A 72089-nucleotide genomic window follows, 5' to 3' on the forward strand; every position below is an offset into this window, starting at 1 on the left:
ACTAATATGTTTAAATGTTGTACACACTTCAGAGGACAAATGTTTTATGTCTTTATTTTCTCTGAATAGCATGACTTTTCTCTCCATACAAGACATATTTGTCACTAACACGAATCATGTACAGACATGCACTTTATATGTCAGTTCTGTTTGCTTTGTTTGATGTCTCCTTGGGATCTCGTGCACCACAGTGATGACAATTGGTATTAATAGACTAGATTTTCCAAGGATATAATACTTCTCATCCTTCGACTACTGAAGAAAATAATGCTAGTCTTGTAGAGACAAATCTCAGGTTACATCCAGATAGCTGCGTGAAGCTTGACATAAAAATTCCATTAAGCGCAAACGCTATTTGAAACGGGTTAATGGCAGCTCCGGTCTTTGTAAGATGATACTGCAGTGAGTTTCAGTTGAAGAAATTTGTAGAGAACTTAGACACTTGAAACGAAATCTGCAGTAAGCCTTGTCATAAAGCAAAGAGAAAATACAAATGAAATATGTTGCCGGTCATATGCTGTAATAGGATCAGGATCAGTCTCACACCCACTTCCTTTCATTAGGATATTTATATTACCTTGGATCGCTAGCCTTTTAAAATGACAGAGTCGCCGCAATGTCCTTGAGATATGAATCTTGTCAGACTTCTTCTTTAAATTGTTAATGATAACAGAGAAGCTACTTACAGCTTAAATCTCTCTGGCTTCCAAATTAATGAGTATTTACAAGTCTCACATCGTTTAAAAGACGGATTTGATTATACAACGTATACCTCTATAACAGTCAGGAATTCGGAAAACAAATATTGCATTAAATAATACATGGTCTTATAAGTTTGATATCTTTTCTGGTAACATCTGAATCAATTGCAATCGAGCCCTCAATATTTATTTATTAAATTTTGAACCTTTAGAAGTATATTCCAATTTATTGAAATGATATTTTATGTCCCATATACTATTGGCAGTGGGTTAGAATTTGAAAGGTAATCTTTTCTGTTTGATGTAACCCTGCTCATTTTGATTTATTAAAGCTAATTTTCCAGACGTGGCATTGAAAGGTTCAGAACAGAGGAAAATGGTTCATTAAATTTTAAATTTAGTCATTGGGCATGCTATGCAACATTCAAGGCTGAGCCTGATAGTAAATTACATTCGACTTACCCTTTGACTGGTAAGCCTTTTAAATCATTGCCCTGACCTCGGCTTTCACAGGCAATCAATGAGATTTTATGAATTCCTTGAAACGATAATAAACCATAGTTTTCGCAAAAAATGTTACGGACCATAATTCTTGTGGTCTTTAGGTTAAGGCAATTCCTTGACAAATCTTGCTCTTCTATTTTATAAGCCGTACCGACTGGTTTAGACGGGAATGTAAAAAATTCTTTAAATTTTTCTTGCAAAGACAGATTGCGCAGATTCCAACACTTTAAACTATGTTTAACCCGTATTGTAGTTCAGATCCAAATAGGAGATACATATAGTCATGAAATATTCTCTACTGGAATCATCTTACCCTGGTAGGAATCTTTCGTTACTTTTAATGAGCTATACGATCTTGCCTCTGACAGGATTATAGCTTATTTGAAAGGTACTACACATAGATCATTGTAGTAGGATGAAGTAAATAGGTTAGGATTCGAGAGAAGGATGGTTCAAGTTGCACGTTCGGCACACACAGTAACAAAAAGCCTGTTAACAGTAAGGAAAGGAAAACTAGCCGATTTTATTTATCTAGTTATATGGTCGTAACCTTACTGCTAGCCCGTGTTTCAACTAACGTCAAAGCTAGAAACTTTAAAACGCAGGGTTCTTAGTCGATGGGAATTTACTACACGCTTTATTAAGAGCTATCCGGGGCAGAACTATATTACTGTATGCTACCGTTTTGCACCTCGTTTTCGAGTTCACGAGTAAGCATTGGTTCACATTGAAATCTAAAACATACTGGAGTAAGGAACACATTCTGAAATGATAAATTGACTTTATAATTCTGTCTGTACAGACTTTTTGACTGTTTTGTTTGTAGTGTTTCACACAACCTGACGTGATACACATCGTTTAACCAGTGTACTTATCAGATTGAACCATTTTAGCTCCCGTGTTCACATTAGGGAGCTAATGTCTGTCCGGCCGTGTACATGCCATCTCAAGAATACCGATTAGATAAAGACAAACTTGGCTAATACATATAGTTTACGTGGGGGTGAGAGATGTTTAATTTTAGTGAGGGTAGCTTGCACAATTAATACGTTTTCACATAATGATAAATGATGATAAGGAAGCGCTGCACCCACCGCAAAATCAACATAAAATCAACATTTTTAGCAAATTTTCATTCAATTTAAATGAATTTGTTAACCGTAGATTAAAATATTGGTTGGTTTCCCCCTTTAACTTGTCATAAGTTGCGTGATAAACAAGTGTTAATTTATGAAAATGCATGCAAATCACCCGGTTTCCTGGCTTCTCTTTTCTTCCAATTTCAAGATTTCAAAAGAATTCAATTCCACTTTGACTGGGCCAAATTTTCTTATCATTAGCAGATATCTCTTGGTTCGCATGGCCGAACATGGCAAGACTTGCGACGTACATTAATAATATTATGATGTAACATAAATAACAGTCATTTAGGACTTTCAAAAAGCTAACTAGTAATACACGTAGTTTACAAACATTTCCAATTCCAACGCATTTAACAAAACGAATGTGACCGAACTTGATGAAACTTACCATTTGTATTGATAAAAAGATGCAACAGTAGTGTTTAATGATATTATGCGTTTTTTTTCATCAGTTATTTGGCGTTTCAGATGTACAATGGACTCTATAAAGGACTTGACAATAATAGATGAAACGTACTAATAATATCGATTTCTGAATGAGATATAATAGAAGTCAAGACATTTTACTTTTTTGTAACCTGTTCCGTAGTGTGTGTGTGTGTGTGTGTGTGTATATATATGTGTGTATATATATATATATATATATATATATATATATATATATATATATATATATATATATATATATATATATATATATATATATATATATATATATTATATATTATATAATATAGTTAGTATATTAACTATATATACATATATACAGTATATATACAGTATATATATATATATACTGTATATATATACAGTAGAGAGAGAGAGAGAGAGAGAGAGAGAGAGAGAGAGAGAGATAATGGCTGGCTTTTTTCATAAAGTCAATTTTTTCTTTCATTGCAGGTGGCAAAGATGGCGGTCATTGTGGTGATATTGTTCGCGTTGTTTTGGTTGCCTCTTCACCTGCTCATGTTTTTGACTACGTGCACACCTTTCCACAGGAGCTCAAGGGAAACGTTTGAATTGGTCCAGAAGATTTACATTTGTTTCTATTGGTTGGCCATGGCTAACAGCTTCATCAATCCTTTCGTATATACCGTTTATCATGAAGGTTTCCGGGTATGCTGCCTTTCCTATGTTTTGTCCTGTCAGGCTTATCATTGCTGAATTTCATTGACTTGGCAGACAGCATTTCCACTAGTTGTCTTCTAGTTTGCAACAACCAACCTCAAAAAATACTCCCGGTGCTCATCTTCGGTCCCGCAAAAAACGACGATACCAAGTTTCTCACTCTTGATACCAAACACTTCGACCCATGACCTCGTGTTAGCCTTATGAGAGCTTCTAGATCTTTACCTACTCCTGAACCATGCAATTACTGTAAAATGTTATCTGCATAGACTAATATCAATCTTCACTCTAAAGCATCAACAGACAGCAAGTTACTCTCCACTTTACAAATGGGTTGATAGGTGCCTGGCAGGAGTCAGTCACTCACTTGCAATAAAACCAAACTCTAGAATAATTGTTTCCTTTCCTTATTTCACAGATGGATTTGCGTAATATTTGCACTCTTTGTCGACGATCCGGAAGGCACTGCCTGTCGAGAATCAATAAAAGTCCTTTGGTTGAAGGAACACTGAGCATTCGATCCAAGACTACCACAATAGAGAAGGGCGTTGATATTTCGCGATGAGTCGATAGCAGCCAGCGCCAAAATACCTTGCCTATTGTATTTAAAATAATACTGTATACCTTCTTTCGATCAAACGTCTACGAATGAAAACACATACAGTACATCGTTAGCATATGTATGTATGTATGTATGTATGTATGTATGTATGTATGTATGTATGTATGTATACATATACGTGAAAGTATCTGCACATATCTGTATTATACATGTGCATTTAAGTATTTTCATCAGAGATCGGCAGCTGGCAAAATTTGACGGCTGTAAATTACAGCATTTTCGTTTTCTTGTTATCTCTCGGAGATAATTAAATTGGCGATGGTTGTTAATACATTATCAAAGATTATTGTTAGCGAACATTTACCGCCTTTATTTCAGCTTGATTAAAAGAAAATAATTTATTTTGGTGTCAATAACTCAATGGGAAGAATAGATAGATGCAGTATTGTATGAATTTTGTTATTGACTATAAATAGTATGACTGTTTTTATCACTGAAAATCCAATAGGATGTATCTTGCCTTATCTATATACTCGTTGTAAGTAACATATGTATCAAACTAGAGATGTGACAGACAGCGAGCGATCGGGGCACTTTTTGATGTGGAAAATACCGAATACAGTATTCCGGTGGAGGTAAATACCGTTTTTGATATTTCTGTTGGGTGTTTAGCACGTGTTACGGACTTGTATACATTTCAAAATAGTGTCTTTGTAAAGCACAACGGAAGTGACCTATCTACTTGTACACAGCAAAGCTGGAGCACGGTATTCAATTTGATATTTTAAACGTTTTCCGTCGTATTTTATCGATCATCACCGATATTAAATTCTCTATTTCACAATGCTGTACTGGGTTTGAAAATTTCTTCGTTTTGTACCCCGAAACAATTGTTGTGTTGAAATAAGATCATCGATGTTCTTCTACATTGCTATATTCACCAAAGACTATATTCAAATCATTTAATTAGTGTTGTTTCCTGGTTTTCCAGTTACCAAAAACAGTGGTTTGTTTGTATGTATCAGAAATCCCACTTTACTTTTGCTCTTACTGTTTTTATGATGAAATATAAAAAAATTAGCGCTGCTTTGAAAAGTTGTTAGTACTGACTTCTGGCATTCGCACACGTAGTCCTGGGTTCTTATCGTTTTGTCATATCCATCCCTCCGTCCACAAGCTTTTCTCAGAAATGCCTGGATTGACTTCTTTCATTATTGGTAAAAGACATTTCCTCTGTCATACACATGAATGTCGATTGCTTTTGTGATGCAATATATAATTCTTTTTTTCCTCGCGTTAAGAATCAAAAAACATATCAAACAGCCACACAGGATTTTTATTACTTACATACAATTGCTTGAATGGGGATATAAACCCCGGGTTACTCTGAGACATTAAAAAATATTTACGTATAATCGAGAGCACAAAAAAATAAACGGAAGGACTATTTAATCCAATAAAGTTTATAGTTTCAAAATAGGTGTATATCGACTATTAGTGTTGCTAACGTGAGTGCGTCCTTTCAGCTTCAATTCTAAAACAAGCCGAAAGGTTTTGAAATAAATTGTGAAAATATTCGTTTTTGAATGACGCTTTGTTGTATTTAAGGTAGATCGCGCCCCGGCGACAGATATTCAGACTCTCAAACTTTTGCAATTACTTTCGTGTATACCACTTGTGGGGGCTCATTTTGAAGCCATTGGAGAAAGAAAAACTTTCAAGGGCTTAGTTTTTCTAAAATCGAAAATTTTAGATTTTATGCTTTTGTGCTTTTTGTGTTTTTGAGTTAAAAAGGGATGGCAGCCATTTTGAATTTTAAATATCGGAAAATTTTGAATTATTTGTTTCCCTAGTACTAAAATTTGCTCAGTGGCCCCTGATTTTTATTCTTGCTTTGAAAATGAACGGCTGATAGATCCATTAAGCAAAGTTTGATCAAAAGATTAAGTCTTTACTACTTTCTTTACTATTTTAAATTGGTAAAAAAGAGACAATGTATGATTATACAATTGTAAAGACTTATTCTATTACTTGCCATGCTGACAAAGATGGCAAACTCTTGGCCTGTATTAAACACTTTATAAATTGTCACCATTATTATATTAGTGAGTCAACAAGCTTGGAAAGACACAAACGAAACATGAGTATTTATATGATATGGGACTTGACCAAGTGTTTTTAAGGTAATTATTAAATTGTGTACCGAAGACAAACATTAAAATACCTACCCTGAATTGAATCACTAAGCAATGTTGAAAAAGATTTTTTCGATATGAGTTAGTATCATAATTTTCTTCTTTCATGTACTTTACTGCTTTGAACGATTCATGCATCACTTGGTAAATGTTATGAAATAAATTGACGAGTACAAACAATATAGTGTTCAAAGTGTTTTGTATTAGAGGCTGTAAAAAACACAGAAGCATTCGTGTTCTACCAGAAGGAACTAATGTCGATGGTCATCATTGGAATGCGCGATATATTTGCCAGGTTGGTCACATTCTGAAATTATTCATGCAAGATTGGAATGGTTTGTCGGCGGGCAATATTCGTCTGAATAAATTTAACGATGGAAGGAACAATATTCTCAACTGATTCGACGTTTTAAGAATAACTCTTCGGCTAAGTAAAATTTAATGATGACATGAAGCTCCATATGTCACTGTACTACAGTTTCGTGAACAGGAAATGAAAAAATTTCCTTCCAAGAAGTGCATTTTCATAGATATGCATCTTCTCCAAGGAATTCTCTTGTTACCTTGTAATAGGTGAAAATGGCGTTCTCGCTGTGATGAATGATTCTACATTCCTGCGGCGATTTATTATCAATGGCGCTACCATTTGATAAACAAGAGGGTGGTATACCATAAGAAAATTGTCAAATGCGGCATGGAGATTTAAAGACGCTAATGAGTATTCTTTTGTCGGAGGATAATAAATGAAACGAAATCATAAACTACATACATTCTAAACTTGTAATATGAAAAAAATCATCAGTGATGCGTGATAAAATCGAGTCGCGTTTTATATCTACCAATTTAGCTTTTCGCCGGCTGCTCGAAGCATTCTAGTAGGTAGTGTTTTTTTTTCTAGTCGGTCAAGATGTTCAACAACCTCGTTGACATTTTTGGAATCACATTCTTATGACAGTGTACGCAGACCTTCAATTTAGGGCCTCTAAGGTTTTCTTGTTTTGGTTTTTTTATTGTTTTTTCCTCCGATAGAATATTAATGAAGAACTATAATGCAAAGAGCATAAGAAAGTAAATGCTGATCTTATTTTCTAAATTAAAATAGTCATCAAAATGAGGTTCTTTATTTTACTTACAAAGAAGATAAATCCGTTTAAGGTAAATATTACACATCGATTGTTTCCTCTGTTTATAGGACCTGATAAAGCTGTATATGTTAACGCGTCAACTATTATCCTCTTTCGTTTTAAGTATTGTATGTAAATAATTAGGAAAAACAGTCTACAACAGATTTAAATAATATCTTCAAAAGGATGATCGTTTGCATAAATTTCACTTCAATTTCATTCCATTTCTGTTCAACAATCACTTGTCTGACTCACATCACTGAGTGAATCAGATCAAATGTGAGAAGAGGGAAATTAATGTCGTTGATTCTATAGAGCCCCAACATGCGTCCGATACGATTTATCATCGCATATTGTTAGATAAATTTTACGACTGGCGCGTGGATACAATGTCAGTGCGATGGATACAGTAATATGTCTTGCCGGGCTATGCGAGTTTCAGGGCTTTCAGTATGAAGCCTTGTGCTACCATCTCTCACACTTAATACCCTCTCACCCACGGGTATAAGACACTTTTTATTTCAATCACAAATTTTTAGTGTTATTCACGATATTTCACTGTACTTTTGACAAATCTTTCTCAGGCTTAGCTTTACGTTCCTTTCTCCTGCTTAAGCCCTTCACTTTGACCGTACGATTTCTGTCTAAAAATTGAAGCTCCCTACAAACTTTGCTGCGTCATTTTGCACTGCCCCTAAACTTGTCACACCATTACCCTATAGGTATTATGAGATTTGGAATGATATGTCCTAGAAAATCTTTGTGACAAAGGCCTCTGTAACTGAGGTTGTCTGGGTTTCCATCCTCGGCCTTGAGTATCTAAAAGAAGCCTTTGAATGGAAAATAGTCAAGCAGTTAAGGCTGGTTCATCATACAGTGTGTTTACAATTGCAATTGAGTCTATTATCGTTTTAGATATTGTGAAATGAACTATATTAATTTACAAGTATTCAATTTCGATCGCACTTACGGTAGTGTGGGGGCGCTACCATCACTACGTGAAGCCAGCCTCGCAATTTCACTGGCACTATCATTAGCTATTCTTACGGAGTGCTTGGGCTTACATCACACATGGAGTGATAGAATAAATAGAATAGAATAGAATTAGAATAGAATAGAATAGAATAGAATAGAATAACTTTATTGTCCATTTACATGTATTGCTTCACAAAAACCACCTATACATCACAACATTAAGTGAAAAAATATAAAAAATATACAAAGTTTCTATCTCCTTAAAAACAATTAGATCTGTCTCCTAAGCGCAAAGGTTTGTATTGAGTACAGTTTTTGCACACCCTGTCGCACTCTCTGCTGAAATCTTTAGTGTCAAGTCTACCATAGGAAACATTTAAATCGTTAACTAAAGTTTAACTTTTCGCAGAAATAGTGGGTTGCCGTTACTTTTGCCTTCCAATCGTGATGTTAATCCCTTCCAAAGATTGTTTTGCATTTCCCACATTGTTTCAAGTGAAATATTGAAATATAACATTGCAGAAAATAGTATCATGTTTTTGATTAGAATTAATTTTTATCATTGATACCAAAATTGAGTTTTTTTCACCAATATATACCTCTTCTTCCTTCAAGTAAAATATTGCTACCATACTAAACTATAAAGTCTCTGCTTTTTTTCAAAACATAAGGTGTTGAGGTTTCCTTGTCATCTTAGTTGAAAAACATTCCTTTGGAAAAAAAGTGTTGGCAACATGCAGCTCCTCCTTAATCGAGTTTTTTCATTTTATTTTACCTATTTACAGTTGTGTAAGGTAGCAATCAGTCTACCCCTTCAAGTATGGACCAGAAGTCTGGGAATGAAAATAAATGTGGCACACTTGTTATCCACCAATTTATCATTCAATCAAATTTCTCGTTTTTATTTCAAAACAAAAATGCGATAGCTTTAAAAATGACACCTGAATATCGATGGATCAGGCTTTCACCATGTTATCATAACCAATCGTCTCTTTAAAAGGCAATTTCCATTAGATGGCAGAAAGTGTTGCTTGTCCATAAATCAAATTATTTCCATATGTGTGGTGTCATTCGTTTTTAGGATTTTCCAATACATGAGACGAATTTTTAGATATTTAAATTAAATTTTAAGCACCATTTTAATATCGTCAGCAGGACACTGATCAGTTGAAAAAAAGGCACTTAAATATCGATGGACACGGTTTTCATCATGCTATCATAACCTATTGTCTCTTGAAAAGGCAAACCCCATTAGATGTCAGAAAGTGTTGCTTGTCCATAAATCAAATTATTTTAATATGTATGATGTCAGTCGCTTTAGGGATTTTCCGATACATGCGACGAATTTTTAAACCTTTAAATTAAATTTTAATCCTTTTACTGCTGTGACTTTTCCCACCAAAATTTTCATGCAATATTTTACCAATTTTGTGAACTTTTCTGTAAGTTTTTTCATAATTTTGGACAAAATGGTTATAACATTTCATTGGCTACTTTTTTTACCAATATTTTGGCAACAATCTGAAAAAAACTTACTCTGGTATATTTTACAAAGGTGACAAAAATAGCCTTTGGCGCTCAAAGGTTTAAACACTATTTTCTAATATCGTCAGCAGGACACCGACCACTTAAAACGATCACCAATTGCAATACGGCTAGTTTTCAATCGGGTTCGAACCCACAACATACGGCATCAGTCGCCTAGCGGAGAGGCAACAGAGAGATTCGCTCGGCTAAATCTCCACTCCCAAAAACAGTGGTTCAATATCCGGCTAAGTTGTTACATTTTTCTGACTGAGACCGCTCCACACGTTGTAGAGTTCGTGAAGCACTCACGCACGCACGCTCACTACATACAAACTTCATCGAAGCGATGCAACGAATACATCGCTTTAACAGGGCGAACGATAGCCTCGGGGACAATTCTGTCCACCAGCAGAGCTATCAACCCAGGATAGAAAATACGGCTAGTTTTCAATATTAAGAGATGTAATATTTTTTTTAAATAAACGCGATAGGAAAGAAAGAATATAGTATCAAAAGGGGATCCATATAGCGTGTATCAAAATAATATCTCAGTGGATAGATAACGAGTAAAGTTCTGAAAATTAATTATTATAACTATAATATTGTATATATGTGGTGTTTGATTAAAACGACTGTGCAGGTTTTGTTAAGAGGATCCAAAAACAATAATAATTTATTTTTCTAAAGCAATTTCCATCATTAAAATATCAAACCGCTTTACAATAAAATACAAGATGAAAATACAATAATAATAAAAGTACCATAAAATGCTCTGGTTAAAATACAACAAGTAAGTTAAAATACTCTGTTAAAAAACAACTCTACAATGCAACATGATACGAACATCAGAACGATGACTTAATCATAATACTTTCTGAAGAGGTATGTTTTCAGAGATGTTTTAAAAGAGGCTACAGATGGTGACAATCTAATTTCTTTTGGTAAGGCATTCCATAAAGTGAGAGCAGCATTAGAAAAAGAACGATAACCAAAATGTTTCTGTTCCTAGTTCACCGGCTCCAAAATTGGTGTGAACGCTGAGCGTGTAAACCGTTTAGGAACGTGAACTATGATAAGATCAGAAAGATAAGCAGGTGCTGATCGTGCAAATTTTTATACACAAAAAGAAGAATTTTGAAATTAATTCTAACATGGATAGGCAACCAGTGACGCTCACGCCTCACTGGTATGATGTGTTCATGCATTTTTGTGCGTGTAACTAGACGAGCAGCAGAATTTTTAAGTAACTGAAGTTTACAGAGGTATTTGTCTTCGATACCGAACAGCAAGCTGTTGCAGTAATCGAGACGTACCATCTAGAGAAGAGATTATTTTGTACCATCTTTCCGACATTCAAATCTCGTAATCCATTGTACTCAATTTTCGTTCCTAGGGCTCGCCTGTGCACGCAAATTATGAAACAAAAAAATTTATCCGAGTTTGTCGCCCTGGATGTCTTTCAGCTGTAGATTTGTATATAATTATTATAAAATTATTATTTCAACAACACTGTAAGGTAAACGATATGTTTACATCTCCACGATATAACGACAAAGTCAGAAAATGTTCAAGGATAAAAAACCAATTGCACATCTTTTTTTACACTTTTGAACGCGTCTAGATGTTCATAAATTTAACACTACGTGTTCAATTAGGTTTAACACCAATGTTTTATTTTTGAACACACGTGTGTTCTCCGAGAAAAGAGATGGTTCAGTCTTCATGCAAAATTAACTCGATGACCTGCATAAACAATGCAGGTTCTGTTTAAATTGCTGTTGTTTTATCTAATGTCAGGCAAAGCGGGTCATATATTTGCTCCAGACAACCATGCTGGGAGCATTCCTTTGGAAGTTGTGTCCATGAGTATCAACGAGGCAGAATTGGCCTGGATGACGGTTGCTTGGATTCTTTTCTAAGACTTTAAGAGGACGAAAGAATGTAACCTTCCTATTTTTTTCGAAACTCGAAAGTATAAATTTTTCCCTTACACGATTTGATCTAATTTGGGATTATTGGATCTTCATATTTTTCATATTTCTCAATATTGTTAGGTGTCCTATAGCTGAATGTCTAAACAATCCAAATTACTCATAAAGACAAGTGTGAAACGTAAAAAGAAAAGCAGCTGAGCCTACATTTGCAGATTTTAAAGACATTACTTCACCATCGAATAATCCCAAATGAGGTCGAATCGTGTTCCCTGTTAAGTTAACACAGGGATAGCGTTCAATTTGAGTATCAATTGCCTGCAAATGTTAAGTAATCTGTTGGTCTGTTCCCAAATTTTCCAATGTGACCCTTGAATTTGATTTTTGATTTTCTTAGAGAATAGTTCTACATTTGATGGAGGAAATTATGAACAAATGCTTTGGCTTTCAGGGTGCACTACCTTGACGTTACAGATATATAACAATGTTGCTGATTCATAAACCAATGCGCACTTAACATTATCCTTTGGTGGAACTATCAGCATGAGGTACCATGATGCATGTGTATGTATTACGCATCAGTTGAACAATTTATTTTATCTTCGGTATATGCATGTCACGGAATGCTGGTGCTCTATACGGTTGCATTTGATTTCGTGTATAATCTAGCGATGCATTGGTAAAACATGGAAGACGTACCTATTCACCCTACGCCATGGAGTCCTTTTTGAATATTTGCAAACTGCTAAAGCTTCAAAATCGGTAACGTCTGCAACCTTTTCATGACATGAGCAGAAAAGAAAGAAAAACGACTTTCCAGCTCACCATGCGTGTTTACGTGTTCAATCTTTTCACTGCCTTGAGCCTATTTACCTTCGGCTGCATTTGGTGGCAATATCTCCCCCAAAAAGACAGCAGGTTAATCTAAACCAACAATTCTTCTCACTGTAATGTTACCTGGCCAGATGAAAGCAGAGAACATTGTATTCGGAAGCGTCGTTTTCTTTGCTGCACTCACCTGCAGAGTCGATAAAGTAGTCTCCACTGTCATCTTCATTGTCAAAGGGGCACCAGACTGGGGAGATAATCCTTCTTATTATGCACCTGAATAAAAGTCATTTCGCCTCTCTGAAATCATGCATGAGGGCTCTCTGCTCTGTATAGTATTACTGCCTAATGCGATGCATTTGAAAGTCAGATATGTAGTAAACTAAGTGTATACATTTTTACTGCCCTAAGTTTCCACATATGATGTATCCCGTATCGTCTGTCCTTTCACCTCCTTGAAATATACTTCTCACTTTCCTTGCCAATGAGAGTGTGGGATCGACAGTGTTGGAAAAGGGTATGGAGAATATCATGAGTGCTTATTGCGGGCACCATGTAATGTCGATTTGGTAGCAACTGTAGATTTGCTATGTCAGAGTTACAATTTTGTGGTAACCTGGCTATGTACTTGGAGGATACCTTTGTGTGCCTGGCAATAAATTTTGTGGTATTGTGCTTGTCACTTTATGTTAGAGTACCAACATTTGTGGGGCACCCGACCATAAAAATTTGTGAGAACCTGTTTATTTAGAGTGCCTATTTTTGACACCTGACCTTCGAAGTAAGTTGTATCTTTTAGTACCTCCATTGTTCTATGTATAGTACTTGTGCTAGGCTACCAAAATGTGGGAATATGGGTATCGAGATATATAAAGAACATAACACTGAAAGTGTCTGTTGATTAGCTCCGTGTATTTTTTATTGTGGCAAGGGTTAGCTATTTGTTGCTGTATTAGAGTGCTATTTGGAACATGTCAAATGTTAGCAGTTTGTAGTATGCAATTTTGGCATTTTGTCGACTTAAGCTGTTGTGTTCCGGTTATAGGCGAAGTTGAGTAGACAATTGTGGGCAAACCAGTCGGTAAGTTTTGTACATGTTACAGATTAACTTGCAAGTCGCTAAGCTTTTGATAGCATGATTTGTTGAATGTGACCTCTAAGGAGCTTTGTGTCCTTAAACGTGATGGTGGAGGGTACTGTCAGTAAGAGGAAGTAAGAATACAGACGTGGTCTCCGCTCTCACACGGCCCAACTGGCCATATTCTTGGGTTGTTGTTTCACGAGCAATGTTAAGTACTTGGTGTCCTTCCCATGGCGTGTCGGTATGCATAATATCTGAACTCTTGTTGACGACCAGGCAGGTATGTGACCTAACCCCACCAAGGTATATGTTGCGTGTTCATTTCTGGATAAAAAAAATAAGTCGAAAACAGTGTAGACGTTCAGTGTGTTCTGCTCGATGTAAATATGTTGTCTAAAGATCACCTGACTTTGTTTTTTCTTTCCGGTACGGTACCTGTTTTACAGGGGGGGTTGAAAAAAGGCTCTTTGCAACCTGTCATTTGCAGGGTATTGTTTTTATTGATGGGAAGTATTAATAAATTGATAAAAAAGACGTCGACTCTAATAAAGTTCTGTTTAGTACTGAAGTCTTGCCCTATCATTAGCAGTTTATGCCACCTATTTTAAATATGGATGCTATGGCAATTTTGAATCATTATAGACGTTTGAATTACAGTTGGACTATGCTAGGGGCGCCCCTAGACAGCTTGGCATGGTAGATGTTACCGGTAGTACTTCCACATGGAAGACGTTTGCCAAACCGGTTAACCTGTTATTTAGAAATTCAAGCAACTTAGTGGCTAGCAAGCTGCAAAAGCATGCTGGTTTTCTGCGATTAATTAACAGAACACGTTGTGAATAAACTCTTTGATTTGATAAAGACATGAAATTGTCATATGTATCAAATGTTGAACACCCCCGAAAACTGTCTCGAAGTCGTGCTCACAAATATACAAGATGCGAGAGAGCGTAAAATCTAGATTAATTGATGGGATTTACTGTCGTCTTTGATATCTCTTTACATGACCAATACTGTTTGAGGATGATATTAAAGTCTCTAAGAGTGTATCCGAAAGTTCTGTCTTATTTTGTGACTTAAATAAGTTAATAGTGGACAACATTCACATCCCGACCCCAATACAGAATACAATGGTAACATTATTATTGAGAGGAGTGATAATGCTTTCAATATTATATTATTGAAAGCTTTAGCACGCGGTGAAATTATTACGCCATATGTAAACTGTTAATGAATATTTATCATGACGTGATATACACTCGGAGGCAGATGGTAAGTAGTTGTCTTTCCTTGGCCATGCTGCGAGGAGGAGGAGAAGACGGAAAACCTTTGTGTTTTGGTATATTCTAAAGTATAATAAATTTCGATGACCATTTGAACAGCCCGTCCACCCTCCGACCTAGCCAAAGAATATTGGCTCATTCCGCTGAGGTTACCAACATTCACGTCCCAATCCCAATACTTAATACAATGGTAATACTGTTGATAATATTTATTTCTTTAAAGCGCACTACACATACGTCTCAGTGCGCTTTACACATTTAAAATTGATAAAAATACCAGCAAAACATGACAAACTTAAAATGTAAAAACAATCAAATTATGCTAAAAAAAATTATGCTAAAACGTACATGGTTAAAAAATAATGAAAATTTCTGCAGAGTAAAAAACAGTCAAAATACAAAAAAAGAAAATTATTAAAAATTCTACTGAGTAAGTAGCAGAAAACGTTAAAAAAAAATAAATAAAATAAAAACAAGCATCAGCGGTTACGGTAAAAATGGTGACCCTTCGAAACATTAGTAATAGTGCTTTACAAAAAGATGGGTCTTTAAATGCGCTTAAAACAGTCAACGGAACTAGCATTACGGATTTCTGGAGGCAATGAGTTCCACAGAGACGGTGCACAGACCGAGAAAGCTCTCTGCCCATATGCCTTGTTGAACATTCCCCGCGGTGGCACTAACCGAAACGAATCACTCGATCTGAGATCTCTGGCGGGAGTGTATATCTCAATCAGATCCATGAGATAAAGTGGAGCAACACGATGAACTATTTTAAAGGTTGTCAACAAGATTTTGAATTTAATTCTAGCTTCAACGGCAGCCAGTGTAGATCGATGAATACAGGTGTGATATTATCAAATTTTCGAGTACGCGAGACAAGGCGAGCTGCAGCATTCTGAAGTGACTGAAGGCGTCCGAGCTGAAATTTCCCAACACCATACAAAAGACTGTTGCAGTAATCCAGCTGAGAAGTGACATATGCATGGACCATCTTTTCTGTTGTGGGTTTGTCCAACACTTGACGGATCTTGCCAATTCTACGCAATGCATAAAATCCATTCCTACAGATGTGGCTGATATGGTCTGACATCGAGCCGTCATGGGTGAGTTTCACACCGAGATTGCGAACTGTTGCAGAAGGGGCAATATCTGACTCACCAATCCTTAGACTTGAGAGTTTCACTGCATCGGATCTGAGGCGAGACGAAACTGAACAACCTCTGTCTTCTCATCATTGAGTATAAGCATATTGGATTTCATCCAGCAGCGGATTTCGTTGGCGCATACCTCGACAGAAACTCGAACTTCATCAGGTCTGCTACACACAACATAAATCTGTGTATCATCCGCATACATCATAGGATTAAAACCATGCTGGACGATGATGTCTTCAAGTGGTGATGTGTAGAGAGTAAAAAGAATCGGACCCAGAACTGAGCCTTGAGGAACACCATACTTCATATGTGTACTAGCTGATGCTGCAGAGCCAACTTTGACGCACTGATTGCGATGGCTGAGATAAGACTTGAACCACGATAGAGCTGTACCAGTGACACCAAACCGAAATTGAAGTCTATGAAGTAGTATCTCATGATCAACTGTGTCAAAAGCCGCCGACAAGTCCAGCATGATGAGGAGAACGTCATTTTTATCGTTGAGAGCAAGCATGATGTCATTATGAACACGCAGAAGGGCAGTCTCTGTACTGTGATGAGCGCGATAAGCGCTCTGGAACTTGGAAAACAGAGAGTGATCACTGAGGTAACTGCTCAACTGCGATGCAACAATGCGCTCAAGAACTTTAGATAAGAATGGTAGATTTGATATCGGTCGATAACTCTTCAGGATATTTGGGTTGAGGTCCGGTTTTTTGAGCAGTGGTCGGATGACGGCAGATTTAAAGTGACTGGGCACACTACCAGATGACAGCGATTCATTGAAGAGATGAGCCACGAATGGAGATAGAACACTGGCAAATTTCTTGACATAGTTCGCTGGCAGTACATCAAGATCACATGATTTCGGCGCTGATCGTTTAATTAGGGTATAAACCTGGTCTGCAGACACAACACTAAAAGCTGGAAATGTATGGGACGGTAAAATGCAGTCACTGTCAACACGGACACTGGGTAAACCTTCACGAAGTTTAGAGACTTTTGTGTTGAAGTAGTTCATGAATTCAGATGGAATTTCCTTCGATGGAATTTGCCAAGGTAGCTCTTTGGCATGAATTGCCTTCGCATCAGTCAACTCAGCGATGATCTTGAACAGCCTCTTATTATCTGCCTCTTCAATGCGAGTCCTATGGTAGTCAGCCTTCAAATCATCACAGCGGCGAAAGTATTCATTCCGTCTTGTCAGGAAAATCTGACGATCAATCTCAAGGTTTGTGGCGCGATATTTTGTCTCAAGTCGTCGCACAGTTTTCCGTAGCAATAGTAGCTCTTCACAATACCATGGGGCCCTTACTTTATCAGTCACCACTTTATGCTTGATGGGGGCGAGAGTGTCTAATATGTCCGTGACTGAGTCGATGTAGAATTTTGATAGACGTTCAATGTCGATATCACGTGGATAGGTGTAGAACTTAGCAGCGATTTCGTCTCGCAAGACATCGGTGCTCATGTTACGGAAATTTCGCCGCGAGATCCTCACCTTACTGTTTGCCGGACGCTGAACGGTCAAACCGAACCGTACAAGACTGTGATCAGAGTTCATTGAATTAGTGATATTGACGGAGTGGAGAATCTGGTCTGCTGAACGTGTAATAACTAGGTCCAGGATGTGTCCCTTGTTATGTGTAGGCGAGAGAATGTGTTGACGCAATCCCATAGAGTGCAGTAGGGTGGTAAACTTCACTGTATCGGGCAAGTTGCCGTCATCAAGATGAAAGTTGAAGTCACCAGCAATGACAAGATAGCCCGGTGACGGTACAACAGATTCCAGTAGAGTGGAGAACTCGGTGAGAAAATCATTTGTGGTCGAACTGTTTTTCTTTGATTTCGGCGGGCGGTAGATGGTGATACGCACTGTCTGACTTGATGATTGAAGTTTGATGTCCAGAGATTCAAAAGAAGTGAATGAACCAGATTGTTTTTCTGTAATACGCAAATTGGAGCGGGCGATCATAGCGACACCGCCGCCTCTTCGTCTTGAGCGAGACCGGTAATACTGTTGAGTGGACTTATAAAGCTTTCAATAAATTACTGACAATCAAACTGTTTATGCAAGTTCACTTGGCGGTCATGAATATTAGCTCGGAGATAAAATTAGCATCAGGTGAAGCCTTTACTTGTGAGCAGAGAGACCTTGCACGACCGACTGCCACTAGAGGCTTACACGTATGCAGAGAGAATGTGGAAACGTAGAAGATGACTACATCAATAATGAAAGCGTCTTGTGTGGGCATATTAAGGACTTCGAAACCATTCTCATTTTATTTGCTATTGACCAATCGCAGGGACAGCTCAACAAGGAACTTCATGTGAGCCTAAAGTGTAAAGTTGGGCAATTACGAAACTTGGAACCACACCATTTTTGAAAGAGGCACGCCGATACATATTTAGGTGGGGGCAACTATGAAATTGGCCAAGATGAGCCTGACATTTTGAACATTAAAGGTTGCCTGTTTATTAACGTTGGTAGTTTTAAGACAAGATAGCGTAATGTGATTGGCCGCGTTTCATGAACACCAAAGAAGGAGTTTAATTTGAAATATATAATCGACATAGCCACACATGACTACGATATCTGTATTATATAAGTTTATGCTGATGTCATATCCGACAAGACAGTCATTGTTGAGAATACCAGATTCAAACACATACTTCACTGAGTAATAAGCAATAACTCCTGCTGCATGTGGATATACACCAGATTTTGTTACATTTCGCTCCATATAGCACTCGCCTATCGGCTCGTGCTATGTGGAGCGAACCGTACCAAAATTTAGTGTATACTCGACTGTAGCGAGGGTTAATGCTACTATATTATATCAACATGTGTATCGGATTTGATGTCTTATTTGGGTATTCTCGTCACATAAAGGCAAAGAAAAATAAAGATTTTGTCCCACGTCCTAGACATATTGCAAAAATGATGCGGTGACGTGGGTTTTTTTCTTCTCATTTTTTTTATTCTTTAACCAACAAGAACGCGCAAAAAATGAAAACGACACAGCAGAGATAAATGCACAGCAGTGTTGCTTTAGTATTTTTGTATAGCAACAGTTCTGTGGTTTGACTTTTAGTAAAGTAATGCACAGTTTTGACAGCTTAATATAACAGTGATAAATCGCATGCATGATTAATAGACGTGGTGGATTGGTGAGTTTGGACTAAACTTGGCCAAGTCACCACCTCAAAATGAGCATGGGAAAATTTAGGAATGGAAAGGTGATTTACACAGGAAAATCAATCATTCACCAGTTTTTTCATATTACTACTCACGCAAAAAACTTTAAGTTTGCTTGATATGATGATTTTTGCTTTTATTTTGGGGGACTTTTTTTTCATTTGCTCTTCTACAGAATAATGAGTACTGAAACTACACAATATTCGGGTATTCTTGACTAACACGCCGAGCAAATACTGTTCATTTGCAATGTCAATAGTGGCAATCTGTTCACATATTATTTATCAGTCTACCGTGTAGCTTCTCTTCTGTACGTGTACGCCAAAATAAATATTGGAAATCTCTAATGCCGATACACCAACCAATCTACCAAGATGTCCGGGACAGTAAACATTGTCAAGTGACCTTACGTATGTAATAGCGTGTACAAACAGGACGACAGCTACATAAAGATATATTAGCGTGTTTCACACTGTCACTCCTTTTTACTGCACCTACGTTCCATATTCATTGCTTCTGTTCATTGCCTTTCTATTTGCTGTGTCTTGTTCTTTCAATCATTTTTATGTATGATATTTCACTTCGTTTAAGTATTCCTTATAATCCTATTTATATTCATCTTATTGATTTCGTGATTGTACTATTTTCGGGATAGCTCTCACTTATACTCTTGCTACATGGGACCGTTTAATCCGCTTTCTGGACCAGCTATATCTCTTTCTTTCCAACAGAAAATTTGATGTCATCCCAGTTTGTCACTGCCTCTTGTCTTTTAACTTCATTCAGATCACTGACGGGATTAAAGACTGAAACGCGAGATTAAAGACAACGCCTTAAACAAGACGCTGAGTAGGTGTAATTTTGCTACTTGCCATCACCATCGAATTAGAGATAAACCATCCTTCTCCCAACTCGGCTCAACACTCATTGCCTTCATAAATACTGCTTGGCTTAGATTGATTTTATTACATGTCTCGATGTCAGTGCAAATCAGTGCTTTAATTTGAATAGGAATATCTGGTGAGTTAATGGGCTTTGTGAACCATTTACTAACCGGTTTCCATAGTTACCCGGTCCGGTGTAGCCCTTCGACGTTTTCGACGTCGAAGCAGACGTATAATGCTAGATGTAAACTACCTATGCGCGCGCTGCTGTTTTGACTTTCGTCAAAATCTGTTTGTTGTTGGTTGACAATGTAACTAAATGTCATACACAGTTAGCTGTGAAGATGCAATTAATAAAAATAGTATTGTCCTAATACATGGGTTTATGTGCCATCGCAGCAGGAGACAATTTGTCCTCCGGGAGTCGGGCAAATTGTCACCTTCCCTCGGGCACATAAACCTATGTATTCAGGCAATAATATGTAATATTACATCTAATGTCAGGCAAAGTTGGCCATATATTTGCCCAAGTCGACCATGCGCCGAGGTTAGCTTTGGGAGTTGTGGTACTTGGTGGTATCACGGCATGATGCGCTTGTGTGACAAATATTTGGACTCAAAACCTATACTATTCTTTTGTGACTTACCGTTTGTGGAACACGTTTTAAAGCTTTAGGATGGAGAAGCATTTTCACCTTCTCAGTTTTTCGAAAATATGAATAATTTTTATCACGATAGAGTAAACACAGAGATAGATTTCGATTATCGATATATGTTAAGTAATTTGTTGAATCTGTCACCAAATGTTGCACTATGAACCCTGACCTTTATTCTTGGTTTTAGTAAACTGTTTAAAGGTATACAATCGCCTGTTATCTAAATATGCCCGTATATGGTCAAAGGGGCGTTCCTTGGTATTCAAAATGCCCATGTGAGGGCGTTGTTTTTAAAAAGCGGCCACCCACTTAAAATCTGTGATTGATTAGATATTCTCTTTCCATGGTAACTGCGACAAAATTGGAAGAGGTGACAGTATACCCTTAATGTTTCCCCTAAGGAAACATTGAATAAAAGCTTTTGAGTCTTTGACTGTCGATTTGCATACTATCTTAACGTTACCCAATATTACAATTATGCTCATTCAGAAACTTTTATGTATGTTGCTTTTTACTTTTGTGAAATTGTGGCATTGTGTAACATCTTGAATGTATGAATGACCGTATGTATAAAGGATTGTGTGAAAAATTTATTATACTTTAGTAACATATTTGTCAAAGAATGCTAACGCTCTAAATGGTCACATGTCATAACTAATCTCGCATCGTATATGTCACAGACAGATGACGCGCTAATCCACCCCACGCCTCTGCGCCTCTTCAGATCTTCGCAAACGACCGAAAATTGAACACTGCTAACATCTGCAACTTTTTTCATGACGACAGGGAGAAGGAAAACACGAACTTCTATCAAACGATGCGTGCGTTCAGTCGTTTAGCTGTTTTGAGCCTATTTACCTTCGGCTATATCTGGTGGCAGTTCCCCCTGAAAAATCATGGCGGGCAACTGAGGAAGCCCAACATCATCTTCATCCTCGCAGACGATCTAGGTAAGTGGATTAAATAGTGCGGCAACATACATCGCATATCCAAACATGCTAACCTGTTCACTGTTATTTCATTTATCCAGACGAAAATAGAGAAAAGTTTATTCGGAAATGATGGGGCACCGTGAGGCAATTCAAGGGTACCCGATTCACTATCGGAGGATGGTGAGTCCGGGACCCTGTAAGTCCAGAGCAACGGACTCACTGTCAGAGGATGGTGAGTTCGAGACTCCAGCATGGTGTTCTGCACTTTATTCCTCAATTCTCCATTGGTTTGTGGGTTATGGGTATCTCGTCCTGTACTTTGGTTTGCCTGTCAACATCGTCAAAATACATACAGATATCTCCTTTAGGTTGAAGTTTTATTTATATTCAGAAAGCATCTCTCTCTCTCTCTCTCTCTCTCTCTCTCTCTCTCTCTCTCTCTCTCTCTCTCTCTCTCTCTCTCTCTCTCTCTCTCTCTCTCTCACTATATGTTGTTTCAAAGTACAGTTAGAAAATTAGTACATTCTTAAAAAGTGACCGCTGAAACATAGTCCCAGTGATTGAAGTGCATTTCAATGTTGATTCAACGCTGAACTGTGCTTTGTTAAAATGGTCAAAAAATTAAAGCGAAAAACATCTAAATATTATAATTTTGTATCACATCAAATGCGGACGTACGTTTTTCGCATATTTATCAAACGTTGGGTGTTTTCTCTTCCAAAGACTTACAACTACGCCATCATTTAATCTGACGATGTAATCAATCAAGTTTGCTTCGATCGATTACGTTATGTATCATTTTAACAAAATTAATATTAGCAATATTGAAAATATAATAATACGCCATTACGAATTCGTCGCAAAGTCTTATCAGGACTGACAGACAGACTATTTTGGTTTGTTTTATCAACAGCATTGCATTTTTTTTCCTGCAACCCTTTCGGTAATTTTAGTTAGATAAATGCCATTGTTCTGTTAAAATATCCTACACCCGCTGCGTAAGGTAGTCTGCGCCTCGAAAGAGAAAGACTTAATTTTTGCTCAAACTTTCCTCGATGAAACTTTCAACCATTCTCTTAAGAAATCTAGAACAAAAACAAGGGGTCACCGTGCAAAGTTTTGAACTAGAGAAAGAAATTACCAAATAAACCGATATTTGAGTTGCGAAATAGCCGACATCCCTGTGTAGACTCTATGGGGGAAAGTACAATTTTCGAATTTTGAAAAAAACTATAAAGACACTTCTACATCAGAAAAGAATTGCAAAATTTGAGAGATAACATCTGCTCCCGAGGCGTATTCTACCTCGGTGCAGTCGGTGAGTGGACCGGGAAAGAGTAATTTGATGAAACCTTGTATTGCATAACGTTTTCAGTGCGTTTTTACAGGAATTTGGGATATAAGCTGTGATATAAGACTGGAGGCCTACTACTAACGATATTTCGATAGTTTATAGGTGCCCGAAAGGGTGTCAGTTCTATAAATGGTAGCTTATAACCTCAGTGTTGATTAATCAAGGCGATACCTGTAGTTTACGTCCATTTTAAAGCAGACTGTCACCTGATTTACTGCATTTTGTCAGATTCCTTCGCTGCTGGTGTGAGCTCATTTTTATGAGAATGCATTTATTATGTGGTACCCTCGGTTGTCTACGATATACTAGCTATGCAAGCACAGCCTAGTATATCATCCAGCGGCACATTGTAACGGCAAAAGTGATGTCAGTGCACCTACACTGGAGGTAAGCGTACGGGCAACTAGTCTGTGATGAAAAAACTATTGCTACTATGGCGTGCATGATATGAATACGAGGCATCGCGTGTTGCCAACAAGTCTGGAAACGATTTCACGTACATTCACGCTCTACTGTCCTTGTGTAGGTCTGCTGTCAATTATTTCTTTAAACACTTCAAGGCAAATTTAGGCATTTCGTTGCACAAAGTACTCAAACTGCAACAGCTGCGGACAGTTTTATCCCCCTTCTCTATATGTTAACCCCGTTCAGTCTTTTCAGGGGTAAACATGTTCATATAATAATAATTCGTTGTATCGTATGTCTGACAGCTCGACGTAAAAAGTTTATCATACCTATTTGTACAAAGGATCGTGTACCGGGATTCTATGCCCGCTAAAATCAGAGCAACTATGCGAATCAAAAGTATAGTAAGTATTGAAGTATGATATATTAGGATATTTGTAAAATGTCGATACTTTTTATTTTAATCATACTGGCAACTATTCAATCTGCCCGCAAACACAGCCTGATGCGCAGTGTTGCTTTTATCTTTTATTCATAATAAAAATCATTTCAAACATTGAAATTCTTATGTTATGCTGAAAAGGCTTCTCAATGTAGCATACTGAAATGTTCCTGCAACACACCAACACATGACAGCTGCCACTAACGGACACCAAGAGTGCTAGATTAGGTATTAGGATATTTGTAAAATGTCGATACTTTTTATTTTAATCATACTGGCAACTATTCAATCTGCCCGCAAACACAGCCTGATGCGCAGTGTTGCTTTTATCTTTTATTCATAATAAAAATCATTTCAAACATTGAAATTCTTATGTTATGCTGAAAAGCTTCTCAATGTAGCATACTGAAATGTTCCTGCAACACACCAACACATGACAGCTGCCACTAACGGACACCAAGAGTGCTAGATTAGGTTTCCAGTACCGTAATGACTAAGGTCTGTTGGCGTTCATTTGTAATTACTATTTAGGTGTATGTTTTCCGTAACCTTCAAACACTAATCTGCAATTAGTCTGCTGCACCAGACCTTACCTTGCTTAGTATTAAAATATCGGCAAAATCAGTATGTTAGTGAAACATACATTCAAGCGTTTTTCACCGTCAGGTCTTTCTACTACATTTAACGGCTATCAGTAGACAACGCCTGCGAGATTTTAGTTGTTTTCAAATTCCTGGCCACTGCGACGGTGTGGGGAAAATCGATTAATTTTGTTGTTTACGTCGCTGTCATAGCCGAGCACGCTTGAAGCGTATCTCTCTCGTTATAAATAGTGAGTTTCCGTCTCGGCACTTGTGTTCCACGAGGGTTCATCACATTTTACTGTACTTTTTACCATTTTCACAATCTACAGAGAAAACACCTTTCAAATCATAATTTAATCATAATAGCAATAAGTCCTTTGACAGGCCGGTTGTGGGTGTAAATCTCCCAATGTAGCTCTCGACTTGCGATTGATACCATATGTCGCGCATTATGCCACAGGGTCGGGAATACCGAGCTGCAGCGGGATCTATTGCTTAAGCATAAAATCAACCGATACTCAGTGTTCCAAAATATTTTCAATATAACATTTTTGCAAGCCAACAAATACATATTGTGTAGAGAAAGTTAACCTTTGCAAAATTGGATTTATTGAATCCCATGCAATGAGGCTTTGTCTGTTGCCATAAATCATAGGGTTTAAGTACGGCGTTTAAGTAATTACCATCACAACAGCCTGGCAGTGGAGATGATGTTCACATTCACATCGTTACTCTGCACGGCGACCGAAACGAAACGAGTGCTATACTACCAATCTTACATACAACAGCGAAATATTTCTGTGTATGTAAACCATTTGTGAAGGCTTTGTCGACCTTACAATATCTAGGTATTTTATTTGCTCCTTGCTTGTTCATATGAATACACAATCCAAGTGAATGGCCTAGCAACTAACGGATCTGTCACTATTCTCTTAAATGTTAGCTTGTTAATATTTGGGGCTATGCCAGTTTCTCCCATACATCATTGTCGTATATAAGGAGACTTTATAGGTTTGTCAGAATTAGAATGTGTACAAGAATACAAAGCTAAAAAATGTACACTATTGCAGGGTCTGGTCTCTTATTCATGTTACTAAAATGCTGTGATACTCTTATATATTTTGTCAAATGATAATTCAATCGTCACTTTTGTTAACCAGCAGAATTGTATATCGAACCATTGAGTAATAATGACATTGAGGATGGAAAAAGGTGAACCGTCATATATGGTTGAAAATCAAGATGAGGCCAGCCTATGTCTTATGGCTATTGTAAAACATTCTTCCTTTTTCACCAATAATGGTACATATACATAATATGTAAAGTGGATATTTTCCCACAATAAAAGAAAACTCACCATATCGTCAATATCGATGCAATGCGTGTTCAGACATGTAAAAAATTTCCGACAGGAATTTTCCCGTCCGCCCGACTGTTTATGTATTCACATATATTAGCAAAGTATGATATTAGCCATAACGTAGGACTATAAATACGGTTTCCCTCCATTGCCGTGGAGAAAAAGTTCATGGATGTGCTTACTGATCCTTATTAGGATTAGCTGATGACCAGTCTGGTTCCAAGTCCAATACGCTTGTTTGTACACTTGTTAGTTACCAGTGCTGTTACCTGAACAGACAGTGAATTTGCAGGTTTTTTGTCTCGTACCTGGACAGTTCAACTTATACATTCATTATTCAACGTTCAATATATCAGATTGATACTTCTTCAGATGAAGCCATATTGCCTTTGGGCAAAGCATCGTGGGAAATGTGACATTCCACTCCGAAAATTAATGACAATTGCCCTAGCATAACTATCACTGGCTTGATACATAAACAATGATGAATTACTTTGTTTTAAACTTGCTGAAAACGTTAGGTCATAAATTGGCCAACGACAGCCAAATTTTTCATAGTAGAAAACATACAACCAATTTGCTCTGAACTTAAAAAAGACACACGAAAACTCAGTAATTTGATCATACGTAGAAAAGGTTTCCTTAAATATTACCCGCTCATGTGAACCTCAACTTTTAGAATCAATGAATAGCAACATCCGTCGTCCCTCTTTAAGTTGGAGGGACAGTACGGCACCTATTAATCGTTGTTTTTTGTGTCAATGTGCACACTTGGGTGCAAACAGCCAGCTGTTCTGTTTCTGATACTTTCTGCATACTTTTGCCGTATACATTGTGTTCTATGATGATCTTTGTCGCACGTTTCGGTTACGTGTGCTCCTTTATATCGTATTACTATGACGCACTCTTAACCTCATGGCGTCGGACAAGTAGAATGCCAGACGGTTTGATGTGACATCATGCATGTCGTTTTGCAAAAACTGTTTAATACTTTAAACTTAAGGCATAAATGACACAACGGTCTTCTGTTTCAGTAAAATAACAAATTTTAAAATCCAACCCTGGTATCTTCTTGAGTCTACGGTTACGTTACAGACCAAGTTTTTTTTATCATCATTCAACTTACCAGAAATGCAGTTCTGAAAACCTACACGAGAACCTTTCTTTTCACTGATTGAATTGTATAAACAGATTATCTTTTGGTCATCAAAGTTAACATCTTCAGTCATGAACAATATCTGTTGATTTGCATATCTGCCCCGAAATAAACAAGTCCCGACAAACCCATTCGTAAATGCATATAAAATAAGCTGGTGAACAATGATTGTCACGTGTTGAAACAGTCTCTGGCCGGACACTATCTGCCGGCAATACTCGGCATGGACCCTCTTGCACTACTATGTTAATATCATTAAACTATTATGGTATTATATGCAACTGCTTGTGGGTGACAGGTATACAGCTGCATGACCATTTCTTACACTGCACAATAATAATAATAATAATAATAATAATAATAATAATAATAATAATAATAATAATAATAATATAAGTATTATATAGAAATAATAACGCGAATAATAATAGGTTCAATTTCCGTGAAAATTTCACAGTTAGGGTATTTTGGGTCGAAAAGACCAAATATGATATCGATTTCACTGCCCCATGTTTCCATGGTAACCATTTTAGGGGTTGAAAATATCAATTTTTCTAATATCCCATGAAAAGTTACTTTGATTGATATGAAAATTATCTAGTGGGGGAATTCGGGTCAGAGAACACAAAAACAGACTTATTTTAATGTTTCAAGTTGCCATGGTAACTATTTTGGCATTGAAAATGTTCCTTTTTCCATTATTTCTATTAAAAATGTACTCGGACATAAATCCCGGTATTTTGGGAATAACCTCATTATTATACACCTTTTTTAATCCAATTTTACCTCGAAAAAATCAAAATTAAAGCTTTTTGGGGGATGACCGTCCCGCACTGCACTGAGCGATCGCGAGCAAACTGAGAACGCGTTAAGCGCATCCGCTAAGCGCACAGAACGAAATTTCAAACCCGCGCAGCGCAGTGTACGTGTGAGAAATTGTAGGCCGGCAGCATAATTTCACCCGAATTCACAGGCTTTTGATTCACCACTACTAACGTTGTGAAGTACCCAATGTTTAGAAGTATTTCCCCGCATTGACGTAACGGTGTTTTGAGGTCAAAGGTCAAATAGCGTCCAATAACACCAAAAGTTATTGTACTCCGCGGCAAAGTTATTGGACTCTGCGTCCTCTGATACCGAAATTTACTGTACGAAGAAAACTCCAAAGATTGCAGACGCAGGTGTATAATAATAAAGATAATGTATATTGGGGCCATTCTGGTCAAAATTATGTTTTCCGTTAATTTTAGTGTGTTAGAATTAATTTTATATAGACCTGAAATAATTTTTCAAGCATTTTTAATTTTGTTTCATGCAGTCATCTCAAATAAGTGCTATGTAGTATATTACTAACTTCGCATTCATCGAATTAAGTTTATGCCTTCAAATTAATTTTATGTGATAAAATTAATTCTACTAGTATCTCAAATTAATTTTGTGAACCCAATTCCCCTTAGCACCCAAGATTCACTGGTACTTATTTATTTTATGGATTGACAATTAATGATTTCTTTGTCTCATTCCAGGAAGAATAATGAAGACAAATTATTTCTGATTGTTTAACTATAGTAAAATTATGACCATGTAGTGGTGCATTATTTTAGTGTGACCTGGCGTGACCCCATAAACTCTATGACTAGCTAGATCCCTTTTCATGGTTGCAACGGCTTAATTTGAACATGGTGCCTGTATACCTTTAAACACTTTTTAAAAACCCAGCAGGCCAAGACAAGGGGGGAATATAATACAAGATAACAAGTTTAATACTTCCCTACTTGACATAGTATAGGGCTCTCACTTGTGCGAACGTCGTAGGAAACACTTATTGCAACAATTTACCCTAAATATAAAGAATCGGCTGTCAATTAAACTGCGGTTGCTAACCAACCGGAGGTAAACAGTGAGACTAAACGTGCCCAGAAATACTAGCGCAATAGACTAATCGTTTTGGCGCGTGTCAACTCAAAATTATAGAAAACCGCAAATCGGCTAACAAAAAACAGGAAACCGCAAAAAGTGATAAAGAAATGTAAATAGCTATGGAATAGTTTCTATAAAAATCTCTACATATGTATATCAACCTGAGGAATAAGATCTTGACCTGTAGCACGATGCTCAATAGAATAGCCAGTATTATTGTGAAAGGCGTTAGTCATATCAAACTACTGACGTGCTACAAAATAATTAATCTTTCCACCTTTCAGCTTGGTGAAAAACGCATTTATTGATTCGCAAAAGGCCTGCATGTGGATTCGCTTATTTTTGCACAAGTTCTACATGGACATAGGAAAAAGTTCGACTCACCCTCTGGATTGTTGAGCATACAACTATTAGTTGTATGACTGTTTCAGTGAATCCGACCTGATGGTGAGAGTTCTCGAATCAAAAACTGTACTGTAGCCGTGCTCGAATACAAATGTCTTCCCATTAAATTACGTCATTGTTATACAAGAGTTAGCATTCCAAAGTCTGTCACCCTGTTTTTTTCAAAGTTTTGAGTAGAGAGCGGCATTTCCATCTGAATAATTGAACGACGTGAAATGCAAACATTTCCATCGTATATGTTCCGGCAGTATGTACAGTAGAAATACTGTTTACGCTGCAGTTACGTAAGCCTATAAGCTTATACTCCACAAAATGGCCACAGGCGGCGTGAAGTTTCTGAAAGGATTTCCTAAACGTCCTACTTGGTACCTTAGACACTCACATGTGATATCCTGAAAAGTATGCTCTGCAGTAATTCCAGTTTCTGATGACATTCCATCATTTTTAAAGCTAACGACACGATAGCACGAGACGTTCTAATGTCACGCGCACGCACTCTCAATTGCGCATGCTCTGGGAATCGCGTCGCGCCTCTGAAGGGCGCGGGCGTGTTCCAACAGAGAAGAACGCGAATCGCAGGGTTTCTGCCAGACCACAGGTTATCGTAACGTTGCTTGGATAGTCGTTCGAGGCGGGCGGCCGCAGGTCGCCGTTTACTTGGGAAAAAAAGACCCAAGTAAACGGCGACCTGCGGCCGCCCGCCTCTAACGACTATCCAAGCAACGTTACGATTAGCCCTATGAGTATGACGAGAGTGTCCGGCTTTGGCTACGCCGCCTCCCACCTCGGAGGTGGGAGGCGGCGTAGCCAAAGCCGGACACTCTCGCCATATTCGTAGGGCTACGTTACGATAACCTGTGTGCCAGACTACACTGGTTAGATTTATATAATGAACTTTTAATAATACCCCTAATGTATGGAAAATATTCGTTCGGTGGTCGCAGCATAGCAATTTCACTGCAGAGAGAGAGAGAGAGAGAGAGAGAGAGAGAGAGAGAGAGAGAGAGAGAGAGAGAGAGAGAGTTAATTTATATTGGAAATCTTTTTCATAGGGAGAGAGAGAGAGAGAGAGAGAGAGAGAGAGAGAGAGAGAGAGAGAGAGAGAGAGAGAGAGAGAGAGAGAGAGAGAGAGAGTGAGAGTCAGACAGACAGTTAATTTATATTGGAAATCTTTTTCATAGAGAGAGAGAGAGAGAGAGAAAGAGAGAGGGTTAATTTATATCGGAAATCTTTTTCATAGTCGTGACTTTTGATGGAAGAAAACTGCGCTGCACGTACATCAATGGGAAGTCAACCCTATTGACAAAATTAAAATATACAACACCTCTTTATCAGAATTCCCACACAGCCTCAATGAACTATTATTAGATTTCTATATAATACTTATAGCCCCTAAACTTGTAATAATAATAATAATAATAATAATAATAATAATAATAATAATAATAATAATAATAATAATAATAATAATAATTATTATTATTATTATTATTATTATTATTATTATTATTATTATTATTATTATTATTATTATTACAAGTTTAGGGGCTATAAGTATTATATAGAAATCTAATAACAGTTCATTGTAGCTGTGTTGGAATTCTGAAAAAGAGGTGTTGTTTATTTTAATTTTGTCAATCGTGTGACTTCCAATTGTTGTATGTGCAGCGCAGAATTATGCATCATAAGCTTACTGTTCGGAGAGACGGGGATATCATTAACCCAAGGGGTAATGCTTGTCAGAAAAGTGACATTAGCAGCAGTTTAAGCGATACCAGCAGGCCTAGACTTTTTACTTTTGTGCGAACTTTATGGATACACGTTCAATCAGTTCAATTTAATTTTGTTTTTAGTTTAATTTTCTTCCATCAAAACTCACGACTATGAAAAAGATTTCCAACATAGATCAACAATCTCTCTCTCTCTCTCTCTCTCTCTCTCTCTCTCTCTCTCTCTCTCTCTCTGTGCAGAGAAATTTCTTTTCTGCGACCACCGAACCTCGTACGCGTAATATTGGCATTGCAGAATAAACATTTTTTTGCATCTCGCATGTTTCGCCCTGCCAGTGTAGTCTTGCAGAGACCCTGCGATTCGCGTTCTTCACTGTTGGAACACGCGCAATTCACGCGCACGCCCTTCAGAGAGCATGCGCAATTGAGTCTATGTGCGCGTGTCAGTAAAGCTCGTGCTATCGTGTCGTTGAACAGTTGAATGTTGACAGAAACTGGAATTACTGCAGAGAATACTTTTCAGGATATCACATGTGAGTGTTAAGGTACCAAGTAGGACGTTTAGGAAATCCTTTTAGAAAGTTCAAGCCGCCTGTGGCCATTTTGTGGAGTATAAGCTTATTTATAAGCTTACGTAACTGCAGCGTATTTCTACTGTACGTACTACATTGCCGGAACATATGCGATGGAATTTTGTGTTTCACGTCGTTCAATCATTCAGATGGAAATGCCGTCCTTCTCCAAACTTCGTAAAAAACAGGGTGACAGACTTTGGAATGCTAACTCTTGTATACAATGACGTAATTTAATGAGAAGACATTTGTATTTGAGCACGGCTACAGTTTTGGATTCGAGAACTCTCATCATGGTGGATTCACATAAACAGTCAGTTATATTCTCAACAATCCAGAGGGTGAGTCGAACTTTTTCCTATGTCCATGTAGCACTTGTGCAAAAATAAGTGAATCCACAGGCCTTTGGCGAATCAATAAATGCGTTTTTCACCAAGCTGAAAGGTGGAAAGATTGATTATTTTTGTCGCATGTCAATAGTTTGATATGACTATCGCCTTTTACAATAATACTGGCTATTCCATTGAGCATTGTGCTACAGCCACAGGTCAAAATCTTATTCCCCAGGTTGATATACATATGTAGAGATTTTTATAGAAAATATTCCATAGCTATTTACATTTCTTTATCACTTTTTGCGGTTTTCTGTTTTTTGTTAGCCGATTAGCCGGCACACGCCAAAACTACTAATCTTTGCGGTTTTACATGTTTTAATGGTGAGTTAGTTGGAACACGTCAAAAAAATTAGTTTATTGCGTTCGTATTTCTGGGCATGTTTAGTCTCACTGTTTACCCCCGGTTGGTTAGCAACCGCAGTTTAATTGACAGCCGATTCTTTATGTTTAGGAATTAGGGTAAATTGTTGCAATAAGTGTTTCCTACGACGTTCGCACAAGAGAGGGCCCTATACTATGTCAAGTAGGACAGTATTAAACGTGAATCATTTATCTTGTAGTATTTCCCCCTTGTCTTGGCCTGCTGGATTTAAAAAAAATGTTCAAAGGTATACAGGCACCATGTTCAAATTTAGCCGTTGCTACCATGGAAAGGGATCTAGCTAATCATAGAGTGTATGGGGTCACGCCAGGTCACACTAATGCACCACTACATGGTCATAATTTTAGTAATCAGAAATAATTTGTCTTCATTATTCTTCCTGGAATGAGGCAAAGAAATCATTAATTGTAAATTCATAAAATAAATAAGGACCAGTGAATCATGTGTTAAAAAAAAATTGTGCTACTGTTACTGCTTGTGACAAATAATGGTACTTTGGGTACTAAGGGGTACTGGGTTCATTGAATTAATTTGAGATACTGTTAGAATAATTTTATCACATGAAATTAATTTGAAGGCATAAACTTGATTCGATGAATGCATAATAAGTTAGTAATATACTATATAACACTTATTTGAGATGACTGCATGAAACAAAATTAAAAATGCTTGAAAAATTATTTCTGGTCTATATAAAATTAATTCTAATACACTAAAATTAACGGAAAACATAATTTTGACCAGAATGGCCCCTATACACATTATTTTTATTGTTATACACCTGCGTCTGCAATCTATGGAGTTTTCTTCGTACAGTAAATTTCGGTATCAGAGGACGCAGAATCCAATAACTTTGACGCGGAGTACAATAACTTTTGGTGTTATTGGACGCTATTTGACCTTTGACCTCAAAACACCATTACGTCAATGCGGGGCAATACTTCTAAACATTTGGTACTTCACAAAGTTAGTAGTGGTGAATCAAAAGCCTGTGAATTCGGGTGAAATTATGCTGCCGACCTACAATTTCTAACACGTACACTGCGCTGCGCGGGTTTGAAATTTCGTTCTGTGTGCTTAGCGGACGCGCTTAGGCCTAACGCGTTCTCAGTTTGCTCGCGATCGCTCAGTGCAGTGCGGGACGGGCATCCCCCAAAAAGCTTTAACTTTGATTTTTGAGGTAAAGTTGGATTTAAAAAGGTGTATAATAATGAGGTTATTCCCAAAATACCGGGATTTATGTCCGAGTACATTTTTAATAGGAATAGGCCAAACCGGAATTCGAATCGACCACGGTACAAACAAAGCCATGTGCGCAAAGGCGCACAGACGTACGTGTATTTCCATATGCGTTCAGTACACATGTGGGTTTGTTTGTACCGGCATCACGTGATTATTTGGGCGTACTGAGTCTGTAGAACGTCGTACGCATCGCGTCCTTTTTATTCCGGAGTAGAACCATTAGGGAAAAAGTAACATTTCAATGCCAAAATAGTTACCATGGCAACTTGAAACATTAAAATAAGTCTGGTTTTTGTGTTCTCTGACCCGAACTCCCCCACTAGATAATTTTCATATCAATCAAAGTAACTTTTCATGGGATATTAGAAAAATTGAAATTTTCAACCCCTAAAATGGTTACCATGGAAACATGGGGCAGTGAAATCGATATCATATTTGGTCTTTTCGACCAAAAATACCCTAATGGTGAAATTTTCACGGAAATTGAACCTATTATTATTCACGTTATTATTTCTATATAATACTTATTATTATTACATATGTACCACAGTTTACTTGCATCGAAGCGCGCGCGTACTACCGGTATTTGCACTGCAGTGCAAATACCAAAAAACATTATTCCATACCTGCATGCAAATGAATAGAACAGCGCGTGATCCTTGTCTTTCAATGTGTGTCGCGTAAACTATTTAAAATGTGTTCGCTTGTGTTTTTAGTTCCTTTGTTTTCTCGATAAAATTAACAGGGGGAAACATATGTAATAATAACAGAACCCCATGGCGAGCGAGCAAGCTTGCCGTACCTGGGGTATTTGCACTCGTGTTTGCGTTGAATCCGGCTGTCCCCGGCTGATCCCCCGCAAACACTCGTGCAAATACCGCTGGTACGGCGCGCTTGCACTCTCTCGCCATGGGGTTCTGTCATATAATAATATAATAATATGAAGAAGAAGAATTCTGAAATAAATAGCCTTTTTGACAACGTTTGTCAATTTATTCGGGCGAGAGGGAAGCCACTTCAGCAGGGCAAAGTCTCGCAAATTAATGACCTGTTTTTTCCGATTTTGCGAATAATTAAACGTAAATGTTTAACACGTTGCCCCTTTATATTATTCATGCTACCAATTACCAACAATAACCACTTAAACCAGAGATTAAAAGTTTCGATAAAACAAGCATGTCCGCACGTTAGATCATGTTTAATTATTCTCGTCGCTTTTTATTTCAGGTTGGGCAGACGTTGGTTACAACAATCCTTATCTCATCACGCCAACGATCGACAAACTCGCCAGAGAGGGCGTAATTCTAAATCAATCTTATGTGTCGCAATCTTGCAGTCCGTGAGTATAGCTCTCAGTTCATTATAAAGATCAACGCAATCCTTTGAACAGAGTTTATTACCCTGTATGTATATATCTATAACCATAATAATTTACAAAAAGGTGTTGCCTTGTCTCCTGTCCCGGTGGTTCATTCATTTCCCCTGTTATATTTTATTTTTGTTTCTATTGCGCCTAGAGCTCTGTTCAGAGATTAGGCGCATTACAAATGTACTTTATTATACGAGTTTAGTGTTAGCCAAAGTAACACGTCGGAAAACACACGGTCTAACATTATTTTATCCATAATATTTATCAATAATATTTATGGCTTTGGAATGTATTTTTTATTTTTTTCAATGGAAAACGCTTTCTTTTTACCACGACTGTAGTGTAGTTAACAGAGACTTTGTTATTGTATTACAGTTTGTTCGGTTTGAACAGTGTCGCTTCAACAAGCCAAAGAATGTGCTTATTTTGCTGCAGGAGAGTGCAAGGCTATACTTCCAAAAGTCAAAGTTGCTCAATCAACGCAGAGTCCTTCGTATCCGTCCTGCATAGGATCAGAGTGCATCGAGGCCTTACTGAATAAAATGGCCGCACTTTTTGACTTTTTTACTCCGTCATTTTGTTTATCATTTTAGCGGCGAATCCAATCAGCGACATATTAGGGGCTTCTTGTACTCATTAATTATATGCTGACTATGTTATATGTCATTTCAGATCTAGGGCGGCGTTCATGACTGGGTACTATTCATATCGTCTTGGTTTTCAGGTAAGAACAGTGTGAATTAGATATCAATTGATTTGTAACCGGTTTAAAATGCAAAAAAATTACGAGTTGTCGCTGAGTAGAATTGCAGTGATATGCATGTTTCGACAACGACACTAAATTTTTTAAATTCCACAAGAGGTTCAATGTAACTATCTATTTTCTGCGTATCTATTTAAGTACATGTATCTCTGTTTGTATCTATTTATCAGTGTGTCACTCTCCATTTCGTCTATCTATCTATCTATCTATCTATCTATCTATCTATCTATCTATCTATCTATCTATCCATTTATCTATCTATCTATCCATCACTTCATCCTCTATCTCTTTTCCCTGCGCTCCGTCCGTCTGTCAATCAATCCATCCATTCATCTATGGCCATTGTTGGGATTTTAACCAATTCACAGACGTTGAAAGAAGGCAATTGCATTAAAGTACAAAACGAAGGGTTTTACTCTATCCGTGTGCTTGTGCTAAGCATAAACTCAATATTGTCAAAGTGCTTAGCGCATTATATTTAAGATGTTATACCTGATCTCTTGATAACAGCTTATATTCAAAATTCTCGAAGGGAAAATCTATTTTACATTCACGAGAGAAAGTGTGTTTTGAAAATCTAGTGTCATATAAACTTCAAACAATCGATTATCTTTTTCAGACCGGAGGAATAAGGAACAAATTGCCTTACGGGCTTCCATTAAATCTGACCGCTCTGCCAAGAAAACTCCATCAACTCGGCTATTCAACATACATGGTCGGAAAGTTAGTTCAAGTACATTAATTCATCATGACAATTGACATGGTTTTTTGCATTGATAAGCAAGTGTAGATACCGTGTAGGTAGACACGAGGTAGATTGGTAGGTACTTAGCTTGCTAGCTAGGTTTGTTGGTTGGCTGTCAAGATTTTAATGAAGAAGATGTGCCTATGTGTAAGTCGGTAAATACACACGTATGTGCACGTGGGTCTAGCTATGAAGGTATTGGGTAGTTAGGCAGGGGCAAGTAAATATCCCGCGAGACTGCAAGCTCGCTGGATTTAAAGGTTTGTGTTATGTGGTGGTGCAGAAAGGATTTGCTTTGGTAAATAGCTTGGTATCTGAGTTCATTAAAAGTGTCCGCAGGTTTTCTTGTCCATGTTTTACTATATATCCAGATGGCATTTAGGATATTGCAAAGAGGCATACACTCCTACCAGGCGTGGATTTGACAAGTTTTACGGATACTACTTGGCAGGGCAAGACTACTACACTCACTCGTTTTGTAAGCATACTGTTTAATTTGTCGTAAAAAAATTTCAGAGTTAGTAATTTGTTCCGTTTTCTAGCTTTGTCGATGTTAAGTGATAAATCATCCATCGACGAGAGTACGGTCACAATGCTGCCAAAATCTCATGGTGTACCATCGCTGGATGTGCTTTATTGCTTAAATAATGACTGAGAAACACCACGTTCCACCTTAACAAGAGTGTAGTACACTCTGCGTTCTGACGGAACTTAAACCCTAAGAGATAGGTGGCTTTAATCAGAATTTTAGGTGAGGAAGGTTTGAAAAGTCCATTCTATGTAAAAAACGGCGCTGATTCCAAAAAAGCAGTCTTATTGACCCCACTCAAGACAAAATTGCCATTTTGGCCACTTTTTCCTCAAAAAATGGTCATTTTTGGTCAAAACTGAAAATCAATTGTTTTTTTCACATTTGGAGATCAAATGATGTATGAAAAGTTCAGTCCATGTAAAAATGGGTGCTGATTTCAAAAAAAGCAGTCTTATTCACCAAACTCCAGACAAAATTGCCATTTTGGCCACTTTTACCTCAAAAAATAGTCATTTTTAGACAAAAATAACTTAAAACGATTCGTTTTCTTCGCAATAATAGATAAAACGATGTGTGGAAAGTTCATTCCATGTAAAAATGGGTGCTTATTTCACAAAAAGTAGTCTTATTCACCAAACTCAAGACAAAATTGCCATTTTGGCCGATTTTCCCTCAAAAATGGTCATTTTTGGTCAAAAACTGAAAATCAATTGTTTTTTTCACATTTGGAGATCAAATGATGTATGAAAAGTTCATTCCATGTAAAAATGGGTGCTGATTTCAAAAAAAGCAGTCTTATTCACCAAACTCCAGACAAAATTGCCATTTTGGCCACTTTTACCTCAAAAAATAGTCATTTTTAGACAAAAATAACTTAAAACGATTCGTTTTCTTCGCAATAATAGATAAAACGATGTGTGGAAAGTTCAATCCATGTAAAAATGGGTGCTAATTTCACAAAAAGTAGTCTTATTCACCAAACTCAAGACAAAATTGCCATTTTGGCCGATTTTCCCTCAAAAAATGGTCATTTTTGGACAAAAACGGAAAACCTATTGTTTTCTTCACATTTGGAGATCAAATGATGTATGGAACATTCATTCAAATGTAAACATTGGTGTTGATTGAAAAAAAACAGTCTTATTTGCTCCATTCAAGACAAATTACCATTTTCGCCACTTTTTCTTCAAAAAACTTGTCATTTTTAGAAAAAAACTGAAAAAAATGTTTTCTTCAAATTTCGTGAGCAGATGATGTATGGAAATTCCATTCAATGTAAAAGATAGTGCTGATTCAAAAAAAGCAGTCTTATTACTTGCCATTTTTACCAATTCTTTGTTAAAAAAGATCATTTTAGAAGAAATTAAGGAAAAAATTATTTTTTTTTCACAATTGGAGATCTATTGATGCATATTAAATCGTGTGTTTGACCACTATCATTTCTGTCATGGTGGACTAAAAAGCTCCCCGATGTTTGGCGTAAACCCACTGTTTCTGGTTTTGTATGATTGTTTTGTGCTTTCTGTTCGTGTGTGTTGCGTAAGTGTGAATTATCCCCTTGCGTAAATAGACTCTCATATGGATAGCAACATCTCTAACAGTGCGCCACTGAGTTCACTTTGGTGACGTCAGTGAGGCGTATTAGGTTTGTCTACGTGCGACTATTTGCGAGGCGAATTGATGCCGAAAATCAGTGTCGGATCAAGACCGGTCGGTGACCGATATTAATTAAAAAAGTAATATATCACATCAGATAGGTTATATTTAGAACATAGAATGACGTTGTTCGCCAAATGTTAGCAGTTTTTGTGATGAAAGATTGATTTCTTTGCCATGTGGTTCGGATTTTGGTGTTGTTTCATTATTCCTAAAAAGTAAAGAAAGGTATAGCAACATTCACATTATACGAAAAATTACAAGTACATTTGAATGCTAATAAGGTTCAAGAGATTTTTACGAGATATTCATGTTCTTCTCGTTTAAGTTACTCGTGTTGGCTTTGATGAAGCAGAGCTGAGAGAAAAGCTTTCATCATCTGTGCTGATATAATAGGCGTATTGTACACTTGTGCTTCCATAAAAGTTTAAGTACAGATAATTTCTCTAAAATCCTGTATCAGAACAATCTACAGCTATTAAATGAAGTAACAAGTTACTAGTAACTCTTTGTGGCTCCGAGATACAAAAAAAATCTTCAGAGTATACAGTACAATTTGTTACTGATTGAATTGAAAAACAAAATACAGTGGATCGATATTTGAGTACCTTTGTAAAAAGAAATCAAGTAGGTGTCTACTTTCAAGTCTATCCCTCCATACTACATTCTCTTTATTAAACAGCCTTCCTGTCTTTTAATAAGATGAATGATAATCTAAAGTTGCCTTTGCAGTGTGTGCTGCATGTGCGTGGTGATAGAGAACATTTAAATGAGGCAGTAACTCATTTTACAAAACAGACATGGGAGACAGCAGGCGAGATAGCTCAATTACGGAAAGCATATCAGAAGAGATCAAAGTACCTTGTTTTATGTGATTCTATTAACTTTGAAGTTGAACCATTGCCACATTATGGTTTCACAGTAGTTGTTACAGTAACTTTACATCATATCAGGTACATTCAAAAGAAAGAAAACTTTTTCTGATGTTTGTGGAAACTAGATCTAGGGTGAGAAATCAACAGTGGGAACTACTACAACTACCGGAGTGCTTCAAAGCAAGTGTATTTTCTGCAATGGCCTAGATCGCAAGCATTTTCCCGGTGGTTTTGAAACACTATCTGAATGTGTGACTAGACCAGGACAAGACAGCATTTTAAATGCAGCGAGGCAACTAAAAGATGAGCCTTTCCTCCGTGATTTTGGAAATATTGATTTCATAGCTAAAGAAGTCAAATATCACAATACATGCAGAAGAAGGTATATTTCAAAAGGAACTAAATTAGAAGAAAACGAGATGGGCACAACAAATACAAATAGACGGAAAAATGCTTTTCTAAAGTTATTGTCATATATAAACTGTGAAATTTTTTTGAAAGACTCACGAATGAAATTGGTTAATGTCAATGAAACCTACATTGAATTCCTCAAAGAAGAAGGATTAGTTGAGCCTAACCCAGAACCATACCATCTTTTGTCCATGTAAAGTTATTTTTGTCTCAAATTGACCATTTTGAGGAAAAGTGGCCAAAATGGCAATTTTTGTCTTAAGTGAGGTCGATAAGACTGTCTGTTTTGAAATCAGCACCGATTTTACATGGAACAGAGTTTCCAGACATGGTTTTATCTCCAAACGTGAAGAAAACGAATCGTTTTAGTTTTTTTGTCTAAAAATAACTATTTTTTGAGGGAAAAGTAGCCAAAATGGCGATTTTGTCTGGAGTTAGGTAAATAAGACTACTTTTTGTGAAATCAGCACCCATTTTTACATGGAATAAACTTTTCATACATCATTTGATCTCCGAATGTGAAGAAAACAATAGGTTTTCCGTTTTTGTCTAAAATGACCGTTTTTTGAGGAAAAATCGGCCAAAATCGCAATTATGTCTTGAGTTTGGTAAATAAGACTACTTTTTGTGAAATTAGCACCCATTTTTACATGGAATGAACTTTCCACACATCGTTTTATCTATTATTGCGAAGAAAATGAATCGTTTTAAGTTATTTTTGTCTAAAAATGACTATTTTTTGAGGTAAAAGTGGCCAAAATGGCAATTTTGTCTGGAGTTTGGTGAATAAGACTGCTTTTTTTGAAATCAGCACCCATTTTTACATGAATGAACTTTTCATACATCATTTGATCTCCAAATGTGAAAAAAAAACAAGTGATTTTCAGTTTTTGACCAAAAATGACCATTTTTTTGAGGAAAAAGTGGCCAAAATGGCAATTTTGTCTTGAGTGGGGTCAATAAGACTGCTTTTTTTGGAATCAGCGCCATTTTTTTACATAGAATGGACTTTTCAAAACCTTCCTCACCTAAAATTCTGATTAAAGCCACCTATCTCCTACGGAACTTAACTTTTGAAAAATAATATGAAACAAATAACAATTAAGAGAATCTTAATTATATTTATGCAAAAGGAAAAAGTCCCGATTTCTCGTGTGTTTAGCCGATGTCTATCTGTCAGCTACATCCTGAATAAGGCACCTTATTTTATTATTATAATTAGATGATGGCCTAGACCTTCACGACAACTTCGACCCAGATTGGAGTCAAAACGGGACGTATTCGTCGGTGAGTGTTCTGAATCAGGACGGAGGTCACGCTTATGTTAATGAGTCATTGAAATCAAGCCATGGTATTTGTTGGCAATTTTCTTGTAAGCCAATTTTGTAATTGGTAGAGAAAAATGTTTGCAATAGCTATCCTGCGAGTACCTTGACATACAGACTATCAATTGAGTTTATACCTGAAAACAGTTTTTCTCTCCTTAATAAAGAAAGGGTAATAATGTCAAATATCCTGCACAATAGCCTTGAATTATCTTAACCGAGAATAGATGTAACTCAGTGTGCCTTTAACCTTTGAGCGCCAAAGTCAATTTTTCTTTCCTTTACAAAGTGTTCCCAAGTCAAATTTTATCACATTTTTGCCAAAATTTTGGTAAGAAACTGTAGCCCATAAAAAGTGATGTCCATTTGGACCGAAATTATCAAAAACCCAGAAAAATTCATTAAAATTAGTATAATGTTGCACCAAAATTTTGGTGGGAAAAATTTCAGCAGTCAAAGGGTTAATATATCAATGGTCCATACACCTTGATTATTGTTCCTTTCTACAAATCTAGTATTTTTACTGATTTTACTCTCACTTTCAGAGAGCCATATTTACATAGGGCGGCTGGAGTCGCTGTTTAACCATTCCCTCTCTCTGAGAAGGTATAATCGCATACAATCCTTTCATTTTACAGTACCTATTCAGTGACAAAGCTGTTGATATGATACACTCCCATGACAAAGCGAAGCCGTTTTTCATGTACCTTGCCTACCAAAGTGTCCACGGTCCAATGGAGGTATTTAACCATGATTGCTAATATGTGCTTTTACAAATTCAATAACAATCGGTTGTGTCTCAATACAACGTGGGTGCATATAATCTTGGCCGTCAGCCAGAGAAATAGAAAGTTACATGGACAAACAAGTTGAACACTTCATAAATAGCACTTCACAGATAGATAGAATGGCTGAAAAATTACAAACCGACAGGGACAACTTACGGTGTACTACGCAAGCAAATACATACATACATACATACATACATACATACATACATACATACATACATACATACATACATACATACATACATACATACATACATACATACATACATACATACATACATACATACATACATACATACATACAAAAAATACAGAAAATACAGAAAATACAGAAACAAAAGCGTATTGTTTTTGCACCTTCATTACAGGTTCCAAGAAAGTATTTTGACATGTATCCGGAAGTGAAAGGTGAAAAACGGCGGATTTTACTTGGTAAGCCATTGCGTCATTACGTTTGATATTAATGAAAATACTAATCATGTTACTGGGAAAGCATACCAGTAACAATCATATGCGTCAATATTCATCGCCGGTAGCCACAGTTCACCGTTTATAAAGCTTTGAATTTGCCCGAGGTTCAACACACGAAACAAAGACAAGTTATTCAGCAATAATTAAAAAGAAAACAGGAATGGGAAATGAAATGTCATACAATCAGCGATTAAATAATGACTTTGACTTATCTTTTGTTCGTATTAGACACGACAAAAAATGGCAAATTTGTGAGTGGCATACACCTGCTTTAAGCGGCGTGTCTGACAGTGGTGTTCTGAAATTAAGGTAGAGAGTAGGAACACATGGTGATAGTAAATTTTAATCACTATCGTGTACAAGATAAAATTGAGAAAGATTCATGTATCATTTTAGAGATATAATCTAAAATTTGACTAGAAACAAAAAAGTTGTTTACAACAACATAGCCATACCATTCAATTCCTAATGTATATTGCCCTGGAGGCAGTACGTTTAAAACAATAGCATATCAATTTATGTCAAAGTCAAATTTGACGCTTCTACATATATAAAGTTTAATTGCTGAATTTTGATTGTTTATGCGCATATCTGTTAGAGTTTTTTTTCAGTATGACTACCAACACAAGTCACTGCACAATGATTGGTTAAACTAACTTCAGAATCATAAAATATCATTTCCTAGAAGAAACTAACTCAAACGTCATAACGTTGAGACGCACGTTTCAGTGTTTGATGTCGAAATCAATCTATTCTTGGTTCATAAGGTATGGTAACTGCCTTGGATGACGGTATCGCAAAGGTTGTACGCGCTCTGAAGACAAACGGATTGTGGGAAAACACTCTACTAATATTTTCATCAGATGTGAGTAAAAAAATATAAACAAAGTATCATTACGGGCAGAGTCATCTATAACGAAAAAGCCCAAACTTTATAGAAAATATATGCACACATATATGTCCCCTTGCATACTTATCAAACACACCGTTGTTTCAGAGAACTCTTCAGTACGAAAGAGAGAAGGACCAGATATGAACTGAAAGTGCTAAAGTGTTTCAGCATGTATTAAATTTGTCTTTGAATATAAACTTTTGCAACGTGTTCGCAACTTCATTGAAAGTATTATGATCTACATAATGAACAATATTCAACACACATTGATTCCAATAGTAATTAAATATACAAATATGTAATTACCTTAAAGAAATGAGTAAATTTCTTTGACTGCTGCTACAATATCACCACTCTACAAAGGAAGTGTAATTGCCTTTGGTCAAGTCCTTCAAGTTATATATGCCAAATTGTTAAAGCTCATTACATATACTAATTATAAATTAGGTGACATGTAAATGCAAAATATCTTTCACTAATACAACATAATTGTCTCATCAATATACATAGCAAGTTTTTTATACTTTTTATAGTCCTTTGCGTCTTATATCCCTAATTGGGAAAGTTAGTTCAATACGCAAATCAGTAATTACCTAAAATACAAATGCTAAATGGTTTCAATAATGTTATATCGTAGTATCATATATGTACACAGCATGTTTTGTTAATTTTGATTAAGCCAATCCAGATATATATCTCCAATTAGGAAAGTTCGTTGAATATCAAATTAGGAATTAGCTGTTATAACAAATCTTAACCGACGTTTGATTATTATAGTTTCTTAAATGTACATAGCAATTTTTGCCAATATTGAACAAGTCAATCCAGATATATATCCCTTATTATGAAAGTTCATTAAAGATAAAAATTAGGAATTGGTTTAAGTAAAAATGAGGACTTTTTAGTAGTGATGTATCATAGTATCTATCATGTACATAACAAGTTTCGTCAAATTTGATCAAGTCAATCAAGATATATATCCCTTAGTAAGGAAGTTCACTTAAGATGCAAATTAGGAATTGGCTGAAGTAAAAATGCTTGATGACTTTCATAGAATGTACATACCAAGTTTTGTCAAATTTGATCGAGTCAATCAAGATATATTGCCCTAATTAGGTGAGTTCATTAAATATGCAAATTAGGAATGGTTGAAGTAAAAATTCATAATGACTTTAAGTCATTTGAAATCATATCTTTTATATACATGCCAAGTTTCGTTTATTTTGATCGAGTCACTTCAGAAATATGTCTGTAATTAGGAAAGTTCATCAAATTTGCAAATTAGCACTTACCTTTACTGTCACACCTTTACCTCTTTCAAAGGGGATAAACCCTCATGTCATCAACATTTGTAGCAAATCTCATCAAATTCTGTGCAGCCGTTCTCATTATATGTCTGATCTTTTTTATTAAATCACTAAGTATGCAAATGAGCATGGAATATGCAAGCCACACAAACTAAATCTAATCAGTTCTTGCCATTAGCACATGGTATCTATCTAACACATCTGACTTGAGTCTGTTCAGGCATTCTTGTGATTTCGCTCTAACAGACAGACAGACAGCAAAACGCAATAATACAGATAAATTCATACTAATGAGTTGACTGTATTATAGAATAATACACGTGAATTCACATGAATCAACATGAATACAGGCTTGCTGAATACAAGCAATGGATTATTGACTGTATTCATCTGTATATGCACTCTTCAGCTAAAATACAGGCAATAATCCATGCAAATACAATAAGTATTATTGGGTTTTCGCTCTAACAGACAGACAGACAGACAAACACACACACACGCTCAGAAACACACACACACACACAGAAAGACACATAGACACAAACAGAGACGAAAATCGCTGCGACATAAGCTCACGTATGTGAAAACGTGAGCTGAAACGGCAACTCACGTATGAAGATTAAGCATACGTTGACATATCGAACTTCATTGTAGAGTGCACTATTGCCAACAGCAGTTTTAGTCCTTGCTGATACAGTTGATGCCATACTTTCGTTTGCGGCCATTTGAAATGTTATTTTAATTGCATACATCTTTTCCGTCTTGTTGTTTTCGTCTGCACAGAATGGAGCCCCGCTGCTAGGTATACACGAGGGAAGTAACTGGCCACTCCTGGGCATGAAACAACAATTGTTTGAGGGAGGAACACGAGCCGTTGGCTTCATCCATGGCAATATGTTGAAGAACACTGGATATACTTATAACGGGTGTGTAAATGATATGGTAGTGGTTATACATATGAAATTGCATCTCTAAAGGTAGAATGTGCCTCGGGGACAGATATTCTGACTCTCAAACTTCGTCACTGCTTTTCTGATCTACCACTTGAGGGGACTCATTCCAAAGCCCACGGTGACAACTTTTTACCATCTTTGTTTCTCGATAATTGAAAAATTTATTTTTCTGCTTAGATTTAACATAGGGGTGAAGACCACTTTGAATTTCAAATATCGGTAAATCTTGGATGATTAATTTCTATACTACAAAAATATGCACAGTGATCCTCTAATTGTTTTCTTGATTTTGAAAGAGAATGTTTGAAATATTCTTAAAGGAAAGTTTGAGCAAAAGTTTAAGTCTTTCTGTTTGAAGGAACATACTACCTTAAGGTAGAATGCGCCTTGGCGACAGATAGTCGGACTCTCAAATTTCTACAATTCTTTTTTGATCTACCATTTGTTGGGATTAAAGCTCTTGGAGAAAGAAAAAACGATAAACTTTCTGCGACATTTTTTTTGGCAAAATGCAAAATTTAATTTTTAACCAAAAGAGTTAGCACAGGAATGGTAGCCATTTTAAATTTCAAATAACGCAAAATGTCGGGTACTTTGCTTCGCTAGTTCCAAACTTTGCACGGTGACCGCCGAATTTTATTTTCGATTTGTAAGAGAATAGTTGAAAATTTCATTCAGGAAAGTTTGAGCAAAAGTTTAAGTCTTGAATTTCGAGGTGCATACTTCCTCAAATGGTATGTTGGCTTGCAATCAATAATGTACTAGTGTCTAATAAATCCTACACCAAAAACCCCGAATGACTTTGCGGAATCTTGCACTGTTAGAATCATCTCATTGGTCAATTGTAGAATTCTTTTTAATTTGTGTGTAACATTTCACTCTCCTGTACGCGATAAGTTCGAAAAGACCCACCTCGATTTATAGTTCTTAGGCTTAACACGTGAATCGATATGCAGAGTACGAAATCTATCTTTAAAAAAGATGTATGTCTGTCCAAAAAATTATCAATGATTAAACAAGTTCAAAGGGGCTGTGTTCCAGTTGCCGTACCCATTCAAGGACCTGATTAAATAATGTAGTCAAAAAAATTGTAACGCATCTTTTGTTTTCTTGTTGAAGGATGATGCACATCGTTGACTGGTACCCGACTCTCGTTAGAATTGCAGGTGGACACGTTCAAGGTTTAGAATTACACTATTTTGCATTTCAATACATGCACGCTTGCATACTGTTGTCGGTAACGATGCAAGAAATGGAAATGCACTAAAACCCCACTGACGAATCTAAGGGATGTTTGAACACTTGCATAGTTTTAAGTGATCAGATTATGTTTTGAATATTGTCCTGTACAGTAGTCATTGATAAGGATACTTCCATCTTTTGTTTGCACTTCAAAGTGATACAGTGTATTCACCAATTGCAAATTTGAAATCCCGTATGTTATACAGTGTATTAACCAAAAAATGACAAGTTGATATCCCAGATGTTGGGACGACCGAGTATATAGCTTGTCTCTCTACTACAATTTCTAAGAACAATAGCATAACCAATATACATTTTGTTGGCGACCAAAGATTATTATCCACACTATCAACAAAACATTATTACGCAGTACGGGTATAACAATTAACGATCCTCCTTATTGTGTTATTATTTTGTGTTATTATTTGTGTAATAACAAACGATCCTCCTTATATCACGTGTCTGTTGTCTTCTGAGTACAAAGAATGGAAGAAGAATGTGTACGTAAAATGGGTCATTTACAATTTATTATATTCAGATCCAGAAATAGATGGCATAAACCTATGGGACGCATTATCTACAAACTCCCCGTCTCCAAGAAATGAAATGGTATACAACATCATACCAGAATGGGAACTAGCAGCGATAAGGTATATGAACTCCAGTTTCGTATATGAAGCATTGTTTGTTGGTTCTGAAGCACTTGGATTTTAGAGTTGTTATGGTATGCCATTATATGCAAAAGTTAAGGTCAGTTGACAGGTCCCCTGGATTTGATGTCTTCATTTCTACCATCAATTATTGCCGGGCCTTTGTGAGATAATCAACAGTAAATATTCGAATGTTCCAGTTCGTACGAATTAGCCCTGTCGACGATTTGGTCACATTTTTTCGACGATTTCCCGATTTGTTAGTGTCTATAGAAATATGGCGCACTTCAAACTTTGGTAAACCCCTTACAGTCACAGTGAGATACGGCTTCAGTTTGTACAACTTTACGCCCACTTGGTTTAGAAGAGACGTCGCGTGCTCGTTTGGTCAAAAGGTTTGTGTTGCCGCATTTATAGGCTTTATTATTGTTTTGTAACTTCCTTTCAGGGTGGGGAACTTCAAACTGCTTCGCGGCAAGAACCAACATAACGGTAAGTTCTCAATGAGTTTGTTTACCTGAAAAAAGCATAAAAACCCTGACATGTATGGACCTTCTTATTGACCGCCATTAAAGGTATAGAGTCACCTGTAATCTAAATATGCCCATATGCGGTCAAAGAATTGTTCCTTGGTATTCAAAATATCCAATGCAAGGGCGCTTTTTTAAAAAGCGGCTACCCGCTTAAAATCTGTGATCGGTTAGATTTTCTCTTTCTATGGTAACTGTGGCAAAATTGGAACAGGTGACAGTATACCTTTAAGCTGAATCTTCGGTTCTTTATTTAAGAACGAAATGCGGTACACAAACTTATAGAGCTGCCACCCTTTTCGTAGCTCACACCTGTACATTCGCTAACGTAGACGTCGTTATCATGTGTTTCTATGCGCATGTGCTGCTTATTTCTTGTCTGCCCTGTACGTTACGAATATCCGATTCAGTCAAGACGATGATCCTTCGGCTTTCCCCAGGATGGCATCTTCGTTTACTATTCTTATCCAATCCTTTTGCCGGGGCTAAGTTAGACTTTGAACGACTGTCAGCAACTTCATATGTTTACAAAGCACACGAACACATTCCAGACGGCCGGCCGACTTCTGATCTGTTCTGGTTTGGACATACGACTCCGCCTAGCCCATACTGTACGCTCTTTCGTTTCCAAAGAACATACTACAGGTGATCAATTCCCTTCTGTCTCCGGCAGATGCAACTCAGTGTGTGAGTTAGCTCCCATCTAAACCGTAAATAGTGGAGTCGTTAGTGGTATATGAGCAAAGTGATATTTCTCAATTATGCCTACAATGACCTTCAATACCATGGTCTCGCCGCTGTTCAGTGTTCTGCAAAACGTATGTTAAATATTCTGGTCAATGTAAATTGGTAATTTCCAATGGCGGTAAAAGTGCTGAATTTACATGATGATTGAACGTAAAATAGAAAAGGGTTGAAATTTATAGACATGGACCGCATTCGTCTTTTAAAGTTAATTAAAAGCATCTGGTAGTGATTAAAATTTGGATATAAATGGTTGAAAACAATCTGATTACTAATGCGACATTAAATAATTGTGTTTAAGAAGGACAACTCTTGGTCTGACTGGCACATCTGGCAAGAACTTTGAATGAGGTTGCCATTTTCCTGCGTTGCGGGAAAACAGACAGGGAGTCGAACAGAGTCACCTGCCTAAGCCAATGGACTTTTCCTGCTGCAGACAAAACCACAGTGCTCAAACTGCTATTACAAATTAAGAGAGGGGAGAATGAACGGCCTTGGAGTCGTCGACACATTAGCCAAAAAGACTTTAAAAGTGGGAAAATAAAAAGCACGTCCAGATTGTGTGTTAATGATTTGTAACATGTTTTATAGCACACGTGGACAAGGGTGGGGCAAGCAGTCCGGAGGGAGTTACAGCCAGTATCACACTTGGCCTAGATGTTTCTTACAGAATTTTTCGACCTAAAATTCTCCTTCAGGGCGCAAATATGTATTGTGTGATTTCAGCCTAACGGTGAGACATTAAACAAGTATTCATGGATTTCTCTCTCTCTCTCTCTCTCTCTCTCTCTCTCTCTCTCTCTCTCTCTCTCTCTCTCTCTCTCTCTCTCTCTCTCTCTCTCTCTCTCTCTCTCTCTCTCTCTCTCTCTCTCTCTCTCTCAGCGTGCTGGATCCCACCGGAAGAAGCAAAAGGAAAGTGGGGAAGTCCCTTTTGTTTTGAGCAAAAGAAGGATGCTGTGTATTTGTTCAATTTAAAAGGTGCTGTACACTTTCCATATCTCTCATTAACCTTTAGAATAGGGCATTTAAACTCAAATGATGATATCTGTGTTCATTTTATTTATGATCAGTCATTTGCCTGATGTGCGTTGACTTTTATAATACTCAAAGCGATACGGCATCGCTTTTAAAAAAGTTATAATGTTCATGCAAGAACAACTGCTGTACCTTTACTCAATTCAAAGAACATTAACCTTACATAGGATTATGTTTTTCAAAAAAAAAATAATAGAAATATTTACAGAATATTTGCAAATATTCACAGAATGTCTCTTTTATACGTGCTGTGGATATTATATTATTAACTATAATTTTAAATTCTTTCCCATCTGTAGATGACCCCTGTGAACGTACTAACTTGGCAGAAATGATGCCAGACAAGGTGAACCAATTAACGAGACGGTTGGAAGAAAAGTCTGCAAAAGTTGTACCAGCAATTGATAAAAATGACATGTCGCTGAAGTCTTTACCTAGCAACTTTGGAGGAGTGTGGTCCCCAGGATGGTGTTGATAAGCTGACTTTTTTCTTAGCTTGATTCTTTAGCACTTCTGTACATTTATCATAAGGTCAAAACAAGGTTAAAGATTGGGAGAATAATCAATATTAGCAGACATCGATCAAGACAAAGAATGCACAGTTTCATCTACGTATGTTGATTGTGACTTTTGAAATCAGTAGTGCAACCGTTACAATTAATTAAATGTGTCTTTCCTACAATATCCTTGACACAATTCGTCGATGTAAGCATATCATCAATGATAAAAAGGTATTTCGAGGATTAAGGTTGGCAACTCTGTCAATTCCTTGCGGGGAAATTCATGAAAAATGAAGATATTAAGCATGACGCAGGCAAGAAGAATGCAAGCATTTTAGTAAAATATTGACATTGTATTAGGTACCAATACGGGTCCTTGTGCATTCTTACATATTCATTATTTACTGTAGTTTTTCGGAGAGGGGGTCTTATAGCTGAAGACTTGCAACTTGTTGTGGAGATTCTACTGAGACAGAGTTTAGTACTCAGTGTTATGCACAAACAGAAAGTTATCGTATTGAAAGCACAGACATATCTATGAAAATTTGCCATTGATCAAAAACGTCATTAAAATTTGGCCGTTTGTCCTATGCGTCATGTAATTAGGATGGCCGATACTTTTGTTTACTGTCCTTGTTTCTTTTTACCACACTACGATGAATCGTTGATATAGTCTAAGATCACTTTCACACATTGATATTTCAAACTATAAACTTTATGGCAAAATGATAAATTCGACCACTGTGAAGTGTTAGGAGCTGGATTCGATTAAAATAATACTATTTCCTAGTCCCTACCCAATTAACTAATCCTTAGTGAGTTTGTATTTTTTTAATGTTTCTCTGCAGATCATTATTGAGAAATAAACATGATTGAATCCTATCCATAAATCCTTCAATCAATAAATTAGTATACTTTTATGAAACCTTTTCTTTCAGTTTTGGATAGGTTTATTGTGGTTCTAAAAAAGAAAAGACAGCACGAAAGTAGAGTACGAATCTGCTATCATTATAGTTCAAAGGAAATATACAGCTGTAAGGTGTAGCACACAATTTGTACTGTGCATTTCCATACACTTGGCAGTTCGGTTCTTAAGAAAACTACCATAATATGAGAGAGAGAGAGAGAGAGAGAGAGAGAGAGAGAGAGAGAGAGAGAGAGAGAGAGAGAGAGAGAGAGAGAGAGAGAGAGAGAGAGAGAGCTGGTGTTACGGCTTTAGAGATTCTATAGCATCCCTATCATTCTAGGCTTCTATTGAACCCTGGAATACTCGATGAAGTATCTTCGTGCAATAACGAGAAACCATTGCACATCCCACTTCCATTGGCTAACGTTAAAATGCACCCTGGCTACATGCCAGCTAATACACAGGCATAGTTAGTCAATGCACACCGACTGCAATTTAGTAATGATTCGGTCGACATATTAACCAGACTCCAACCTGAAGTTTGAGTAAAATTATATCACTGGCGGATAATGCCTTCTGATGATCAAACTTTTCTATCAGGCGTAAATTTAAAGGGACGACATCTGTAACTTTTTAGGTATATTTTCCTGTTTCTTCCCAGAAAAACAAGTAAATTTTGTCTTCTACTCACAGATATACCGTGACATACAAAGTGTATCATCATGCAGTGTTTATTAACATAAAAGATTCCTGTTGAAAATGATATTTACTAAAGAATGCAATTCGTTTGTCGAAACAACGTCGAGTATTGCACACATACAAGCTGAGTTTAAATGTTGAAAATCATACATTTTGATGTCAAATTGTAAGGAAAAAGCTAAAAGTTTTACAAACTGAACTAATGTACTAATAATAATTTGTGGGGGAAAAGGTTTAGGTATTGGTATGAAAATTAGGCACTAAAATATAACTGAAAACATCACTATCAACCGAAAAATAACCATCAGACCAATACCGTACAATATTTTTGAACATTGCCCTCAAAAGGCGTGGATCTTCATTCTTTTTCTTTACATAAACAACTGTTGCCTGCTCTGCACTGTATGACTTATATCACTTATCCATGCTAGAATATTAAAACACTATTCATGTTCAAACAGTCATTTAGTATATGAGAGGATTGATATTCTTTATGTCAGCGTCATGGCGAATATGTTTGGTGTCTGAGACATACGAAACAGACTCTTGTTAGAAATATATTTTGAACAGTTTTGATTAGACTACCATTTGCTGAACTTTCATCTATTGTTACATATTCATCCCCTTTGCACCGATGTTAGCGAGGTATGCATTCGTTTAGCAATTATTTATCTACTAACAAAACAAGATTTATCTTTTACTGATTGCAGATTATATCTTTATTTTATATAAACAAAGAAATACCCATTTCTATTTATTGTTTGCTACTATCATTATACCGTATTACTTTACCTTTATCGGACAAAGTTTGAAATTAGTTTTGTATTACACTTTGATTGCCACAAAAGTGACGTAAATCCTAGTGATGTAAATATTTACAAGAAGCAATAATGACGCATTTAGCAAAAATGATGATTAGTTTCAGCAATATCTTACAAGAAGCAAATATCAAAAGCGGGATGACGGAATACGGCGCTAAAACTGTGATATAGATGTTAGAAGATTTGCTATTTATGCAAAATGAAAACTAATACAGGAAATTTTAGCAATTTGTTGCTAGATTTCTAAATATATCAATTTTTGGCCAAATGCCCCTCTGCATTACTGACATTTAATTGAGAGGAGTGTCCAATGGTACTGCGAAAAGATGATATGACCTTTATTAGTTTTTGCAGAATATTTCAAGATGATCCATATCGATGTTGATAAGTTTCCCTGAGACGGGCCTTTGTTTAGTCTCTCTATGATATGTCACAGGAGATGATGCAGCCTTTATCGCTGTAAAAACTCCAATAAGATGTGTGTTTGTGTATTATGCTGTTTTCTACAACAACGAATAGGTTGATCCCTGTCAAGGAAAGTCCAGTTAGGTGACGAGGACCTTCCTTGAAAACATCCGCAAAGATTAAAATTGTAATTGCATATTGCAACATTCGCCACGAACAAAAGAGACGTCTACACTGCAGATATGACATTTGAAATTGTCAGCCGATAGTTTTAAATACACAAAGAGAAATGTCTAACATTCAAGGGCTAATCATGTTTGATACCAATAATGGTTTCTCGACTTTAAACATCATCAGGTTGTTCCCAAAGGCCAATCGCGACTGAAATAGAACTGTTCAATGGGTCATGGGGGAAAAGAAAGAGCCACAAAAAATGGCGGATGATATGACATTTCTACACGCCGTTGAACCGCTTCGGTAACTTACAGCACAAACGAAGACGGTCGGAACGTCTCCTGCAGACAAATACTTGTATATGACTCTGTCTTCCACCTGCTACGCGCTCCGAGTGTGGCGCCATCTTGGAATGAATGAGTACTCAGGGTCTGTGGTGTTTTACGAAAGCATTGAGAGTGTAATTTTCACAACTTCTTAGTTTTGTGGACACACTGTTTAGGATACATCGACACAATGGTTTTTTGCCCACAATTTTGAGCATGATTTCGAAAAAGGAGTTTTGAATAACATCAAGTTCATGTCGAACTGGTACACTTGTAGGTTACAAATAAATAGAATGGTTGGCTTCACATTTCACTAAGAAAAGCATTTATTCCAGTTTTACAATAACATACATGGTACTGAGAGACAAACGTAGTGCTAAGCATTTGGCGTCTTTTAATTGCACGTAACTTATTATTTTGTCGTGTCTGTATTAATATCGTTCGGCCATTCAAGGCTGCTGGTTCAAATGAAACGACACGGCAACGCATTAAAATACAGACTGGGGCAAATTTCGAAACATCATCACTTAGATTTTCGTCTGTCTTTTGAATCCGTTGACATTTCGTTTCATTTGAACCAGTGTTCGAACTCTTTCACCTTTCCCTGTGATTTCATCACGCTGTGAGTACATTATAGTGATGCAAACATCAGCGAACATCCGACAACGGTGGCGACAACTAAGATCATTAATTTACAATGTTCAAAACGTGTATTCAGGGCCGAGGCACAGTTGATTGGTAGACTCTGTGAAGATCACATAGCACAGTAAAATAAAGTACAACGGTGGAGTATTGTAGACCTTTGGTCGTAGATTTGCTATCAACATTAGGTTATGGAAATTATCATCGACAACATGTGAAGTTTAAGTTTATGATTGTAAGATGTTCAGTCACACCAAGCTGACGCTGAACGAATATGTAATATGTGACATGGCTGCAATCCGATGACAAGAAAACAACCAAGTCTATTTGAAGTTATCGACAACTTTTCAAGACAGAGGAAAACATACCTTGGGAAAGTAAAAGAAGCAACTATTGGGATACAAGACATTAACAAAGGTAGCTAAGATAATGCCGAAATTCGAAAGTTTATAGCCATAAGCATGCTAATAAGATGTATCAGTATCGGAGAGAGAAGCAAATCTTTAAACAACTGACTGGTGAAACCAACGAAGTAATGCAACCCATTATTAATTCCTTCTGCCTATTTGAGTGTAACTACAAACACCAGATGATAGGTTCCGTATTTCATAACATGCAGACTTTTGTTACTCGTTCAAGGCGCGTATACGTTGTCGATGTTCGGGAATAAACTCTAAATCCTTCACGGTTTATATTCATATAGGTTGGTTAAATTATGTGATGTGTTCGACAAATTTCGGTGAATTCCGTTTTTCCCTTGTGTGTTGGTTTTTTCATCTGTCTGTGATGAACTTAATTTGCTTTTGGAAAGAATAGGTGTGTTTGCTATTAAGGAGCCACGAACTGCGCTCATGGGTTAAGAAAAAAAGGTGGTACTGAAATTGCATTCATTGAGACGTTTTCGTTCCGTCACGGGTCCGTCAACAATTATGCGACAGCCAATATGTAACCCGCCGCGGCAAACCAAAATTATATTCTAAATTACAGTGAATCTGGCAGTGCTTGACGGGTGGCTATGTATGAGTTCAGAGAGGCGAAATGACTCTTATTCAGGTGCATAATGAGAAGGATTATCTCCCCAGTCTGGTGCCCCTTTGACAATGAAGATGACAGTGGAGACGACTTTATCGACTCTGCAGGTGAGTGCAGCAAAGCAAACGACACTTCCGAATACAATGTTCTCTGCTTTCGTCTGACCAGGTAACATTACAGTGAGAAGAATTGTTGGTTCGGATTTGAGTGTATGGTGCCGGAAGCAAAGACTTTGTCCACCTACCTAGATCGTCTGCGAGGATGAAGATGGTGTTTGGCTGCTTCCGTTACCTGCCGTCTTTTTGGGGAAATGCAGCCGAAGGTAATTAGGCTTAAGGCAGTGAAAAGATTGAACACGTACACACTCATGGTGAGCTGGATAGTCGTTTTTCTTTCTTCTCTCCCTCTCGTCAAGAAAAGGTTGCAGACTTTACCGTTATTGAAGCTTTAGCAGTCTGCAAATATTCAAAGAGGACTCATGGCGTAGGGTGAATAGGTACGTCTTCCATGTTTTACCAATGCATCGCTAGATTATACACGAAATCAAATGCAACCGTATAGAGCGCCAGCATTCCGTGACATGCATATAACGAAGATAAAACGAATTGTTCAACTGATGCGTAATACATACACATGCATCATGGTACCTCATGCTGATAGTTCCACCAAAGGACAATGTTAAGTGCGCTTTGGTTTATGAATCAGCAACATTATTATATATCGGTAACGTCAAGGTAGTGCGCCCTGAAAGCCAAAGCATTTGTTCATAATTTCCTCCATCAAATGTAGAACTATTCTCTAAGAAAATCAAAAAATCAAATTCAAGGATCACATTGAACAATTTGGGAACAGACCAACAGATTCCTTAATATTTGCTGGTAATTGATATTCAAATTGAACGCTGTCCCTGTGTTTACTTAACAGGGAACACGATTAGACCTAATTTGGGACAATATGATGGTGAAGTAATGTCTTTAAAATCTGCAAATGTAAGTTCATCTGCTTTTTTTACGTTACACACACTTGTTTTTTATGAGTAATTTGTAATGTTGAGACATTCAGCTATAGGGCACCTCACAGTATTGAGAAATATAAAAAATATGAAGATCCAATTATCCCTAATTAGATCCCATCGTGTTAGGGAAAAAATTATACTTTCGAGTTTCGAAAAAAATAGGAAGGTGACATTTTTTCGTCCTCTTAAAGTCTTAGAAAAGAGTCCGAGCATCCGTTATCCAGGCCAATTCTGCCTCGTTGATACTCAGGGACACAACTTTCAAAGGAATGCTCCGAGCATGGTCGTCTGGAGCAAATATATGGCCCACTTTGCCTGACATTAGATAAAACACCAACAATTTAAACAGAACCTGCATTGTTTATGAGGGTCATCGAGTTGATTTTGCATGAAGACTAAACCATCTCCTTTCTCGGACAATACACGTGTTCAAAAAATAAAACATTGGTGTTCAACACATTGAGCACGTAGAGTTATATTTATGATCATCTAGACGCGTTCAAAAGTGTTACATAAATGTGCAATTGGTTTTCTATACTTGAACATTTTCTGACTTTGTCGTTATATCGTGGAGATGTAAACATATCGTTTACCTTACAGAGTTTTTGAAATAATAATTTTATAATAAGTATATACAAATTTACGAGAAAAAAAGTTCTTGTAACACATGAGTGTTTCGAATTTCTTAGGCTGCTGTTATATAGAATGACTAAGACCCGAACCCCGGATTATAACTCCGCTCTATGTCGTAGAAAGTCTTGTTCGAGAGAAGTGTCATTTTGTACGACGACAGGTAGAAAATCACATTATTTTTCATTATGACTTACACGAATTATCATGCTTGAGATGATGTGTTCACCATCACATTGACAACGTCGGAGTGATAAAAGTGGCCAATGATGTGAAGGAGAAGAAGTGATGCGGTTACATATCTGTTGTATCGTATACTGGGGATTTGGAAAAACCAATAGTGGCTGAGAAACGTGGAATTTTGTAAATGAAGACTATCTTATATTGATTTGTATTTTCTAACAATACATACGCTGAAACCTAATGACATAAATGAATCTACAGCTGAAAGACACCCAGGGCGACAAACTTAGATAAAGTTTTGTTTTCATAATTTGGGTACACAGCGGATCCACTGAGCAAAAATTGAGTACAATGGATTATGAGATTTGAATATTGGCAAGATGGTACAAAATAATCTCTTATCTAGATCCTCTTACCAAAACCTGCACAGCCGTTTTAATTAAACACCACATAATTATATACAATACTTTACTTGTTATCTCTCCACAGAGATATTATTTTGAGACACGCTATATTGATCCCCTTATGATATAATATTCTTTCTTTCCTATTGTGTTTATTAAAAAAATATTGAATCTCCTAATATTGCGATCGGTAATCGTTTTAAGTGATCGGTGTCCTGCTGACGATATTAGAAAATTGTGTTTAATCCTTTGAGCGCCAAAGTCTATTTTTGTCACCTTTGTAAAATATACCAGAGTCAATTTTTTTCAGATTGTTGCCAAAAGTTTGGTAAAAAATGAAGCAGATGAAATGTGATATCCATTTTGTCCAAAATTATGAAAAAACCTTACAGAAAAGTCCAAAAAATTGGTAACATATTGCATGAAAATTTTGATGGGAAAAGTCACAGCAGTAAAAGGGTTAAAATTTAATTTAAAGGTTTAAAAATTCGTCGCATGGATCGGAAAATCCCTAAAGCGACTGACATCATACATATTAAAATAATTTGATTTATAGACGAGCAACACTTTCTGACATCTAATGGGGTTTGCCTTTTTAAGAGACAATAAGTTATGATGGCATGATGAAAACCAGGTCCATCGATATTCAAGTGTCATTTTTAAAGCTATCACATTTTTGTCTTGAAATAAAAACTAGAAATTTGATTAAATGATTAATTGGTGCATAACAATTGTGCCACATTTATTTGCATTCCAACGGTGTCCTGCTGACGATATAAAAAAATAATATTTAAAATTTAATTTAAAGATTTCAACATTCGTCGCATGTATTGGAAATACCTAAAACGAATGACACCACACATATTGAAATAATTTGATTTATGGACAAGCAACACTTTCTGACATATGATGGGAATTGCCTTTTAAAGAGACGATTGGTTATGATAACATGGTGAAAGCCGGATCCATCGATATTCAGGTGTCATTTTTAAAGCTATCGCATTTTTGTCTTGAAATAAAAACGAGAAATTTGATTAAATGATTAATTGGTGCATAACAATTGTGCCACATTTATTTGCATTCCAAGACTTCTGGTCAATACTTAAAGGGGTACACTGATTGCTACGTTACACAAATATAAATAGGTAATATTAAAAAATAAAACTCGATTAAGGTGGAGCTGCATGTTGCCAACACAGATTTTTTCAAAGGAATGTTTCTCAACTAAGATGATAAGGAAACCCCCATACCTTATATTTTCAAAAAAGCAGAGAATCTATAATTTAGTATGGTAGCAATAGTTTAGTCGAAAGAAGAAGGGGTGTATATTGATGCAAGAAACCTCCATTTTGGTATCAATGATAAAAATTATTTTAAATAAAAAACATGATACTATTTTCTGCAATGTTATATTTCAATATTTCACTTGAAACAAGTTTGGAAATGCAAAACAAGCTTTGGAAGGGATTAACATCACGGTTGGAAGGCAAAAGTAACGGCAACCCACTATTTCTGCGAAAAGTTAAACTTTAGTTAATGATTTGAATGTTTCCTATGGTAGATGTGTCACAAAAGATTTTAGCAGAAAGTGCGAGAGGGTGTGCAAAAACTGTACTAAATACAGACCTTTGTACGTAGGAGACAGATCTAAAAGTTTTTAAGGAGACAGAAACTTTGTATATATTTTTTATATTTTAACACTTGATGTTGTGATGTATAGGTGGTTTTTGTGAAGCAATAAATGGACAATAAAGTTATTCTATTCTATTCTATTCTATTCTATTCTATTCTATTCTATTCTATTCTATTCTATTTTATTTATTCTATCACTCCATGTGTGATGTAAGCCAAGCACTCCGCACAAATAGCTGATGATAGTGCCAGTGAAATTGCGAGGCTGGATTCTCGTAGTGATGGTAGCGCCCCCACATTATCGTAAGTGCGATTGAAATTGAATACTTGTAAATTAATATTGTTCATTTCACAAAACAGTAATAGACACAATTGCAATCGTAAACACACTGTATGATGAACCAGCCTTAACTGGTTGATTATTTTCCATTCTATGGCTTCTTTAAGATACTCAAGGCAGAGGATGGAAACCCAGACAACCGCAGTTACAGGGGCCATTGTCACAAAGATTTTCTTGAACATATCATTCCAAATCTCATAATACCTATAGGATAATGGTATGACAAGTTTAGGCGCAGTGCATAATGGCGCAGCGATATTGCAGGGAGCTTTTATTTTTAGACAAAAATCGTACGGTCTAAGTGAAGGACTTAAGCAGGAGAAAGGAACGTAAAGCTAAGCCTGGGAAAAAAATTTGTCAAAAGTACAGTTAGATATCGTGAACAACACTAAAAATTTGTGATTGAAATAAAAAAGTGTCCTATACCCATGGGTGAGAGGGTATTAAGTGTGAGAGATGGTAGCACAAGGCTTCATACTGACAGCCCTGAAACTGGCATAGCCCTGCAACAAATATTTGTCTTCGGTGCAGAATTCAATCATTACCAACACTTGGTCAAGTCCCATATCAAATAAATACTCATGTTTTCTTAGCGTCTTTCCAAGCTTCTTGACTCCCTAATGAAATAATGGTAGCAATTTATAAAGTGTTTAATACAGGCCAAGAGTTAACCATCTTTGTCAGCATGGCAAGTAATAGAATAAGTCTTTACGATTGTATAATTATACATTGTCTCTTTTTTACCAATTAAGGTAGTAAAGAATGTAGAAAAGACTTAATCGTTTGCTGAAACTTTGCTTAATGGATCTATCAACCGTTCTCTTTCAAAATCAAGAATAAAAATCAGAGGCAACCGAGCAAATTTTAGTACTACGGAAGCAAATAACCCGAGATTTGCCGATATTTGAAATTCAAAATGGCTGCCATCCCTGTTTAACTCAAAAACACGAAAAGCTCAAAAGCATAAAATGTAAAATTTTCGATATTAGAAAAACTAAGCCCTTGAAAGTTTTTCTTTCTCCAATGGCTTCAAAATGAGCCCCCACAAGTGTTTTACACGAAAAGAATTGCAAAAGTTTGAGAGTCTGAATATCTGTCGCCGGAGCGCGATCTGCCTTAAACACAACAAAGCATCATGCAAAAACGAACATTTTCACAATTTATGTCAAAACACTTCAGCTTGTTTTAGAATTGAAGCTGATAGGACGCGCTCACGTTAGCAACACTAATATTCGACATACACCTATTTTGAAACTATAAACTTTATTGGATTAAATAGTCCTTTCATTTATTTTTTTGTGCTCTCGATTATACGTAAATATTTTTAATGTCTCAGAGTAGCCCGGGGTTTATATCCCCATTCAAGCAATTTTATGTAAGTAATAAAAATCCTGTGTGGCTGTTTGATATGTTTTTTGATTCTTAACGAGAGGAAAAAAAGAATTATATATTGCATCACGAAAGCAATCGACATTCATGTGTATGACAGAGGAAATGTCTTTCACAAATTATGAAAGAAGTCAATCCAGGCATTTCTGAGAAAAAAGCTTGTGGACGGAGGGATGGACATGACAAAACGATAAGAACCCAGGACTACGTGTGCAAATGCCAGAAATCAGTACTAACAACTTTTCAAGGCAGCGCTAATTTTTTTATATTTCATCATAAAGAAAGTAAGAGCAACAGTAAAGTGGGATTTCTGATACATACAAACAAACCACTGTTTTTGGTAACTGGAAAACCAGGAAACAACACTAATTAAATGATTTGAATATAGTCTTTGGTGAACATAGCAATGTAGAAAAACATCGATGATCTTATTTCAACACAACAATTGTTTCCGGGTACAAAACACAAAAACTTTCAAACCCAGTACAGCATTGTGAAATAGAGAATTGAATATCAGTGATGATTGAAAAATACGACGGAAAACGTTTAAAATATCAAATTGAATACCGTGCTCTATCTTTGCTGTATACCGGTAGATAGGTCACTTCCGCAAGGCTTTACAAAGACACTATTTTAAAATGTTTATAAGTCCGTAACACGTGCTAAACACCCAACAGAGATATAAAAAAACGGTATTTACCTCCACCGGAATACTGTATTCGGTATTTTCCACATCAAAAAGTGCCCCGATCGTTCGCTGTCTGTCACATCTCTAGTTTGATACATATGTTACTTACAACGAGTATATAGGTAAGGCAAGATACATCCTATTGGATTTTCAGTGATACAAACAGTCATACTATTTATAGTCAATAACAAAATTCACTACGATACTGCATTTATCTATTCTTCCCATTGAGTTATTGACCCTAAAATAAATTATTTTCTTTTAATCAAGCTGAAATAAAGGCAGTAACGTTTTCGTTGTCAATTTTGTTTGTATTGCAACAAATATTGTTGAAAGGGAGGTTTCAAAACACAGTCATGACAAATTCATACGTGATATAAATACAACAATATTAGATCAATCTTTATAGGCCCTAACCATAAAGTTCGAGACTCTATGCAACATCAATGTTACAGTGTCCAAATATAATGTGATGAATAGATAGTCAGGTCTTGTCTTAGATTCTGTACTGAACCAGATCTATAGTGCGCATAAAGTAATAGCAATCATACCCATCCGTAACCCATAACGCTAGGTCAAAATTCGTAATACACTAGTTATAAACATAGCCAAAACACAGCACATAGCAGACAGTAAAGCACCGGCACACACAACAAAGTCAAATTCATGAAAGTAAGATATATTGACCTCTGGTCAAGAAGTGATGTCAGGTGTTTCGAAAATAGTAAGCGCATCCTGCCCCACATGTGGCACCCGCAATATATAAATCTGTAAGTCAAATAGGTAGTGGTCAACAACTAAGGTTCAATGTCACTGATGCCATCAGCGATCATTTATCGAAGAAAGATGCTGTATTTACCTACCAGCTTGCGATACCTGCCAAAAAAGCGTTTGAATGTAGAGACAAGTCTTTCTCTGGTGAAACCTTGATTTAACAGTTTGTAAGAGAGATGGCTATGTCTCTCTACAAAATCACCATATGAACTGTATGCTCTTGCATATCGAATAAGCTGTTGAGAGCGGAATGTTACTGATGAGGTGTGCGAAATTGATAATACTAAAGTTGAACGATATTTTATAAAGACTTGCGAAAGCATTCAATCGTGTAATTTCAGTGCCGATGGTTATTTAAATAATTGTGATTGTACAATCAGCCCGATTTGCCGCCAACTGACAAAACGTGTTCGGTGAAATTGTATTTCAGGCCGTAAAATTACGAATACCAGATAAGAATGGATTACTTTTCGCGTCGATAATCTTCACAGAATCCCGAAGAACTCTATTTTGTGACTGCTGTAGACTGTATTTTACAGTAAATTCATGTTTATTTGACTCTCGTAGCGTAGTTTGTGGCCCAAAATTGAAAGCTTCCTCTTACAGGACATGACAAGCCTTGTCCTGCCGTAGATGTGGAAACTACGGATCTGATACTTTTCCAAACCACATGCCTCTCCTGGGATCAAAGAACGTCGTTTGCTGAAATGCATCCCCAAAGATTGTTGTGTAAAGAAAGTAGAGGAAGATTTTGCTCATTAGCTGTCTAGGTGGCGTTGAAGTGAACAACAGTATACCATCGTTGTGCCTCGGGCAAGGCCCAACCATTTGTCTCTCTGTAGGTCGATACTACTGGGACAGTGAGACAGAAAGGACATGTATCAACGGCGTGTTTTCTGAGACAGAGACTGAAGATTTACGATGCCGAACTTTGATGGGAGGGGTGGATTGATTTTATTGTTCCTACTGGCAGCATGACAGCTTTCCTCCACATAGATCTAGACGTTGCGAGTTGTCGCTGTCGCAGCCTAGAGAGACAACTGGCCACGTCTATTAACATTCATAAGTTTACAGTACCGATCAGCTATGTCAAACTAAAGACGCCTGAAAAATCACAGTTTGGCTCTTACGTTATATTGGTAACCCCTACACCTCTTAGCTGACGACATTTTTCTGAACGAACTTGAAACCATTGTAAGGCTAACTATTTAAAAAAAGGACTTTCCACGGCCTAACAAATTAATTTACACCGTTACCCAGCGTTACATGCCACAAGGCATACAGCATGTCAGCAAAAGTTATGACGATCAAGTTTAGCGCTAATGAACTGAGAGCAATAATGCAGTGATACACCCGAACTTCGCTCTTTTTATTCACTCTTTCACGAACATTGTGATTTTTTTCGACCCTGCAATGCGACTAGAAAATGACGCAATGAAGCTAGGCACCCAGATTTCTTACGGATAGCAATGGCCAGCAGCACCACTGCACTGAGACTTGGTAAAGTAAAATAAGGGAATGGGGTTCCACATTCATATTCAACACGTTCATGTTGTGCACTGTGTTGTGTCGGCTATTAGGTGTTGGAACTAACCATGTTGAGACGAAGGAGTATCGGCTATGTCTGAGACACAACACAGTGCACAGCATGAATATGCTATACAACATAGTCACTGAACGAGTACATAATCAAGCCATACCACAAAACATTAAACCACAACTCCTGACATAGCTGATAGTGGAGCCGCGTTCCCTTTTTTTACTAATCCTAATATTCCATATCTAAACGAATGAGAAGAAACAGATTACCGCCATGCAAAACTGTATAAAAACACATAAGTGAAGGTAAGACTTTACAAATAAATGAAAACCAACGACGCAGTGGTAGAGTCTTCAACAGAAGCTTCAACAAATTGAAACATAGACATTCTAACAGTACTGTCAGAAGAAAACAGCGATCGAACATGAACTAAAACACACATAAACTGAAGTGACTGATAAAGGAACTACTCAGGGTTCCGAAACGAAAACGTCAAAGAATTCAGACATAACCACTCCGGCTTCCTCTCGCCACGGTTAATTTCTATATAACATAAAAGATAAACTAACAAAAAATAGCCTGTGCTGACACAAAATAGCCGATACACATCATAATGCACAACATGAATACACAAAACATGTTACTGAAAGAGTAATAGATCATACCATACCAAAAAAACTTTAAACCGCACAACTGCTAACATTATTTAATAGTCGATGTACTTTAGAACCAAATGAGAAGGAACTTACTTCGGCGTGTCAAACGAAATTTTGTAGTAGTTTAACTGCTCTTTCGTAGTCTAGAACTCATTCATACGCAACAGGATGTCTAATATTAAACAATGACAAGAACATAGGCCTAGGGGCCATTAAAAATGACGACAACGGCCATTTTATACAATAACCTACGCGTTTCGTGAAAGTGCAAAACATTGGGCTGATCTAACATTTGTAGATAAGCATAGAGAACAGTAGTTGATGTGTAAGATTCCCAGCCAGGCCAGTTTCTGTACGGGGAAAAGTTGGAATGAAGCAGCAACAGGTAGCAATTTATTGAAATTCGTTATGGAAGTTTATTTCACTAAAATTTGGAACCCCTGCCATGTCGAGATTAAGTATGTAAACCTTATTTCTACATACGCCATAGTGTCGAGTAAACATCTCAGTAAACCCCCATGTATTAATCTGCTCGGAATACAATTCTAGCAAACAGTTGTTCTCGTCGTCTTGACCTTCACCCAGCCTCATATAAATCAGTGTAGGTCAAGCTTCCAGCAAGCAATAGCGATGAAATTTTACGTGGAAAAAGTATTCCACAATCTTCGACGCTGCGTCCTCTGAGGCAAACTCATTTCTAGGATGTAATGACTTGTTGCTGATTTCAAGAAAGACAAGAATACTGGAAGGTAACATGACTTTTCCGACGAGTTTCGTCTTCTTTACTTAAAAATCTGCCACCTCTTAGGTTCCTTATATTAATTAACATATAGTGATGTTGAATGTTATACTTAACAAAGATTATTCCTCCGGTGTTAGAGAAATCTTCATGACCGCTTTTTGACTAATTAATGTCACGTTAATCGAACTCGAAAGACATAGTTACAATATTTTACGCAACAGCTCATTTCTGATGGCAACGTTGACCCCTGCATATGTGTGAAGCAATTGTCAAGCAAATGGCTGAAGAAGCTCATTCCTATTCATAGTAGCTAATTTTATCAGTGTAATTTATATATTGACAGATATTCTAGGATTGCCTTATGAGCGCATGCCGATAAAATTGTTCTTGATCTGTTGTATTTTTTCATGAATAACAGTATATCAGAATTTTCCAAACATTTTCTAGTCATGTCTAGATTTTTCTAGAATTCAATTGACCATATGATAGACATCCTGTCGTACTGGCTTTCCCTTAGTATGTTATAAACCATCAGGCTGTGTTGTGCAAACTGTATCCCAGCAATCGATGTCACAATCTGCGGTATAGAACTGTACGTCATTGAGACTACTTAACGTCTCAGTATCTCAGTGTGTCTGAAATATCGATCATGCCTTACGATAAGTGTATTTGCGAATGATTTTGAACATTTTTATCGAAAAGTAGTAGCACTGCCATTGGGTAGCCCTACTTCATGTACTTCAGCCCTTCTAACATTAGGGCTACCACGGTTTTGTTAACACTCGTTTATGCTAGAATAGTTGACACTCACTTTCTTGTACAGAGATACGTTGCAGTTGTTTTGTCAAATAATGTTCCGACGTCGTGTCGTTCTGAAAAGGATGCAAATACTGTCCTGTAGATTCATACCAGCTACTCTATGTTGTAACGTAGATTGTTAGAAATGATTTTTTACTTCAATCAACGGACTAGTGAATGCACAGGCGGCCCAGACGTATTGAGTTTTCCCACTGTTTTCTCTATCAGCTCCTTTCCTTTTCTTCATGCTCTGAGTGATCAGAGTAAATAAAATAAATTTTTATATAAAAGGTCAAAACGTACAGGGATTTTATGGGTGTGTCTACGGATTAGCATAATTTGTTGTGTTGACTATTTATTTACAAGATGTGTATATGACAGGTAAACGTCCTTGTAATGGGGTGTAAAATAAAGAGTCAAAAGGCTAGGTTTGGTTATATAATCATTTATTTTATTTACTCCGATCTGTCAGAGAATGAAGAAAAGGAGAGGAACTGATAGAGAAAGCAGTGAGAAAAATTCAATACGTCTTGGCCGCCTGTGCTGAACACGAAAACATATATATATACTCACAAGAAATCCCGTGTATTGAGGATGTTCTTGGCTAGAAGTGAGTTGGATGTGCTGTGGCCTATTTTAAGCTATTCTAACTTCCCTAGGGTGCTTTGATAAATATCTTCAATTTGACAAGCTCTCGTTAAATAACTACTTTGTATTTTAAGCATCTAAACGTATTTAGCAAGCTAACTGAGCAGTCCCGTTGCTCGATCTGATGCTTGCGACGTGTGGAATACATGTGCAGAGAAAATCAATCCAATAGTCTACGATTACAAGCTGAGAGAAGCTGCCAGACGCTATCTTTTTTAATTTCCCTGAGTTTTTTTTTGAAAACACACACCCACACACACACACACCCACACACACACACACACACACACACACACACACACACACACACATATATATATATATATATATATATAGAGAGAGAGAGAGAGAGAGAGAGAGATATAGATAGATAGATAGATAGATAGATAGATAGATAGATAGATATGTATGTATGTGTGTGTTAATATATTTATACATGTATATATATAATATATATATATAGATAGATAGATAGATAGATAGATAGATAGATAGATAGATAGATAGATAGATAGATAGATAGATAGATAGATATAGATATAGATATATGTGAGTGTGTGGGTGTGGGTGTGGGTGTGGGTGTGTGGGTGTGTACATTCGTTTATTTGTTTGTATATTTGTCATTTATTCAATGTTCTATGATATTGTATTTTTTGTTTATCTATTTGTTTTTCTGTGTTAATTACTATTTATGTATTTGTATGCTTGTTTGTACATTGGTTTATTTTTGTTTGTTTATTTATTTGTTTTTTTCCTGGGCCCCTGTGATCATTAATTGGGAGTGTTCAGAATTTACTTCCAAGGGGACCTGGATGATTTTAAGGGAGGGGGAACCACCCATTTCCCTCAGTGGCAATTAGATTGACCAGACAAAAATACCACAATCTTTTAGGGAAACTTAAGGAAAACAAGATATCAATTCAATATTTGCCCTGAAGTCCTGATCTAAAAAAGAGAACCATAGTAGCTAGCTACCATGCAGGGTGTCAGATCACAGTTCCGTCATTGTATTTAAACTCCTTCAGCTAAACAATTTGGTAATATAGGTTGTTTCATATATCTACTGCTGCGCAGAATCTTGTTTTCTCCCTGATGCGTCATTAACTGCCCAGTATAATTTAGCATGTCAACATGGACCATCCGGTGAACAGTAACTTCATACATGGTTTTTATATTGGAAATACATGTAGAGGATACTTAAGAATGAAGAGTGTAATGAAGTATTTTTACTCACCATGGCTACTGTTTTCTTTGAACAGGTCAAATTTGCAGTAAGGTTATGTATGGAGCTCAAAGTCATGGGAATGGATGATTGAAATTAAATTATGTCAAACCTCAAAACATGTATTAGTAACACCCATTTTACAAGCTACAACATGTGATATCTAGAAAATGACAGTATTCTTGGTATAGGATAGTCCCCCACCTTAATAAGTCTGTACCTGCAACAGTCAAACATTTGTCAACTTTTTCAATTCATTTCCACCTATGGGAGAGTACTTCCGAAAAAAGTGAGCCGACTTGTCTGGTCAGTGAACACACCCTGTTTTGTATTAGTACAATATGTTTTCCTCTGAGTACTTGCCACTAGTATGTAATGTTAAAAACAACTTGGTAATATTTGCAATCAAAGTTTTTGATATAGACCAATGATATAACAGCATCTGGAACAAAAAATAAGACAGAAAGCGACTATAAAATGGATCATTTAAAGTGAATGATTTACTTTTGTTCAGAAATTTACAACCTGATTTCTCCATTAGCCTTCCCAAAAGTGGGTCACTTGCTTTCCCTGCAAAACATACTTTTTATGGCCATTCCATTGTAACTCTGAAATGTATTGTTATATTAAATGACCACTGTATTGTTCTTGTAAAGTGTGATAAACTTGTCAAACTGAGTGTGTCTTAACGTTAGTGTGCATTATATATTTGGGGACAATTGCAAAAAAAAATCCAGGATCATAGATTTTCTCCATAATTTACATAGGGTTGACCATGGAAAAAACCACCAGGAAAATTGAAAATCCTCCGGCCTTTCCTGGAAGTCAATTCTGCACAGATCCATGATTTCTATGGTACATACCAATAATTTTCACCACATCATATTATGATGAATATGAAAAATGAGAAATATATAGTTCAGATGTGATGTGCTTATCACCGAGGAGCAAATGAAGCAAATATTTTGAAAAATGAAGCCCTGTAAAAATGCATCAAGGTAAAGTGCGACGAATTCGGACGCGCACGCGCTTTAGAACGTTTCTGCACAGATTTAACTCCAGCCTGCCGCACATGGGTAATTTTGTAGCGCATGTATTTAACATCACCTGTCATTGTTGAAATCGCGCTTTTACCTAATTTTTTGACCCAGTCTCTTAAATATACATGTGATCTATAACTTTGTCATATTTTGACCCCCTATGAAGCTGGTTTTTATTCAATATGAGCGAAAAATTAACATATCTCTCCCATTTACATGGTGCATTTTACCCATTCACCTGGAGATATTGTAAAAAGGAGCGGGGTGACACCCTTTTCTTAAAAGTGTAAACTAAACGGTTTTATGTCAGGATTTTATTCACCAAGTTTGGTCAAAATGACGCCATTCAAAGTGACAGGAAGAAAGTTCGAAAATTATGTAGTGATATAATTTCGATATCGTCATTTTGTAATCGATACTTATGTTAAAATTTCTTTACAAGCATCATGAAAACTATGCATTCGATAGATATGGATCTTAAGTCTTAGTATTTATTAAAATTAACTCATTTGCTAAGCGTTTTATAATTGCTTTCTTTAGTTTAAGTGAATTATATCATTTTTATTATTTCTAACGACGCTATTTTAACGTCCGTTTCCATGGAAACGAGCATGGTGACCCCCATTTTTTATTTCATTTTTGCGCTTGCACAACTTCCAAGGTATATGGATATATGGATCTTAAGTCTTAGTATTTATTAAAATTAACTCATTTGCTAAGCGTTTTATAATTGCGTTTTATCATTTTTATTATTTCTAACGACGCCATTTTAACGTCCGTTTCCATGGAAACGAGCATGGTGACCCCCATTTTTTATTTCATTTTTGCGCTTGCACAACTTCCAAGGATATTTGTGAAAAGTTTCAAGAAAATGACACCACAACCTAATTTTGACGTAATTCGTAGTACTTCACCTTAATTCAGAATTTTGGATTCTTAATATCTATAAGTGAGGTGTTTAAGTTCAATTGAAAAAGGAATAATAAAAGATGTTTTCTACGTGTTGTATAAAAAGCCCATAAGGCCAGGAAGAAAAAATAAATTGTTCATCGGAATCGCCACTTCTACTTTGGCATATTTTGAATTTTTTTTTTTTTTGATCGCGGCAAATTCTTACTTCCGCATTACAAATATGTTTAGTACTGCCGCTGGTGGCGCCCTACACTTTGTCGGGTTTTCGCGGGCACGGATTTTAATGAGACTTCCTAAGTGTTTGTACGGACTTAGTTGACCGCCAACACGTTGTTGTGACGTCTGAATTTGGCGAATCACGACGCAAAGAGGGTCGATTTGGTTAGGTTGTCAAGTCACATCATGAGTATTAATTTGATCGCCAACATTCGACGTGATGGCCAACAGTTAGTTCTAAAGACGCAATTCAGTGTTTGTCCTGATATTACGTTCGGCGATTTGTTCAACAAGATCGTGACAGCAGATGGACGGTGCATCCGATTGAATGAAAATTGCATCGAAAGTATAACAAATTACGGCAATGACAAATCACATGGTTGCGTTGATGTTAAAGTACGATCTGAATGATGACTATATAACTTCACTCCGATCACAGTACAGTGTTGTTTAAGACCATTGTGTAAACTGTGTAGAGACAGTGCAGACATTAAAGAGGTCAAAACATGGGGCCAAAGTAAAATGAAAAAACTCAGATGCTAGGTCCCACCAGGACAATATTAAAGGACAATACTGAATTGTTGGATTTCAGTGAAAGCCCATAATACAGTTCATTTTATTTTTCTAGGAGTCACTGTGAAACCAGAAACCCACCATATCGGCATACAGTGCAACTTGAGTGATGCCAGACTGCTTGTGAATGAAGTTGGTTTGTCACAGTATCAAGATGATGATGATGGTGAAGATGATGATGATGATGATGATGATGAAGATCAAGATCAAGATGAAGATGATGACGGTGATGGTGATGATGTAGATGGTGATGATGATTGTGATTATGGCGATGACAATCTCTCCTACCAAAGTGACATTTCTAATCAATACTTACCTCAAAACATGTGAGTACTTATCAAGCAATTTAATAACAATACTTTGATTTCTTTATTCTCGTTGTATCATAAATGGAATGCAATATTTCGCTAGGACAAATAAAGCACATTATTGCATGGACCAGTGTTTTTGCTTGGCCCTTGTTGGTTAGGGAAAGGACTTCTCTGAAATATGTCAGTCATTTGACATATGATATCGCAAAGTTGTTAAAATTACTACATTTTTTGATCTGACTCATAGTATTTTACATCATTCTAATTGCAGACAATCATCAGCACAAGATGATCCGCTTACCAATGCCAATACTAATCAACCGCACAGAGAAGAAAAATTTCTAGTTTTTCAAACATAGTTATTAGCACTGTTTGACCACTGCCCTCAGTGTAATAGACCAACCCATGGTGATATTTCTAAGACGGTTGGTAGTCTGATCCATGTCACCCGAAAGTGTGGTAAGTGCGGACACATCCGTACTTGGATTAGCCAGCCGTATTTGGGAAAGATGCCTGCTGGTAATCTGCTCATATCCACAGCATTTTTATTTTCTGGATCCATGGTTACACAAAGCCTGAGATTATTTGACTTCATGAATATGCTGTTTATCAGACGAACTTCCTTTTATCGACACCAGAAAAATTATCTCCAGCCAACAATAATGAAAGTATGGAGGGATGAGCAGACAACCATGATCAATCAGCTTGCTGACATGGATAGAGGACTCATCCTAGCAGGTGATGGACGGTGTGATAGTCCTGGTCACTGTGCAAAATATGGATCTTTCAGTGTCGTTGAGCAGAGGTTGAACAAAGTACTGGA

General features: G+C 36.8%; 2 protein-coding genes across 2 annotated transcripts in view; both read left to right on the forward strand.

Annotated features, from left to right (window-relative positions):
* LOC139130115 (QRFP-like peptide receptor) overlaps nucleotides 1-6412 on the forward strand; it is a 64005-nt gene extending 57593 nt beyond the window's left edge. The window contains exons 3-4 of the mRNA XM_070695833.1: nucleotides 3248-3463; nucleotides 3894-6412. Of these exons, the coding sequence (XP_070551934.1) occupies nucleotides 3248-3463; nucleotides 3894-4040 (363 nt within the window). The 3' untranslated portion in view covers nucleotides 4041-6412. The remainder of the gene's footprint in view (nucleotides 1-3247; nucleotides 3464-3893) is intronic.
* Nucleotides 6413-21573: 15161 nt separating this feature from the next.
* On the forward strand, nucleotides 21574-51472 carry LOC139130123 (arylsulfatase J-like). Its single transcript, XM_070695841.1, has 15 exons — nucleotides 21574-21827; nucleotides 34984-35095; nucleotides 35798-35849; nucleotides 36508-36611; nucleotides 37005-37111; nucleotides 41330-41394; nucleotides 42071-42172; nucleotides 42592-42655; nucleotides 43462-43559; nucleotides 45677-45819; nucleotides 46966-47027; nucleotides 47627-47738; nucleotides 48187-48230; nucleotides 49895-49990; nucleotides 50347-51472. The coding sequence occupies exons 1-15, from the start codon at nucleotides 21695-21697 to the stop codon at nucleotides 50520-50522; spliced, it is 1470 nt and encodes a 489-aa protein (XP_070551942.1). The 5' UTR covers nucleotides 21574-21694; the 3' UTR covers nucleotides 50523-51472.
* The last annotated feature ends 20617 nt before the right edge of the window (nucleotides 51473-72089 follow it).

The sequence above is a fragment of the Ptychodera flava genome, chromosome 3 (assembly GCF_041260155.1).
Source record: "Ptychodera flava strain L36383 chromosome 3, AS_Pfla_20210202, whole genome shotgun sequence".
In the NCBI taxonomy this organism is placed as follows: Eukaryota; Metazoa; Hemichordata; class Enteropneusta; family Ptychoderidae; genus Ptychodera; species Ptychodera flava.

Coding starts and splice junctions, on each gene's coding strand:
- LOC139130123 (XM_070695841.1), top strand. CDS start 21,695: ATGCGTGCGTTCAGTCGTTTAGCTGTTTTGAGCCTATTTACCTTCGGC. Junction 35,096..35,797: donor GTGTCGCAATCTTGCAGTCC/GTGAGTATAGCT, acceptor ATGTCATTTCAG/ATCTAGGGCGGCGTTCATGA. Junction 47,739..48,186: donor TGGGAACTAGCAGCGATAAG/GTATATGAACTC, acceptor ACTTCCTTTCAG/GGTGGGGAACTTCAAACTGC.